We start from the raw sequence: 72,089 nt of genomic DNA on the forward strand, positions 1-72,089 counted from the left end.
TCTCACTGCTCTAGTGCACCCTTGGGAAGTCTTGTAGAAATCTACTACACTATCTTCAAAGCTCCATGGTGAAAATGGTCAAGTCTCCTATGCCATAATTTACCGATGTCTTAGCTCTGCACCTTCTCTTCTTTCGTGCACAAGGTAACACAATCTTCTACATCTAATTTGTAGAGGTTCTTCACCTAACCCCGATCCGCTTCCCTTGTCTAGTGGAGATATGTCTAAGGAAGGCCTTTTCTTTGCTAAATATGACCCGAAACATACATGACATCTTTTAATGTGAGAGGAGAACCATACTCCCTTTGAAAAGTAACTTTATCGACATTGGTTGTGTTATACCTTCCATCATCTCCCATCTCGATGTGCATCTAGAGGTCCTTCTCCTCCAAGTCACTAAAGAATTCTTTGTTCCCTGTCATATGGAATGAGGCTCCATTACCCAGATACAACACACTGGGCCCATCACTGATGTCACCATGCATGCAATGAGTGTGAAATCCAACTCGAATTATGAAGCTAGAGCTTCACCTGCCACTCCTCTTGAGGGCTTCTTTCTGACCTTCTTGTGCGGACACATCGTTGCATAGTATCCCAGCTCATGACAGTGAAAACATTTCATATTTGACAAGTCCTTCTTCTTGCCTGCCTGACCAAAACCTCCTTTGGATTGGATTTCTTCCCTTTCCATTTCTTTTCCTTTCCATCCAAGGCACAGTTTTCATCATCATGATGCTTGGATGAGGTTCCATCTCTGGTGTTTCGCCTTATCTCTTCTTGCACTAAGTCAAACCATAATCGCTCCCAATTTGGTAGCTTCTCCCTCGCATTTACTAAATCCTGATAGTTGTGCCAACTCTTTGGAAGGCCTAAAAGTGTTAGGCTTACCATATCATCTTCAACAACTATAATACTAACACTCCCAAGTTCATCCCAACATTGGGTGAACCTGCTAAGGAACTGTGGTGTTGTGTTGCCCTTCTCTATCTTTATATTCTGAAGCTTGTCCTTCAGTGCCAACTTCTTGTGGTCACCATTGTTCTGAAACAAGTCTATCAAGGCTTGCCACATTGTATATGGGGTATCCTTCTCGTGGATATTCGAGACAATATGATCTCGAACTCCTTCTAGTATGATCCTCCTTGCCTTTGCCACGCATTTCTTCCACTCTGCCAAATATTGAGCATCAATTGTTGGAGGCTTAGGAATATCATTGTCTATGAATTATTTCAGCTTATTATCTTCCAACACTCACTCCATCCTGTCCTTCCAAGCAATATAATTTGAGCTACCCTCAAGTGCATACTCAAGTCTCAATCCATAGAATGACATCTTGCTGGCTCTAAAGAATGATCCTGCAAAGACAAACTCGAATTCTTCTCTTCTATTGTGATTCTTGCTATGATACCATTTATAAATTCCTTGTACATTCAAACCGCTTATGTAATATTCTAAAACAAAAGACTTGAATCTACTTTACTCATCAATGGAAACAATTAATCGATTGAGAAATAAAAAAACATGAGATAATATTCAATCATAGTATGATCTGAGATTTATCTAAGAGGAAAACTTGCTGCTCAAAACCCCTTCCTATCTGTATATTACATTAAATCAGAAAAATAGAGAAGAACATACAATGCTTGTTTAACCTGAACAATCTCTGTACAAGTATAATCTATCTCACTACGTCACAAGCTGACTCTGGCCAATACTTCGCCAATTCTACTGGTTACCAAGCTCTTATTTCCTTACGTTGTTTCTCAAGGAATTAGCTCCCTATTAATTAGGGAAATCCCCATCCTAAATTGCACAATCCCCATAGGCCCTTCTTTGACTGCATGCACCACTTGTACAACTTGGAAAATTATACAACTGATACTACACTGCCCTTGAAATCAAATCTCAACTCGGTAACTCAAATTTCATGCATGCATGAGTTAATTACAGTTGATTTATCAATTAACTAGTTGAACACATGAAGTTGCAACCCACTGCTAGACCTCCTACTAGTTCCTCCAACAGTTGGAACTAGTTTAACTAAATTAAACTATTACAACTCAAATTAAACTCAACCTAGGCTCCTAAAATTTAGGAACCACTCTACACGACCCAAGTTAGGCTCTGAACTTGAATTAACTAAGCCATCTAAGTGAAGTTAACTTAGCTAACTCATTCTTGTTGTCTTGCGATGAGGAATTACAATTTTCTCCTAATTTAATTCAAGGGAAAAAATTAAATCACAATTTTCTTGTTGCCATTTTCAACAACAGTTGTGTAAGTTAGGTTTTTAATAGATTCCACTGAAACTAGCATACGCAACATAACTTCATTAAACCATCAAGAAAAAAACAATTTAACTATCTAAAGAATTCACTTCTTCAAAGTGTTTTGGCTTTCAATTGCGAAAAGTAATATCAAAAAACTGCACCAGCAAAAACACTTCAAATTTCAACATACTAAACATTATATTTCCTATTGTATCCTTTGTCAATTGACCAAAAAGTGCAAATGGGCTCGCGCAATTACCTCTAGTTTACAATTCTTCAAATTCACACATAGTTTTGATAGCTTGTGTGCTTGTAGCTAAAAGTGCTCACTACAAGTTTTTTGTGCTCTATACCCTCTCTGAGATCTCCAGAGAGCACTGCTATATTTGGTTGCACAAAGGACAAAGGGGGTGTTATCATTGTGGAGCAATGTAACCATATCTTTGGCAAGATTTGTAGTAGTGAAGTAATTGTACATTATTATCAAATCCAAAATTCAAGATCTGGACAACTAGAGAAATTTGATATGTTTTGGCACCTAGCAAATCTTGAATGTCTGTGTGTGTGTTTATACTTAGCCTAAAACTTTATATTTTATTGGATATTCGATTTTGTTATTATAATACTTTGATTTAATATAAATTACTCTAATTTTGAATTTTATTATTTTTTTATGTTCTTGCTAATTGTAACAATAACTATATATATCCACTGAATTATGAATTACTACTCGAGATAAACTCATAATATATATATATATATATATATATATATATATATATATATATTCAAACTTCATTAAGTTTAAATTCTTTATATATTTTAGGTGAGGAAAGAGATTTGACTTTTTAAAAGTTGGTGTTTCTCTTTCAATAAATAATCTAAATATTTTATTTTTATTAATCTTTGGCAAAGATTTGCAATAGTGAAGTAATCAAATACAAAATTCAACATCTCGATAACTAGAGAAGTTTGATATGTTTTGCAAATCATATATATATATATATATATATATAATCAGATTTTGAATTTTATTAATTTTTTATGTTTCCTAATTGTAACAATAACTACATATATCCATTGAACTATGAATTATTGCTCCAGATAAATTCATACTATATCAAAAATATATATATATATATTCATTCAAACTTTATTAAGTATAAGACATTTGACTTTTTAAAAGTTTGTTTTCTATTTCAATAAATAATCTAAATATTTTGTCTTTGTTAATTATTTGTTAAAAAGAAATATAAATATTATTGAAAATAAAATAAAATTAAAATTAAAAAATGTTTTCAATAAATAAATTTAATACTTTAAATTAATTTTAATTAAAATTAATAATACATTTTATTTTTTAATTTTTTTTTTAAACTTGGTAAAAATATTATTTAAAAATAATTAATAAACTTGTTATAATAAAAATATAAAATAGAATAAATGTGACCTAGTTTGATAGTGACATAATGATAAATAACAACGTCCATGACACACAGGATGTAATGTATAATTTGAGAACAAACCTAGTGCATATTACAAATTGACATTAGAGCAAGTTTTTAACTTTCAAAGTCTTATACTTTGGATTAAGCACTACACATGATATCATGGAAATAAATAAAATTTTCGTATAAGGGCGACAAAGTTAAATTAACATTAGAGCATGGTTGTAACCTTCAGAGTCTTACACATTTATGCATTAAACAATACACATAATTACATGGAGGTAAAGGAATTTTTAGGTATAGGGTGGTATGGTAAAACATATTTGAAGTTAATGACATCTTAAATTTGTTAAGAGAAATTGTTATTTCTGAAAATGTTTTTGTTTAAAATTTAAAAAATAAAGAATAAAGAATAAAGAATACATATTGTAATGGTAAATTAGTAGTCTTGTAATTATATCTATTTAAATTATTACAAATATTTCAATGTTTATAACTAATTAATATTTGATTTCATTTAATATTAAACTAGTATAGATCTATCTTAACTTCAAAAAAAAGTTTTTTCATAAATTTTCAAATTTAAAGAAATTAAATTTAAAGACAAATTAAATAAAACATTTAGAAGTATATATCATATTTTTTATAACACTATTTATATATAAATATTTTTAAATTTAAAACCATTAAAACTATAACAATACACATAATTACATACAAATAGGTTGACATTTTTTTTAACATATTTTTTTATTTTTTATTATTTAACATTTTAATGATATAAATAACCTAGAATATGGAAAATATATATATATAACTAACCGATTGTTTGCTAGTTATTATTTAACATTTTAATGATATAAATAACCTAGAATATGGAAAATATATATATATATATAACTAACTGATTGTTTGCTAGTACATATGGGCGGTTGTACTTCAAGAGCTAGCCATAGTATCGAATTTTACTTAGATATAAGAATTTCAAAATGCCCTAATCAATATACTAACTTTTGCAATACCATGTTGTTATATTGTATAGAAACATAGTATAAGACTCTCAAGAGGCCTTAGTTGTCCGACATCAAGGATGGTTTAACCTTGTACCAAGTGTTTCATGTTGTATTTCGAATTGATATAACTGAGTGATATTTTTGTGGTTGATATGAATTTTCAAACTATTGTTTTAGTAACTGATTTTATTTTTCTAAAAATTATTGTATGGTTGTTGAGTGTTTGATAGAATTTGAATTAAGATGGATTTAGGATGGTTATTGAATAGTGTGTTGAAATCAAAAATGAGAAATTTTAATTATGTATAAATTAATTTAATATGAATGAATTAATTTAATTTATATAAATGAGATGAAGTTTACTAAAAAAAGTGTTTCCAAATAGATCATTTCATCTATTAGTTAATTTAGTATAATCAAACATATTCTTAGACTAAAAAATAATTTAGTATAATCAAGTACAATAAAAATAATTAAGCAATACAATTTCTTGTAAAATTGTGATTTTTTACACCTATTAACATTGTTAGTAATAATAATTATTTATATATACTTAACACTTGTTTCACTCTATATTTATAAAATTTCTTTAAAAAATGGTGTTGTCTAACGAGGCCACAATTTTTACCAGAGAGTGAAATTATCACCAAAATTTGGCAATAATATTTTCAAGGAATCTAATCTTGGGAGTATTTGAATCATGTTTTGATGGTGGAAATGTATTCAACACCATCAAGAACCCCTGTGACACCCAAATTCTTGAAGCTTGATAGTTGTAACCTGGATTTTCAAAAATTTCTGCCATATCTTCTTAAAATTGTGCCAAAATTTCCATTGTTCTCTAGATAAAATTACAGCCTCATTATACTATAATATAAAAATATACAAAATTGTTATTTGATTGCTTTATGTAGCATGAACAAAATAACCAAAATATTAAAGATATATCATTATATTTGAAAATTTAAAATTATGATATTAAATAATATTTAAATAATCAATAAATATTTAAGAGTTTAATGAAGACCACCTTATTAAATTTAAAAAATATAAAATATAAATATAAATTATGATGTTAAGTAAATTTAAATAATTATTAAACAATGGAATTTCGATATGGAAATTTTAACAAAATAGTTTAATAAGAAGATGTATTAAATTACATTTTACAAGATAAAATCTATCATATTTATCTAATTTAATTTTTACTTATTATATATATATATATATTAAAATTATTAATAACAATATTTACAAAATAATTAAATTTACCCGTATAATATCAAAATTTTATTAGTTTCAAAATTAATAATAAAAATAAATTATAAAATTAAATAATATTCAAAATTAATTTTATTAAAACTTATTTTAAAAAATTAATAATGAGAAACTTCAATCCATCCTTTACCGTATAAAAAATAAAAATCTATTTGATTTTAAATACTATCGATGACATATTTGGAGAATGCAATCACAAACAAGATTCTTAGAAAAATGGTCTGTGGATATCGTGTGGCGTGGCATGTGTATGATACCAGTGCATGGACGATTTTCATGTGGCAAAGTAAAGATTTGAACCTCTGCTTATTCCAAACGACTCCACAGTCGCTACATGCACCAACCTTGAGACAAATGCCACCTTTTCTTATTGGCACGAACATTAGTGATGCGACTGGGGCCTCTTTCAGAGTTCCACGTCATTAACACTTAAAGCAGTTCATACAACTATTTAGCCACGCGTAGTCTACATTTTGCAAGTTTACTGTGCGGCGTAGGAACCCTTGTTTTTCTTTGCAGAGATGAGGTAAATATTTTTTATTATTTTTCGGTCGATTTTCCTTTCGATCTATTACTAAATGTTAGTAAACCATAAAGCTCTTACTATCGTGCACAGGTTGAAATGTTGCGGCTGCTTCTAAAGACTATACACCAGTAATTATTCATTGGTTTTTTTGACCGCGGCTTGGCTTCATATACAATGCCTTTTATTCTCGACGTATTTTAATTATCCGACTTTTGTATTGTTTTTTTTGGTTAAAGCAAGAGTCATGCTTTCTTTTCATTAAATCAAACATGATTTACAATACTTACATAAATCCACTAATAGGAAGATGTTCTAATAAATCTAAGCTCTCAAACCCCAAAAGGTTCCCACCAAACACTTTTGAGTATCGAATAAAACAAGTTACAGGAGTCTCCGAGCACTTGAGCTCTCCCCCCAAAACCCCATGCCATCCCACACTTAAATAGTATCAGAAACACTGCCTTCCCAAATTCTTGAATAATCCTACACTGGAGAAACAAAATGCTTCAAAAAGAAGCAGGAAGTCAACTCCCCAACCCCACTGGACCCTCGCACATTCGTGAGCGTTGATCGGACAATAAATAATCGGACGATGGAGCTGAACATCACGCGCCCAAAAATCATTGAAGTTTAATGTGCGATGAGGGTGGTTTTCCGACCCATCCCTCATCCATGTGTCGAGCGATGAAAGGTATCGCTTCCCCAAATACGAAACCACCTTCGGCTTGAAAGCGGTGCGATCGCACCAAAACCACCCGAGAGGTGGTTTAGTCTCCCTACCCTGAGAAGAATGGGAAGTGTTGCCGCCAGAACGTTTATTGATCTCAGTCTTACTCCTGGCCGAGAAAACCCATCGCCCGCCTTCAGGGATTTTCAGCAGTGTGATGATCGAAGCTGCAGAGGCTGCCTCAGTCGTGCTATCCTCCGTTGACCTGTCTGACCAAAAATGTGAATCCTGCATAAATCTGCTCATTGCGTCTTGGCTTCCTTAGTTTTGTTCTGATACACTCTTTTATCCTCTTCCGCCTGGGAATGGCAAAGTCCTTTTAGATCGCTTTGCGGCATATCCAGCCAACTCATCGAATTACTGCTGTCCTTACAGGTGACCCCTTGGTTGGCTAGGATGTCTGCCAATTTGTTGGCCTTTCTGCGCACATGGTTGAATCTAAGTGTGCGAAGTCCCTGAAGATGGACTTGAATTTTTTGGAGCACCCTTATTAACCTCCAATGTTTTGAAACTTTTTCCGGCCCTGTTCCATGACTAATTTTCTTGGCTGTGTTGATGACTAACTCTGAATCAGCTTCTATTATCACATTATGGCAGTTGTCCTGTTTCAAAAAGTCTAAGCATTGCTCCAATGCCATTAGTTCTACCATGTTGTTTGTAGCTTTTCCTAAGTGACAGTGGAAGAGGGAGATGATGTTTCCTGTTTCATCCCTTAGAACTCCTCCAAAGCCAGCCATTCCGAGGTTATTTTTAGAAGCTCCATCGATGTTAAACTTCAAAAAACCTTCTGGGGGGGTCCAGAAATCCTTAATCGATTCCCTTAAGATTATTTTCCTGTCTAGACCTTGTGGAATGAGCCCCTGCATGTCTAGTTGTCTGAGTATTTTCAACTCTTTTTCTGAGGGAGGATTTTTGGGGAGATCCCTAACTGTTGTGCCCACTGTCTCTTTTAGCTGTTTCAAGATCTGCTCCAACAGGCGGAGAGATGAGTTCTTTTCTTCTTTGAAAATTCTTTTATTTCTTTCTTTCCACACACTCCATATTATGAAACTTGGCAGGAGAGCCCAGGCAGAGTTAAGAACCTCATAATCTGAAAAATTATTCCTCCAATTGTTTATGGTGTTTGTGATACTGTCTCTGTCTCTATCAGAATGATTGAAGATGGAGGCAAAAAAATCCCATATCCTTGAGGTGAAAATGCAGCTATTGAGAAGATGTTCCATTGTCTCCTCTTGTGCTTCACAGAGCTAGCATCGAGAGGGTCCCTACATACCCCTCTTTCTGATATTGTCCCAGGTTAAGATTTTCCTATGTTGAACCAGCCACATAAAGAGCTTGATTTTCATCCAACCTTTGTTCCTCCAAAGCTTCTGCCAGATTCTGACCAAAGCTTGTGATTCCAACCCTAGGAGAATACCTTTTGCTTCCTTAATATTAAAGTTTCCCTCTTTGTTGTTACCCCATCTTAGTTGATCCTACCCTTCAGTGACTAAAATCATCCTTTGATCCAGCATCCTTATTAGGGTCTCTGCTTTGCTGTTGAGGGTTCTGTCCTCTCTGCCATCTATTTTTTTCCACGTTCTCCATTTTTCGGTATTGTGAGCATGTTCCCAAAAGTCCTTTACCTTTACTAATCCTTGGTTGTTTGTCTCTTGCTTGAGGCCTAAAAAATCCTCTGTCAAAAGTGTTGGTTCTTGTTGCCATTTGTCCTCCCAGAATATTGCTTGATCTCCATTTCTGATTTCCCAGAAACTGTTTTTTTGAACCACTCCTTTGTTCTCCCAGGCTTTGTTCCATATGGGAGAGCCCTTCCTGTTTCCCGACATTCTTATTAGCTCAGAAGAGTGCCAGGAGCTGGCATATTTTTCCTTCCAGATGCTTGCCCATTGAGCCTCAGGATCCTTAACCCACCGCCACCAAAGTTTGGCTCCCAGAGCCTTGCTGAGAATCTCTGGATCATCCAATCCTAGGCCTCCTTGGTTCTTAGGGTTACAGATCTTTTCCCAAGAAACTAAAACCCATTTTTTCCTAGTTTCCTCCCTGCCCCAAAGAAAATATCTTTGGATATTTCTGAATTGTTGTAGGACTCCTTTTGGAGTAGGAAGTGCTGATAGCATAAAGACTGGGATAGCTTGGAGCACTGCCTTTGCAAGAACTAGTCTACTAGCCAGATTTAAAGACCTGATTGTCCATTTTCTGACTTTGTCTTGCATCTTGCTGATTAACGGCTCCCAAATGCTCTTATGCAAAGGTTTAACCGTTAGAGGAACTCCCAAATATCTCGATGGGAGGGAATCTCTTTGAAAGCCTAGAATTTTGGAGACATTTCTCTGGATGGCAATGTGGGTATTGAAGAAAAAAATTTGATTTGGAAAGATTGACCTCCATACCTGTTGCCATTGCAAAGTCACTCATAATTTTTTTGTATGCAAGCGCTTCCTTGACTGTGGGAATTCCCTGTAGCATGGTGTCATCTACAAATTGTTGATGGGTCAGAGCCTGCCCATTCTCCGATAGTTGGAGTCCTTGAATTTTGCCCATATTTTTAGCATGCTTAATGGACTGCCCCAGCCCTTCCATCATGAGGATGAAGAGAAAAGGCGAGAGCGGATCACCCTGCCTGAGTCCTCTAGAAGGAAGAAAAATTTCAGAGGGGGAGCCATTAACTAAAATTGAGAAGCTGGAGGAAGTCACTAGGGCCATCACCCATCTGATCCAATTGTGATCAAAACCAAACGTAGAAAGCACTTTCTTGATATAAGTCCAGTTTACTTTATCATAAGCTTTGGCTATGTCCAATTGCATTATCATACCCGCTTTCTTTTTACTAGTCAACGAGTGAACCACCTTGTGAGCTTGAATTATGTTGTCTAGAATTTTTCTGCCTTCCACATACCCAGATTGTTCACCCGAAATAAGCGTAGGTAGCAAAGGTTTGAGTCTGTTGGCCACTACCTTGGAAATTATCTTGTAAACTACATTGCATAAGGCTATGGGCCTATACTTCTCTGGCGTTTGAGCATTATCCTGTTTTGGAATTAGGGCGATGAAGGAGGTGTTGAGAGCTTTCAAAATAGTTCTGTTCAGCCTGGAATCTTCCACTACCCTTACAATATCCTTTTTGACAATGTTCCAGCAAACTTTGAAGAAATCCACATTGAATCCATCCGGACCAGGGGCTTTGCCATTTTGCATTTCCTTGAGTACCTCGCTTACCTCCTTTTCAGTTACAGGTCTATTGAGATTACAGTTGTCCTCTCTGGATACCAACTTAGGGATGTGTTTAGTGAAGTCTTTGATAAAAGGCTCCCTTACTAAAATGTCTTCTTGGGCAATACCTTGGAAGTGTTTAACTAACACTGCTTCAATTTCCTCATGGGTTTGATGGATCTGTCCGTCCTCGTCCTTGATCGAAGAGATCCTGTTGTGAGTCCTATTAGCAATGGTGGATCTATGGAAAAATTTGGTGTTGCGTTCTCCTTCCTTTAGCCATTGAACTCTTGATTTTTGTTTCCAAAAAATTTCCTCTTGTTTACACAACTTTTCCCATTCTAGATGGTATTTCTCTACCTGTTCATTTTTGTTCTTATCAAATCCTTCCTTGATCAGAGTTTGGTTGAGCTCCAGAATTTTATTTTCAACAGATTTCTTGCCTACAAAAATATTTCCAAATACATCCTTGTTCCAAGCTTTTAGCTTCATCTTGATGTGCTTTAATCTTTTGTGTAGCAGGAACATTGATGATCCCTGAATCTACAAATCTTCCGCCCACCATTTTCCAATGTTGCTGATAAAATCTGGATGTGAAAACCAAATATTTTCAAATCTGAAAGGTCGATTTCTTGGGGTGCCTATGCCCTTGATCTCCATTAGCACTGGCCAATGATCTGAGCCACTAAAAGGGAGAATTCCTGCAATTATTTCCTTGTCTAAAAGCATGAGATCCTCCAAGATCATGAATCTATCTAACTTAGAGGCTACCTGGGAATCCCCTCCTCTTTTATTATTCCAAGTGCATAGGCCATTGTTTGTCTCAATGTCAACTAGCTTCATGCTTTCTGAAAAGTTTTGGAAGGCTAAGGCATCCTTTTTTAGAGCTCTTGTACCCCCTTTTTTCTCCGAGAGAGATCTGATCATATTGAAGTCTCCTCCTATGACCCAAGGTAATCCTACATGCCTGACCCGGAGATCCACCAAGGAATCTAAAAACCTGATTTTGTCATCCAACCTTTGAGGGCCATAAACATTCGTGACTAGATAAGTGTCCCTGTCTCCTACAGGTTGTATGACCACTGATAAATAGTTCCTTGATGCCTCTGCATCGATTATTCCAATATTTTAGGGATTCGAGAGAGTGCGGATACCCCCTGCTGAGTTTTCAGCTTTAACTTCTAGAAACTCAAATATGTTAAGCCATTTACTATGGATTTGCTTTAACTTTTGAATAGAGCATTTCGTTTCTTGGACAAAAATTATATCCAGAGCTGCTTGTTTCATTCTGTTATTCATCATTCTCTGTTTTCTCCTGCTGCCTAGACCTCTAATATTCCAAGTAGTGAACTTCATAATTAAAGATTGGTAAAGGAATAATTGGTTAGATCTTTCATCTTACCTGAGTCTACCATGAGCTTTCCACATTCCATTAGTAGCTCGTTCTACTTTTTTCTGCCTCTTTTTCTTCCAGGATTCCTTGGTGCTAGCCCTAGAGTCGTTTTTGTTGCTTTCACTCCTTCGTTACTCTGTCTTTCAATGTTATTTACTTCCTCCAAACCGTTTGCCTGGGTTTTCCATAGGAATAGCTACTGTATTCTATTGATCTTTTCTTGCGGTAGTGATTCTACCCCTCCCATAGTTCCCTGATTCAGGAATCCTTCTAGATCTAGGTTTTCTCTGTCAAGAATCTCCTGTAGCTCATTGTCCTCCATTTCCATCTCACTCTGGTTCATTTCCTGATCCATTTCCAGTTCTGAATCACTCATCATGTTTCCTTTCTGCTTTTCATTTTCCTGTGTCTGATCATTATCTTCTTCCTTCTCCGTCTTCTCATAACCTTCCTTCCTTACTAGATCTTCTACTGCTATTTCTTCATCCTCTTCGAGAACTTGGTATTGATTCTGACTGGCCTTTTGTCCTCCTGCTTGCTGTTGTTTTGGCCCTTTTTTGCCACTTTTTCCTTTATGGACAACTCGATGAAAGCTGTCTGTGTCTTTCATTGTGTTGTTTTTACTTTTGTTTTCTGCTATACTGAGAGGGCAGTCTCTCAGAAGGTGTCCATGTTCATGGCATCTACGACATCTAAATGGAATGTGTTCATAGTCTACTATCTGCACCCATTCCTCATCAAAAACCTCCAAGATAACTTCATCCAGAAGAGCTCCAGATAGATCCATCACCACACAGATCCTGGCAAAGGAAGTATATTTCCCCTCCTTGTGGCTTCAACAACTTTGACAAACCTTCCTAATTTATTGCCTATGGCAGCTAGCAATTTTGTTTACCAATAATCAAGAGGTAGAGAATAGAGTCTTACCCAAACCAGGACTGAGGTAAAAGTTTCCCTCTCCGGAATGAAGTTCATCTTCCATGGCCTCATATAGAGCCCTGCCGCCACATAGAAGTAGGGCCCGCCTTCAAACACTCTGTCTTTATCCTCAATGTTGGTGAACACCACAGTGAAGAAACCCTTGGACCCCAGGTGAAGATCAATGCTCCCTTTGGGCTTCTAGTGGTATCAGATCCAAGTTTGTAAAGCTTTTTCAATGGGCCATAACCCCATAAATTTGCATATGATTGCGTACGTCTGCATGTGCTCCCTATGCGCCTGCAGCTCTGGATTATTTAATACTACTCTAGGAGTGACTTCAGCCTTGGGTTTACACGGTCCCTTTTGATTTTTGTATTTTGTTCTCTGTTTTTTGTCATTTTTCTCCTTGTCTTTTGTGCCATCATTTTCCTCCGATTTGGAGCCTTCTGTTTCCTCTTCCCTGTTTTTCCTTCCTTCCTCCACTTTCCCTCTGCCTTTATCCGGAGGTATCTTGCTCTTGCTGGCTACCACCTCCTTGTAGGAGGGAGTGAAGCTCCCTCCTCTACTTCCCTCCATGGGTAATACTTCCACCACAACTTGTAACCCTCCCGCACCTCGACTTTCTCCTGCTCCCTCCGCCCCTATCTCCACTGCTCCGACTTTTGTATTGTCGTTTCCAGGTTCGAACCTTGTTAATTTCAATTTACAAATTTGGATCGTTCAATCTCTAACTCGCTACAGCTACTAGATTTTTACTATGGTACCGTATTTTGTGGTCTATTTGTTCCAGGTCTTCAAAAAAGGACTTCTACCGCCTTGCATTTAGGAAATAATTTTGTTGAGTAATAAAAGTTTTTGGGCATAACTGTTATGGCCGAATGTGTAGTCTTTTTGGGTATCGGCCAGACGACATTGTGAGGAACACTCGTCGACTCTTATGGTTTTACTGTTGTTTAAAAGAAGTACTTCTTTATTGAACACTGAGGTTCTTTAACAGTTGAGATTACCATCTCTGGTCCTAATAATAAAGAGTTTAACATTGGACTTACACAGGCTATGAGTTACATGCTCCTTTTTTTTCCTACAATATAAACTTCAGACGATGTATTCAACTTTTATACTGTTATTGACTCTTGTCATTATCCTAATTAACGAGGGTACTATACTTTCTTTAATACTTTGTTCCTAATAAAAGAGACCAATTTTAACAGTAAAGAGACCAACTTGCATGTATAATGTTTTGTAACAATTTCTCCTTCACAAAAGAGTCTTTGCTACATTCAGGAATTGTTTTTTAAGGGTGGTTCACAAAAGTCTTTGCTACATTCAGGAATTGTTTTTTAAGGGTGGTTTAGGGACACCGATCACTTGATCTACTAGTAAGCCAAATTAGTTTTTTTAAGGGTGGTTCACAGACACTGATCACTCGAGTAGAAAACTCACTGGGGTGGTTCACGGACATGATCAATCGAGTAGAAAACTGATCACTCAAGTAGAACACTGGGGTGGTTCACGGACATGATCACTCAAGTAGAAAACTGATCACTCAAGTAGAAAACTGGGGTGGTTCACGAACATGATCACTCGAGTAGAAAACTGATCTCTTGATCTATTGGTAAGCCAAACTAGTTTTTTTTAAGGGTGGTTCATGGACACTGATCACTCAAGTAGAAAACTAACTAGGGTGGTTCACGGACATGATCACTCGAGTAGAAAACTGATCACTCACTCGAGTAGAAAACTGGGGTGGTTCACGGACTTGATCACTCCAAGAGTAGAAAACTGATCACTCACTCGAGTAGAAAACTGGGGTGGTTCACGAACATGATCACTCTAGTAGAAAATTGATCACTCACTCAAGTAGAAAACTGATCACTCGAGTGATCTACTGGTAAGCCAAACTAGTTTTTTAAGGGTGGTTCACGGACACTGATCACTCGAGTAGAAAACTAACTGGGGTGGTTCATGGACATGATCACTCGCGTAGAAAACTGATCACTCACTCGAGTAGAAAATTCGGGTGGTTCACAGACATGATCACTCCAGAGTAGAAAATTGATCACTCACTCGAGTAAAAAACTAGGGTGGTTCACGAACATGATCACTCCAGTAGAAAATTGATCACTCACTCGAGTAGAAAACTGATCACTCGATCTACTCGGCCAAACTAGAAAAGCTTAATCCAAAGGATGTTGAGGAGATTTGACCCCGTGACTTCTCGATAAATAAGGTACTTAACAACATAAATTCAACCGACTCACTGAGCTATCCCTCAAAGCTACATTCAAAAATTATTGTTTCCTCTCCACCACTATATTTGCATAACGATCGTTCTCTTCCTTTGCTTCCCATTCATGTATGTCATTAAAAAAAACCCTAATTACAATTTTGTACCGATGTTCACTCCTGCCTTTTCTATAATATTAACCAGTGTGAAATGACCTAAATTTCATTATTTACAGTCAAATATCGTACGGGTAAAATATCAAAGGCTTTTCAATTAAGAACATTTTTGCACAGTGAAAAGTAAAAGTTATGCCATTTCACACTAACTGTTAGAGCAGATTACATGACGAGCTATCTTTCAAGAGATATGTCGCGTTCAGCCCTTAGAACTAGAACTAGGCTCTTCCATGACCAGGAGCATAACCAAGAGCAATTATATTGGAATATTGTAAAATCCTAAAACATGTATTTTTTGATATAATGATAATGTGCCAATATGCTAAGGGTGATTATACCTCAAGAGCTAACCTTAAGCACCCTATGATAAGTGGCTATGACTAGGATCTATAATATACATGGTATCGAGAAAATCACGAGCCTTCACCTTTTTTGAAACATCGATATGGTGATATATGTCAAGGGCACTTAGCTCTACCCTAAAATCTATGTCCGTTAAATCATGGAAGGTGATCCAAAATAAAATATTTGTGTGCTAATTCATGTTGTAAGAAAAATTGATGTAATTATCAAAATTTAACTTATTATTTCATTCACACCTCAAACCGTCTGTTCAGTCCATTGTTGCTTCATTCAAACCTTTTGCTCCTGGTCTTCACTCTTCTACACCTTAGGTCGCACTATTCTGATCTGATGCTCACTTCACCTAACGTGCTTCACCAACATTCTTATTTAAAGATATTTTGGGAAAAACTTAGCTTAGGCTGACATGGCACATGTTGGCCAAGATGAGTTGATAGGTTTAACTTGTTATTTTCTAAGCCAACTTGAAATATGCTCCTCACAAATAAAATGTCTTTAAATAACATTATGCATATTAGGGGTCCCATGTACGCATCTTGGGCTCCCCCAAACTTTTGAGTCACCTCTTGCACGAAATTAAGAGGCCTCCATAAAATGGCCCTTAGTCGAGTGGCTTGTTCAAAAAAAATTACTACTTTGTTCTTTTAAGTATTAGCTAGACTTTATACTAGCACAGTCATATTTACAAAGGTAAATATAGTTGATATACGCTAATAGACCAACTAATTATTAATAACTATATAAATATTAACAACCATATTATTTATATATACTATTATATGAATATTACATTAATATTATAATAATAATATAAACTCATAATAATATTATTAATATTAATTAATTAGATTATCATTATATTATTCAAGAAATAAAATAACATAATTATTATTATATTATTATAATAATAATATAAATTATAAAAATAATAATAATAATAATATCGGATAATAATATAATAATAATATTATATTATTATTTTTTATTTTTTTTCACTACTGGTTCACGGATACCCATGGTCAGTGGGTCCGCTACGTCCAGGATCGAATAACGCTAGGGTGGACCCCACCCAAAGGGGGTCACACCCCTCGGCCTATTGACTGACCTGACCCCAAGAGCTTTCGAGTTTCGACCCTGTGACCTTCCATTGGCGAGGCCCCGGCTTGACCGATTGAGCTAACCCTTGGGGCTAATAATATTATATTATTATAATAATATACAAATATAATTATTAATAAGATAATAATATAATAGCTATTATAATAATTACTATTATATTATTTTATTATTATTATAATAATATATCATTATGTTATTATAACAATAATATAAAATAACAATAATAAACATAATCCAATAATAATTAGAATTGTGATAAGTGAATATTATGTGTAATTTTTTAAAGACCAACCATTTATGATAATTAATAAATATATAAATAATAACAATGATATTCTTATATATTTATATATTTATGATTATTATATTAATATTATTTACAATAATTAAACTCATAATAATATGAGTAATATTAAATATTAATAATTCATAATTAGTAATATTAATTAATAATAATTATTATTATTATTATTATTATTATTATTATTATTATTATGAGGTTTTATTAATTTAACCATGTTTATTTTAGTATTTTTAATATTTATCTTAAGGTTTGTATACATTGGGTTTATAATATTAGTCCCTTTTGTTTATCATTACCCAAGGGATTAATACTAAAAACCAAGGGATTATGAACCAAAGGGAATAATATTAAACATAAGGGACTAATATTATAAACCCAAAGAATTAATGAACCCAACGGATAAATATTAAAAACCTAAGGGTTCAAGAAGCGCAAGAGATTGATATTACAAATACAAGAGATTAATAAAGATGACCATGATTGATATTATAAACCCAAGTTAATAATAAAACCATGGTTGACCATGTTTGGCTATGATTGACAATGGTTTACCATGATTGATATTATAACCCTAAGGAATAATAAACCCAAGGGATTGATATTATAAACCCAAAAAGCAATAATAAAACGAAGGGATTATGAATCGAAGGGAATAATATTACATCCATGGGATTAATATTATAAACCCAAGGAACTAATAAACCCAATGGTTTAATATTATAAACCCAAGGAATTAGTGAATCCAACCAATAAATATTAAAAACCTAAGGGATCAAGAAGCGCAAGGGATTGATATTACAAATACAAGAGATTAATAAAGATGACCATGATTGATATTATAAACCCAAGTTAATAATAAACCCATGGTTGACCATGTTTGGCTATGATTGACAATGGTTTACCATGATTGATATTATAAACCTAAGGGAATAATAAACCCAAGGGATTGATATTATAAACCCAAGGGATTAATACTAAAACTCGAGGGATTATGGACCCAAGGGAATAATATTAAACCCAAGGGACTAATATTATAAACCCAACATTCGTAAACCCAAATATAAATATTACAAAGACTAAAATAAACATGATTTATTTTCATGGTGAGACAATCCTTGTCACAATGTGACATTCAACCACGGTTACCATGGTTGACCATGATTGATATTATAAACCTAAGGGAATAATAAACCCAACGGATTGATATTAAAACCCAAATGAATAATAAACCCAAGGGAGTAATACTAAAACCCTAAGGGACTATGAACCCAAGGGAATACTATTAAACCCAAGGGACTAATATTATAGACCCAACATTCGTAAACCCAAATGTAAATATTACAAAGACCAAAATAAACATGATTTATTTTCATGGTGAGACAATATTTGTCAAAATGGGACATCCAACCATTAGACTAATATGGTAAACCCAAATATAAATATTACAAACACTAAAATAAACATGGTTTATTTTCATGGTGAGACAATTTTTGTCAAAATGCGACATTCAACCATTGGACTAATATTATAAACCCAACATTGGTATACCCAAATATAAATACTACAAACACTAAATTAAACATGATTTATTTTGATGGTGAGACAATCCTTGTCACAATGTGACATTCAACCATGGTTGACCATGATTCATAATATAAAAGGGAATAAGAAACCCAAGGGATTGATATTATAAACCCAAATGAATAATAAGCCCAAGGGATTGATATTATAAACCCAAATGAATAATAAACTCAAGGGATTAATATTAAAACCCCAAGGGATTGTAAACCCAAGGGAATAATATTAAACCCAAGGGACTAATATTATAAACCTAAGGGAATAATAAACCCAAGGGATTGATATTATAAACCTAGAGGAATAATAAAATTAAGGGATCAATACTAAAACCCCAAGGGATTATGAACCCATGGAAATAATATTAAACCCATTGAACTAATATTATAAACCCAACATTGTTAAACCCAAATATAAACACTACAAACACTAAAATAAACATGGTTTATTTTGATGGTGAGACAATCGTTGTCACAATCCCTTGTTGATAATATAAACCTAAGGGAATAATAAACCCAAGGGATTAATACTAAAACCCCAAGGGATTGTGAACCCAAGGGAATAATATTAAACCCAAGGGACTAATATTATAAACCTAAGGGAATAATAAACCCAAGGGATTGATATCATAAACCTAAAGGAATAATAAAATTAAGGAATCAATACTAAAACACCAAGGGATTATGAACCCAAGGAAATAATATTAAACCCATTGGACTAATATTATAAACCAAACATTATTAAACCCAAATATAAACACTACAAACACTAAAATAAACATGGTTTATTTTCATGGTGAGACAATCGTTCTCACAATGCGACATTCAAACATGGTTGACCATGGTTTGCTATGATTAACAATGGGACCATGATTGGTATTCTAAACGCAAGGCAATAATAAAATGAAGGGATTAATACTAAAACCCCAAGGGATTATGAACCGAAGGGAATAATATTAAACCCATGGGACTAATATTATAAACCCAAGGAACTAATAAACCCAATGGTTTAATATTATAAACCCAAGGAATTAGTGAACCCAATGGATAAATATTAAAAACCTAAGGGATCAAGAAGTGCAAGGGATTGATATTACAAATACAAGAGATTAATAAAGATGACCATGATTGATATTATAAACCCAAGTTAATAATAAACCCAAAGGATTAATACTAAAACCCCAAGGGATTATGAACCCAAGGAAATAATATTAAACCCAACGGACTAATATTATAAACCCAACATTGGTAAACCCTAATATAAATATTAGAAAGACTAAAATAAACATGGTTTATTTTCATGGTGAGACAATCCTTGTCACAATGTGACATTCAACCATGGTTGACCATGGTTGTCTATGATTGACAATGGTTGACCATGATCGATATTATAAACCTAAGGGAATAATAAACCCAAGGGATTGATATTATAAACCTAAAGGAATAATAAAACTAAGGGATCAATACTAAAACCCCAGGGGATTATGAACCCAAGGAAATAATATTAAACCCACGGGACTAATGTTATAAACCCAACATTGTTAAACTGAAATATAAACACTACAAACACTAAAATAAACATGGTTTATTTTGATGGTGAGACAATCGTTGTCACAATGCGACATTCAAACATGGTTGACCATGGTTTTCTATGATTGACAATGGTTGACCATGATTGATATTCTAAACGCAAAGTAATAATAAAACGAAGGGATTAATACTAAAAAGCCAAGGGATTATGAACTGAAGGGAATAATATTAAACGCATGGGACTAATATTATAAATCCAACATTGGTAAACCCAAATATAAATACTACAAACACTAAAATAAACATAGTTTATTTTGATGGTGAGACAATCCTTGTTACAATGCGACATTCAAACATGGTTGACCATGATTTGCTACGATTGATATTATAAACCCAAAGGATTGATATTATAAACTGAAATGATTAATAAACCCAAGGGATTAATACTAAAACCCCAAGAGATTATGAACCCAAGGGAATAATATAAACCCAACATTCGTAAACCCAAATATAAATATTAAAAACACTAAAATAAACATGGTTTATTTTCATGGTGGGACAATCTTTGTCAAAATGCGACATTCAACCATGGGAATAATATTATAAACCCAACATTGGTAAACCAAAATATAAATACTACAAACACTAAAATAAACATGGTTTATTTTGATGGTGAGACAATTCTTGTCGCAATGCGACATTCAACCATGGTTGACCATGTTTGGCTATGATTGACAATGGTTTACCATGATTGATATTATAAACCCAAGGGAATAATAAACCCAAGGGATTGATATTATAAACCTAAATGAATAATAAACCCAAGGGATTAATACTAAAACCTGAGGGATTATGGACCCAAGGGAATAATATTAAACCCAAGGGACTAATATTATAAACCCAACATTCGTAAACCCAAATATAAATATTACAAAGACTAAAATAAACATGATTTATTTTCATGGTGAGACAATCCTTGTCAGAATGTGACATTCAACCATGGTTGACCATGTTTGACCATGATTGATATTATAAACCTAAGGGAATAATAAACCCAAGCGATTGATATTAAAACCCCAAGGGATTATGAACCCAAGGGAATAATATTAAGCCCAATAAACCCAAGGGAATAATATAAACCCAACATTCGTAAACCCAAATATAAATATTACAAACACTAAAATGAACATGGTTTATTTTCATGGTGGGACAATCTTTGTCAAAATGCGACATTCAACCATGGGAATAATATTATTAAACCCAACTTATTTACATTAATACTAAAATCCCAAGGGATTAATACTAAAACCCCTAGGGACTATGAACCCAAGGGAATAATATTAAGCCCAAGGGATTAATACTAAAACCCCAAGGGATTATGAACCCAAGGGAATAATATTAAGCCCAAGGGACTAATATTATAAACCCAAATATATATACTACAAACACAAAAATAAACATGGTTTATTTTGATCGTGAGACAATCCTTGTCACAATGCAACATTCAAACATGGTTGACCATGGTTGACAATGGTTAACCATGATTGATATTATAAACCTAAGGGAATAGTAAACCCAAGGGATTAATACTAAAACCCCAAGGGATTATGAACCCAAGGGAATAATATTATAAACCCAACGTATATAAACCCTAAGACAAATATTATAAACATTGCAATAAACATGATCAACCATCATTGATGTTCATATTGAGACAATCCTTATCACAATTCCATGTTGGAACATGGTCGACATCATAATAAACCATGTTTGAATCAGGAATAATAAACATAAGCGATTGATATTATAAACCCAAGGGATTAATACTAAAACCCCAAGGGATTATGAACCAAAGGGAATACTATTAAACAAAAGGGACTAATAATATAAACCCAAGGGAATAATAAACCCAAGGGATTGATATAATAAACCCAAAGAAACAATAAACCCAAGGGATTATTATTTATTTTCCTGGTGAGACAATCCTTGTCACAATGTGACATTCAAACATGGTTGGCTATGATTGACAATGGTTTACCATGATCGATATTATAAACCTAAGGGAATAATAAACTCAAGAGATTAATATGAGAAACCCAAAGGAATAATAAAACGAAGGGATTAATACTAAGACCCCAAGGGATTATGAACCCAAGGGAACAATATTAAATCCAAGACACTGATATTATAAACCCATCGTATATAAACCCTAAGAAAAAAATTATAAACTTTAAAATAAACATGATTGACCATCATTGATTTACATATTGAGAAAATCTTTGTCAATTCGATGTTGGAACATGATTGAACATGATTGATTTTGATATTGAGAAAATATTTGTCGCAATGTGATGTTGGACCATGGATGACCATGGTTGATTTTCATATTGAGACAATCTTTGTCCCAAGGGATTAATACTAAAAACCCAAGGGATTAATACGAAAACCCCAAGGGAATAATATTAAACCCAAGGGACTAATATTATAAACCCAACGTATATAAACCCTAGGACAAATATTATAAGCGTTGAAATAAACATGATCGACCATCATTGATGTTATATTGAGACAATCCTTATCACCATTCCATGTTGGACAATGGTCGACAGCATAATAAACCATGTTTGACTGAGGAATAATAAACCCAAGCGATTGATATTATAAACCCAAGGGATTAATACTAAAACCCCAAGGGATTATGAACCAAAGGGAATACTATTAAACAAAAGGGACTAATAATATAAACCCAAGGGAATAATAAACCCAAGGGATTGATATAATAAACCCAAGGGATTATTATTTATTTTCATGGTGAGACAATCCTTGTCACAATGTGACATTCAAGCATGGTTGGCTATGATTGACAATGGTTTACCATGATCGATATTATAAACCTAAGGGAATAATAAACTCAAGGAATTAATATGAGAAACTCAAAGGAATAATAAAAGGAAGGGGTTAATACTAAGACCCCAAGGGATTATGAACCCAAGGGAACAATATTAAATCCAAGAGACTAATATTATAAACCCAACATATATAAACCCTAAGAAAAATATTATAAACATTAAAATAAACCTGATCGACCATCATTGATTTACATATTGAGACAATCTTTGTCAATGTGATGCTGGACCATGATTGAACATTGATTTTCATATTGAGAAAATATTTGTCGCAATGTGATGTTGGACCATGGATGACCATGGTTGATTTTCATATTGAGACAATCTTTGTCCCAATGTGACGTTGTAGCATGTTTAGCCATGGACGACCATGGTTTTCATAATGTGACATTGGACCAAGAGACCATCTTCGTCACAATGTGACCATGATTATTGACCATGGTTGACCATGATTAAGAATGGTTGATTTTCACATTGAGACATCTTTGTGACAATGGGACGTTGGACCATGGTTGATTTTCATATTGACCATGGTTGACCACGATTGACTATGATTTATTTTCATTTGAGACAATATTCGTCACAATGTGGCATTTGACCATGGTAGACCATGATTGAAGATGGTTGACACGGTTGATTTTCATATTGAGACAATAATTCTTATAATGTGATGTTGGACCATGTTTGACCATGAATGGCCATGCTTGACGATGATTGACCATGGTTGATTATCATATTGAGACAATCTTTATCACAATGTGACATTGGACAAAGAGACAATCTTCGTCACAATGTGAACATGATTATTGACCATGGTTGACCATAGTTGACAATGATTGACCATGGTTGATTTTCACATTGAGACAATCTTCGTCAAAATGCGACATTGAAACATGGTTGACCATGGTCGACAATGGTTGACCATGGTTGATTTTCATGTTGAGACAGTTCTTTCACAATGTGATGTTGGACCATGGCTGACCATGATTGACGATGGTTGATTTTCATATTGACCATGGTTGACCATGATTGACCATGATTGACCATGGTTGACCATGATTGACCATGATTGACCATGGTTGAGCGTAATTGACCATGATTGATTTTTATATACAATCTATGTGACAATGCGATGTTTGAATAAATATTATAAACCCTAAAATAAACATGGTTGTCCATCATTGACCATGGTTGATTTTCATATTCCCATAATCTTTGTCACAATGTGATGTTGGACCATGGTTGGCCATGATTTATTTTCATATTGAGACAATATTTGTCACAATGCGACGTAGGACCATGGTTGATTTTCATATAGAGACAATCTTTGTCACAATGCAACATTGGACCATGGTTGACCATGAATGACCATGGTTTTCATAATGTGACATTGGAGCAAAAGACAATGTTCATGACAATGTCACCATGATTATTGACCATGGTTGACCATGATAATATTATTTAATGCTATTAATATTAATAATTAATGTTAAAATTAATATTTATAAATATTAAAAGTAATATTAATATTCGTATTCATATCAATTAATAATTAATATTAAAATTCATATTTATAAATAAATGAGAGTGCCTTTCAAATTAGTCACATTATTAGGATTTGGTCGACATTTCGAACCAACTAATGTGGATGAACCACATTAGTTGGTTCGAAATGTCGACCAAATCTTAATAATGTGATTAATCTGAAAGACACTCTCATTTACAATATGGATCACAAAAGCCTAATATCTAACATTTATAAATAATATTAATATTTAATGTTATTAATGTTGATGATATATTATATTAATTAATTAATTAATATAATATCAATAATATTAATAAATTAAAATAATAATAATAATAGATAAGATTGTAAATTAAAAAAAATTAATATTATTTTTAATATTAAATGTTGATGATATTATTTATAATAATAATGTTAATGTCATTAATAATTTTAATATTGTTAATTAAATGTTATGAATATTAATATTGGAGATCTATAATTGAATACATAATTTATTTTACTAATTATATTCATCATCTATTTCAACTTATTCTTTTAATCTATTTCATATTTTGATTTTTTTTAGAATTGCATTTCAAAAATTATTATTTAATAAATATATTTCAAAGGTTACTCATTCACTAGTATTGATATCTATAATTTTTCAAATTAAATTTAATCTACTTTACATTTTAAGAATTCAATGTTCAACAAAGATAAATTTTAGAATTATATTTCAATATTTAATATTTTTCAAAAATAGATACTTATTATTTATCAATTGATGTTTTGTTGTTATTTTCCACTTGACATTTTAAAAATTCTATGTTTAATAAAAATAAGTTTTACAATTACATTTCAAAATTTGTTGTTTCACAATGAACATGGATAATTTGATACATATCCATTTTTTTCTGATTAATTTCAATATGCACTTCATATTTTAACATTTCTATCTTTAATAAAGACAAAATTAATATAATATTTCAAAATTTCATGTGTTATAATTACAACTTGGAATCCATATATTTATGATGTGTTGTTATTTTTCCAATTTACATCAAATATTTTAATGTTTTTCTACTCTTTCAAAACCATGTATATTTATAATGTTGTATTGTTCTTTCCCACTTTACGTTCTAAAACTTATGTTTACTGAAACTATAAATTTTTAAAAATAAGCTTCAAAATTACTATTTCACAAATATGGACATGTATAATTTAATAGATACACAAGATCTTTAATTAATTTTATATTTTATGGCCTGATATGATAATTTTATTATAAAGATACATTTTCAACATTTATAATTTCATAAATATGGGGATAAATAATTTTGTATTTATATATTAATATTCTTTTTTTTCCCTATTAAATTTAAATATATATGTGTGTGTGTGTGTTTTTAATAAATATGATTTTTTTTTAATTACATTTCAAGGTTTATTGGACATCTATAATTGAATGCATAATTTATTCTTCTAATTATAATCATCATCTATTTCAAATTTTTTTTTAATCTATTTCATATTTTGATTTTTTTTTAGAATTGCATTTCAAATATTATTATTCAACAAATATATTTCGAAGTTCACTAGTTCGCCAGTATTAATGTCTATAATTTTTCAAATTAAATTTAATCTACTTTACATTTTAAGAATTTAATGTTCAACAAAGAAAAATTTTAGAATTATATTTCAATGTTTATTTTCTTTCAAAAAGAAATCCCTATCATTTATTAATTGATGACTTCTTGTTACTTTCCGCTTGACATTTTAAAATGTCTATATTTAATGAAAATAAACTTTACAATTACATTTCAAAATTTGTTACCTCACAATGAATATGGATAATTTGATGCACATCCATTTTTTTTATAATTAATTTTAAGATGCATTTCATATTTTAAAACTAAATTGATGTTTTATTTTTATTTTCCACTTGACATTTTAAAATTTCTATGTTTAATAAAAATAAGTTGTTGGTGTTTCCACTTGATTATTAATATCTATGTGTTTTTTAAGATTAAGCTATGATTATTAATACCAAATTAAGATATTTAGTGTGTTTTCAATTTGTTGCCTAAGATTAAACTATGATTATTAATAGCAAATTAATACCATTGTTTATAAACATTTTATAAATAATTATTAATAATCAATCCTTAGATGCAATGGCTTTACCATGTAGGGAATCAATGGTTGAATTGAGGCTTCTATGATCCATAACAATTATAAGAAGAAATTTCGGTGTAAATCACAAGCAGAAAATCTTTGACAACGTGTTTCGAACCAACTAGTGTGGTTCATCGTCAGGACAAGTTGAGGAGTCAGATCATGGCTGCATATTAAATAGGGAGAGCAGATCCTCCAAACAGCGAGGTTGACTAGGTTGACTATATTATAATTTAATTACTATATTTATAATATTATTTTTATCACCTTTTAACTTTTTAACATTATAATATTATCTAGCAATTTTTCTTTATAGCCGTTGTTGGTCAACCTAATCAACCTCGCCGTTTGGAGGATCTGCTCTCCCTATTTAATATGTAGCCATGATCTGACTCCTCAACTTGTCCTGACGATGAACCACACTAGCTGGTTCGAAATGCGTCGACAAAGATTTTCTGTATGTGATTTACGCTGAAATTTCTTCTTATAATCAATATCCTCTTTATCTAGATTTATTAATAATTTTAATATTATAATCATAAGTATAACTAATAACTATAATCATAAATATAATTATAATTCTATTAAAATATTATTATAATCATAATAATGATTATTTCCTTATAATTTTAACAAATATTTAATAATTATAACTTAATCTCACCAAACACATTGAAACACACTAAATATCTTTCTAATTAATTAATGATTATAATTAACAAAGTTGAAAAACTTATTGTGTATGAACTTTGCCATGTAAGGGCTAGTGAGTGTCTAAGAAAGATAAATTGAGTAGGGTTACAACACTTTGGATGTTTCTTTATTGTATTTAAAAATTGATAAATAATAATTAATATATTTTTATGATTTTTTTGTAATTTTTTTTTAAACATAAATAATATGATAAGGGAGTAGTTTTTTGTGTATATAAATTATTATTTTTGATGAGGTAGTGTTTATTAAAAATTAGCTTAAATTTATCAAAATAATTTGATTTTATTAAATTTAAAATAATATATATATATATATATATATATATATATATATATATTAACTTTAAAAAAAATCATAAATATATAAATGATTAAAATAACCCCGATGCGAACCATAACCATTATCGCATCGCAAGAACTACAAGTGGACTGGAAAGGACCTTTGGAACCGTTGAAGTCCGAATTCCAACAGCCCGGACCCGAACCATTATAGAGAAAAATGGAAAAGTTATCGGGTCCGAGTTGTCGAGTTTGGAGTTCGGCTATTCCAAAGGTCCCTTCCACTCCAATAACCCCGATGCTATAGAGAGAGGTTCAAACGGAAGAACCATGCCCTTCTTGGCCTTTCCCGAGTTAGCAGCAGTCGTTGCCCCTAATCTATCTGATAAAGATCCCACAAACGATACACTACTTCTCCTCATAATTTCACCGGCACGAGCTGCAACCCATTGCACAAACAATTAATCAATAACCATTGCAGAATAAACAACTTTCGAAATAAATTTAATATATTCATATCCTTACCCTCAAATGCGGATTATTCAATGGACTTCCCTTTAGATACTGCAAGAGAGATCAATTCAACCTCCATAGTTTCTTCTGTCCTGTTTGCATGCTTCTCCCGTAAAGCCTCTTCAGACACCACCACCTGGGCTTTTCCAAGAGCTGCATGAAATCCGATCAATTCAGTAAGAAAATCGGCAATGTCGCTATCATTCTAAATTTTTCGAAGATATATTTGCCAAAAGCATAAGGAAATTGTCTCATGTTTCAGGTAGGCTAAGGCCGTAGTGAAGCATATGTTGAAGGGTTACCTATTGTGGAATGAACAAAGTTACAGTGAGGAAAAGTAGCAAGAGGCACCATTACTGGAGGTTATGATCTAAATGTGTAGAAGTCAAAAATTTATATCATATATATAACTATTGTAATCAATAAAAAAATATCACGATATATGTTTTTTTACGGTATATAATCATTTTTTATTTTTATATTTTTCTAACACCATATTAACTCCTGAGTTTATGCTTTGTTCACCTTAAATTAAATAGAGGTTGGCTAATGAAATTGTCTAAATTTATATATGTGATCAGCTGTTTAGTTCTATCGTTCATATATAACTAACACGACTATCTGGAAGTTAAAAATTATCCCTAGTGTGATCAATAAACACATAAATTCATGTCTATGCTTATAGAAGACTGAGACAGAGCTTTATATTTAGAGATATGGTAGCGTCTAGGGACCTCAAATTCCAATCCCCAAGCGTATGAAGTTGTTCATCAGGATATTGTTATTTACAATAGTCTCCGCTATTGTTCCCTCGCCACCGCTTCCCATTTTTCCTGTGCCACAATCAAACAAAAAATCCAACGTTTGTTTTTCAACGCGTACAAAAACCCAGTCACCGCTACAATCTCATCAAAACTTAAAATAATATCAATTCAAAATAATGCATGGCTATTAATCACATGCTCCTAAGTATTACAAATCAAGCACTGCAAAGACCTGATTTTTTTCTGCAAATTCAACCGCTACCCCTTATAATTCAAGGGAGCATATCTACAGCATAGCGCACTGTTGGAGAGATTTATCCATATTAAACTACCGATCGTGCGTGACTTCTGCCCTGTTACAAATATCCGCATGCCCAAATGGACCTATTGGCTCTCAGTTTGTATTTCATGAATTGCTATTTGCGTTCTGAGTAGTGTGACAGGTCGTGTAATTGTTAAATTAATCGAGAAAACACTTGGCAAACAGTTGAATAGCCTTACGTTTCAGAATACGAAGAGGTATAACATGCACGTTTCACAAACCTGAGGAAAATCGTCGCTCGGTTGTTCATCTTTGATCCAGGCATCGTTAGGTTAATGTAACCAAATGAAATGATCATGTGAATAGGCTTACGTTTCAGAATATGAAGAGCTATAAGATGCATGTTTCACAAACCTGAGGAAAATCGTCGCTTGGTTGTTCATCTTTGATGCACGCGTCGCATGTTAAGAAAGTAAGTTACTGTAGCGAATTTCATTCATTGATTTAATGACTACTACAAATTGATTTAATGACGATTACAAGAATATACTAACATCTTTCAATTCAAGACATCCGATCAAAAAAAATTAATTAAGAAAATGATTAACTTGCCAATTCTAATAAAAAGTCATGCCTATCTGCATAAAAATGTTAAAATAACCCCACTGAATAGTTTGAACCTACACGACACAAGCAGACTATAAATGAGGTATGAAACCTCAACGTAACCATTCAAAAAGCTTGTATAGTGCAAAAAAATAGCTTAAAATGGTAAAAATATTCCAACGTGGATGGGAATAAAGACCTTTAGAATACAAAAGTCTTTTATTTATAACACAACTTTGTAACCAAGTTTGTTTGATGAAGAAGCCCTGCACAAATGGTTTACTCACTGTGGTTAAACAAATTCTTTTTCTTGGAAATATTGTTTTCAAATTCAGTTAAATAAATTAGGATTTGAATAAACTACGAGCAAAAGCATGCCAAGATAAATGAATAGACCAATAACATTGGTGCCGACACTAAAATAAAACCAAATTAGAATTTTTATTTGCTACAAATTTTTAAAGATATTTAGAAATATTAAAGCAAAGCTAAAAATTACCTAAACTGATACGCCTTCTCAATTGGATATGTCCAGAAAAGCAGAGCCAACGCTAAAATCCTCACGCTAAGTTCACTTGCAAAGTGCACAGCAGAAGATGATAGCCTCTAGAGTGGAGAGCATGAAGTGGAACAACAGAAAATGACAAGGTTCGCAGAAAATAAGAGAGCTTTGCCTCAGATTCTCATACAACTAAAAATTGTATTTCATTTAATTTTGTTTTTAATTTGGCACATTTGAATTAATTGTTGTTAATATCAACATATTTTCATAGAAATACTTATCACGTCAAAATAAACATATTTTTATAAAGATGCTTATCAAATCCACCAAATCTCTTATGTACTATTAAAATTATTTTCTGTATTTATTATTTATTAAATCAAAATTAGGCTAATAAGATAGTTTTAAAAATTAAAATTTAACTATAATAAAAAATTTATAATTCATATATTTATAAATTTTAAATTCTATATTTGAGTATATTATTTTATAATGCTGGTATTATTTTAAAATTTGTAATATCTGTTTTACACATAATTCAAAAATATTAAAAAAATTATAATGCATATGCTTTATAAAATTCAGATTCTAGCATTTTATGCCTATTATTTTGTTCATATATATTGTTTTGTTCAAATTTATCCACTTACTTAAAAAGTCAATAAAAAATACACATTATATATTCCGGTAAACATTAAATTATGAACACCAAAGGAAAATCTTTACGCTGAATGATGGAAGATGATAGTTTTGAACCTCTCAAAATGTGTGTATGTAAAAGAACACAACTAAAGCATGTCCTCACATTGTGTTAAACATTAAACAATGAAGGATGAAAGCGGATAGTTTTGAATATGTGTATGTAAAAGAACACAATCAGCGTATCGTCATCATTATTATAGATGTGGTAAGTATTTTCATTATTATCTTTGTTGTAAGTATGTTATAACGTATTCAGTTTTGCTTTTGACTGGGTATTAATTTGTTTTTGACCAAAAATTTATAGCACTTCTACATAGTTTAATATTAAGAATTCAAATTTTTTTATTTTTCATTATTATTTAAATTTATTTATTTGTAAGGTAATTGATTGAGGTTTTATTATAGGTTGTTTAATAACTTTCATTTCTATTAATTAATATTTTTTTGTTTTTAGTTTTTTTCTTGTTTATTTAACTTTTTTTTCATGAATTATAAAATTTTCACAATATTTTCAATTTAAAATGACTTTTTTTTCCCTTGGAAAAAATCGTAATTTTCATTATAAGAAGAAAATTACATGTTGTATATGCGTATTGCATATGCTGTAAAAGAGGCAGAGTGTCTGTCAACACTTAAAGAAATTCCAGAGTAGCAAAATAAAAAGTGCCTTGATCCACGCAGGGAGGCACAGATGTTCCAGTTCAACAAAATTTTAATCAAAATAACTCTTAGCAAAGAGTACCTGTCAGTTATGTGTCTAATAATTTAAAAGCATATATGAATATTTACAGATGATAGCTTATGATAAAAAAACATATACCAGGCTCCCTGTGAGCCCTTTAAACTGATGTATCTATGTACGGCCAGTGATAGTACTGATAATGAGTCTCGTCCCTCTGTTCCTGGATCAGCCAGATGCTGGGAGGCCTGTCCGCAACTTCTTTGGATAAGATATCGGCAGCTGTATTTTGTTCCCTGTAAATGTGATAGCATACAAAGGAGTCAAAAAAAGTGATAAGTCGAAGTGCCTCATCCAGGATCTGTCTCAGAGAAAAAGCTGAACAAGTTGATTTTTTATTTAGCCAGTCACAGATAACTTTTGAATCACCAAATAACTGAAGATCTCTACAGTGTTTTTCCAGTGCAAATTGAATGAGAAATTTGGCTGTGGATAGTTCTGCATAGTTGTTTGTGCCTCTTCCAAGGCCCATTTGCAGTTTGAAATAATAGGAGTCCGATAAGTACAGTAAGGCCCCACCCCCGCAGCCCTGCTCTTGAGCAGAGCCATCAAAGTAAGCCCAGGGAAGCAGGTGGTTGATGGATTCAGGGACAATGGATTTGGGCCGGTGGATGACTTCCTCATCAAGGATAATGTTGTAATCATGCATAATACGGGCCGAAATGGAAGGCCAGTGGGGCGAAATATTCTGAAAGATGAGGTTGTTGCGAGCTATCCAGAGAGCCCAACAAATAAGAAGGGGGAGATTCCTGGATTTAGGTGGGGCTGCGCTAGCCCACCAATTTATCCAGGCCTCATGAAATGACTCACCCTGCCATCTGCTCCGGGTGGTTAAGAAAGAAGAGGACAAGCTCCAGAGGTCCTTTGCAGCCTGACATTCCAGAAAAAGGTGATCCACAGTTTCATTATTGCACTTACACAGACAGCACCAAAAAGGTCCATGTTGTGCGCGCTTAAGGAGGTTATCCCCTGTTGGGATCTTGTTTTTAAGGATTGACCACATGAGGAGTCGGGTCCTGGGGGGCTTGAGCTTCCATAAATTTTTCCACCATGGCTTGAGAGCTTGAGGTTTGTATTTTTCTGCTAGAACCAAATAACCCTCCTTAGGGAGTATTTCCCAGACTTTGCATGTGCCCATATTAATTCATCTACCCCTTCTCGGATTCTGATTTGTGCTTCGGTCAAAGCCACTGTATAAATTTTCCAGGTTTGTTCCCATTGCGGAGGAATGAGCAGGCTTCGAGCTGATTTCCAGGCTTGTTGAAAAATAGAGGTATGTTCTGGGTTTGCAATTTGGCTGATATGAGTAATACCCACTTCGCTGAGGCAGACTTTAAGCTCGGGGGGTAGTCTGTGGGCATTTCCACATCCAATCCAGGGATCCTCCCCGATCCTCATAGCGTTGCCATCTTGTATTCTCCATGTGAGGCCAGATCTAATGATCTCCAGAGATTTTAGCACTGCCTTCCATATTACTGATATCCCTGATGTGGCTCTTGCGGGTTGTCTAAGCCAGTCCAACACATTTAGAGGAGCAATGTATTTGGATGTGGCCACCTTTGTCCACAGGCTATTTGAGGTGATGAGATGCCAGTCGAGCTTTGCTGCTAAAGCTGAGGAGAAGTCCTCCAGCTTCTTGATTCCCCAGCCTCCCCATTTTTTTGGAATAGATAGAGCCTCCCATTTGACCCAGGCAAAGATTCTACCAGGTTGATTGCCTTTCCAGAGGAATTGGTTGCAGAGGGCTTGAATCCTAGCAAGAATGCCTCTCGGAATCCAAGCCAAAGCCATCCAGAACACCAGGGTAGCCTCCAATACTTATTTTATTGGAGATAATCTGTCGGCCCTGGATAAGTACTTGTGATACCAAATATTCAGCCTTTTTTCCAATTTTTCTATTTGTTATGCTCTTAACCTGCAAGATGATACAAGAATACCAAATATGCGCAAAAATATACCCAGAACATAGAACAGTGAGAAATAACAGCAGGTATTTTTATTATTCAGAAAGTAATGTTCACTTGCCTCTTCGAGGGGGCAACCTCCAGTAGAGCAGAGCTCAATTACAAAATAAGACACGATGCTCTTTGTAGGGAGCCTCTATCCTTTATATATGACTCATACATGTAATACTATGGAGCAATACCATGGTTCTTATTAATACCATCTATCTAATACCATGGCCCATTTGCAACTAACTGTGGTCCCATCATTAAATGTGGGTTAACCACTTACAATTATTAATATGGGCTTTATTGACTCTTTACTTAACTATAACTATGACTCGATCCTACTACATAAATAAGGGGGTTAGGGTGGGACCCTAACATGCCCTCCCCCTTAAGAATGGCCTTGTCCTCAAGGCTGAAGCTGCGGAAACTACTGAAGAATAGTGGCTGGTTCCCAGGATGCATCTTCCGGAGAGGTGTCTTTCCACTTGACTAGGACTTCCTTGATCATGCGGCCACGCAGGTGTCGTTCTCGTGTGTCGAGGACCTATTCAGGTTGGAGCCAGATTGACCCTTCGTCATCCAATTCAGGTAGACTGGTTTGAATTCTGCAATTGTTCCCAATCACTTTCTTGAGGCATTAGACATGGAAAACTGGTTGGATTTTTGCAGTGGGTGGCAAAGCTAGCTTGTAGGCCACTTCTCCAATGCGCTGAAGTACTCGATATGGTCCGTAGAATTTTAGAGATAGTTTTTGACAACCCTTGTCTTTGAGTGATGTTTGCTTATATGGTTGCAGCCGCAAAAATACCTGATCCCCTTCTTGAAATTGGCATTTTGAGCGATGCTAATCTCCATGTTGCTTCATGCGGTTTTGAGCTTGATGAAGATTCTCTCTTAGATGGGCGAGCATGGTTGCGCGGTTCTATAGGAGTTGATCCACTGCTTGTACCTTTGAGCACCCCTTGATATAAGAAGTAGGGGAAGGAGGGAGTTAACCATAAACTGCTTCATAAGGAGTCACTTTGGTGGTGGCATGATAGTTGGTGTTATACCACCATTTAGCTAGAGGTAACCACTGTACCCAAAGATGTTGCTTTTCTAAAGTGAAACACCTAAGGTAGGTTTCCAGGCATTTGTTGACTGCTTCAGTTTGACCATCCATTTGTGGATGATAGGAAGTACTGAGTTTTAGTTGGGTACCTTGTAGCCTGAAGAGTTCCTGCCAAAAATTGCTGGTGAAGATCGGGTCACGATCAAACACAATAGAAGTGGGCATGCCATGCAATTTGAAGATCTGATCCATGAAAGATTGAGCGACCAAAGTCAGTGTAAAAGGGTGGGGTAGGGCGCAAAAATGAGCATACTTAGAAATTCGGTCCACAACCACCATGATGACTGACTTGTGTCCTGACTTTGGAAGACTTGTAATGAAATCCATAGAAACCTCCGTCCATATTGATGACGGGATGGGCAATGGTTGTAATGTGCCTGGTGCTTTGACTGTCTCCCCTTTGTGGCGCTGACAGACATCGCATTCCGTTACAAAAGTAAGAATGTCCTTTTTCATGCCTGTCCAAAAAAATGATCTTCTAGTGTGAGCATACGTCTTCTGAAAGCCTGAATGTCCTGCAGTGGGGGATGAGTGCAACTCCGCCAAAATGCGGCTTTTGAGGGTGGATGTTGGTGATATTACAACTCTGTCCTTGTAGCGAAGAATCTCATCCTGCCACGAGTAGCCCTTGGTGGAATTTGGATCCGCCTACAATTGAGTAATGAGTTGGGAGAGCCAAGGATGTGAAAACCATTTCCTGTGAGCCTCTTCAATCCATTCTGGAATGGGAAGGGAAATTGCGAGCAGGGTACTTTCCTCCTCAAATTGGCGAGATAATGCATCTGCTACAATATTTTCGCGCCCTTTCTTGTAAATGATCAGATAATCATATCCCAGCATTTTGGCGAGCCATTTATTTTGTTGTGGTGAGGATAGGCGTTGCTCCAAAAAATATTTAAGGCTATGATGGTCTGTGCAGATTTGGAAACGTCGCCCCAATAAGTAAGGTCACCAGGTATCTACTGCATGTAAGATGGCCATCATTTCCTTCTCATAGGTAGATTGTCCCAGATTCTTCCCACTTAGTTATTGGCTTGTGAAGGCCAAGGGTCGACCTTCCTGCATTAAGACCGCCCCAATACCCGTACCCGAAGCATCACATTCAATGACAAAAGATTTGGTGAAGTCGGGTAGTGCTAAGACTGGAGTGGAACACATGGCATTTTTGAGAGCTGTAAAGGCCTGTTGTGCTTCATCATTCCAGAGGAATGAATTTTTCTTGACGAGTTGAGTGAAGGGTTTCGCAATGCGACCATAATTGCGGACAAATTTGCGATAGTAGCCCGTGAGACCCAAAAATCCTCTCAGGCTCTTCAAGGTCTTAGGTTGAGGCCAATCCTGCATTGCCTAGATCTTTTCGGGGTCCACCCTGACACCTTCACGCCCCACAATGTGGCCCAAATACTCAACTTCTTCCATGCCAAAAAAACACTTGGACATCTTAACAAATAATTTATGCTTGCGGAGCAGTTGCAAGAGTAGATCTACATGTTGAAGATGTGCAGCCCAAGTGCAACTGTAGATGAGGATGTCATCGAAGAAAACAAGGACAAATTTTCTGAGATATGGTTTGAGGAGGTGGTTCATAAGGCTCTGAAAAGTAGATGGGGCGTTACAAAGACCGAATGACATGACTAGGAACTCATAATGACCTTCATGATTTCTGAATGCAGTGTTTGGAATGTCGACTTCTTTCATGCGAATTTGGTGGTAGCCTGAGCGAAGATCTAGCTTAGTGAAGAATTGAGCCCCATTTAGTTCATCCAGCAAATCATCAACAACCGGGATGGGAAATTTATCTTTGACGGTCAACTTATTGAGGGCCCTAAAGTCTGGACACATACGCCATTCCCCATCTTTCTTGAGCACCATGACCACCGGTGATGAATAAGGACTAATGTTGGGACGAATGACTCCTGCTTCCAAAAGTTCCTTGATTATTTTTTCTATTTCATTCTTTTGGGTGAACGGATATCAATACGAGCGCACATTTGGTGGTTGGGCCCCTAGGACCAAAGTGATGCTATGATCATGTTCCCCTCTCGAGGGTGGAAGCTCATGAGGCTTGTCAAAGACTGGCAGATGGTTGTTTAAAATCTGTTGCATCTCAGGATGAATCGGAAGCGAATTGGGTTCGACGGCCTGAATGGCATTAAATTGAGCTATAACTCCATGATGGCCCTTTTTTAACAATTTTTCCATCCTATGTGAGCTGATGATAGAGGGAGATCCCGCCTGGAGTCCGCGAAGGGTATGTGTGGAGTTGTTCTGCTTAAAGCTCATATATAACTCCTGGAAATCCATTGTGATTGGCCCAAGTGTGCGAAGCCATTCAGCACCGAGGACAATGTCGCACCCTCCCATGTGTATGGCAAACATGTGGGTCTTCAACTGATAATCCCCCATTTGAAGTTTGACATTTTCACAGCGACCTTCACATTTCGTTGTTCCCCCATCCGCAATTTGGACTTGGAAGTTAGAAACAGCTTGTACAAAACAATGCACTGCTTCCGCCACTCTTTGATGGATAAAATTATGTGTGCTTCCACTATCAATCAAGACTACTACTGGGCGGTGCTTAATAAAACCTCTGACTTTGAGAGTTTGAGGTGAAGAAATCCCTGCCAAAGCAAGCAGCAAAATAACTGGTTCGTCGGGGACATTGTCCTTCTGGTTGTCCTCTTCGTCCTCTTCAGGTTCCTCAAGTGGTGGGGCTTCCTTCGATGAGCTGTAATCAGTAGCATCAATTTGAAAAAATTTGGGCTCCTTGCATTTATGACCTGGGGAGTATTTTTCATCACAGTAGTAACATAATCCCTGCTTTCTTCTTTCTGCCATTTCTGCAGGTGACACCTTTTGAACCTTAAGTGTTTGAGTAGTGTTGTGAGCCTGTGGGGGCGACCCTTGGCGGTGAAATTTGGGCGATTAGACTGGGCCGCTAACGCACGTTCAACTTTACGAGCTACCCTGCAAGCCTCCGACCATGTGGGAGGGTGGTGCAGTCGGACGTGAGCTTGTATGGCCTCTTTAAGACCACTGATAAAACATTCCGTGTAGAATGCATCTTGGAGACCCGTAGTGCGGAAAGCTAAGGCTTCAAAGGCTGTAATATATTCATCCACTATGCCAGTCTGTCGGAGCTTAGTGAGACGACCCAAAAAAGCATAGTCATGATCAAAGCGCTCTATAAGAGAATTTTTGAAGGTGTCCCAAGTCAAGAACCTTCCATTGCAACGTTGATGCCATTGCCACCATTGCCATCTTTCATTGTCCAAGTACATGCTCCCCACCATAAGCTGAGTCTCATTTATGTAATTCAGATTGAAATACTGCTCCATTTGTGCTACCCATGCTGCCGGGTGAGAACCATCAAATTTATGCATATCCAACTTGGGTGGTCGCAAACAGGATTGTTGGTGGGTGCCCCAGAGGTGAAGAGAGTGGCTAGACTCACCCTCACTGTGTTCATTGCCAATATATGCCTCCTCACGGGCTTCCGCCTTGCCCTTTGAGAGTGCGTTAGTTAGTGTCGTCAGCTGATCTTGGAGGTCTTTCAAGGATTGTTCAATTTTGTCAGTCTTCTCATTGGCCATAGCTTGAGCTCTAGTTTCTACCATGCACCGATCCGATGTACTTGAAATTTGGGACCGCCCAAAATTTTTTTGCACTAACAATTGAATGGTACCACCTTGCTCAACTTGTCATCTTGATTCTTATGGGCTAGATCACCAATAAGCGCCCCGGGGGGTCTCCGAAAATGTCAATGCTGCCAAAAGTCCTGCGAAAATCATGCCCCGGTATAGGAACCCACACAACTACTCAGACCTGGATGGCGGCTCTGGTGGATCTGAGAGATTTGAATGGCTGATCGGATAAATCTGAGTGGTAGAACAGATTGCTGCTGCGGATCTGATGGATCTGAGCTATGGGACTGATTTCTGATGCTACTGCAAACCCCCATTTGCGAGATCTGAACTGGCAAAGATTATGCGTGCTCCAGAGATAAAAAAAAGGGAACTATGGTCTCGAGGAGTGTCAGGTGCTACAGATCGCAATATACATAAGGGTCTGACAGTAGTACTCGGCCCAATTTTTCAGGGCATTAACCAAGGAGGATCAACTGTACCCTTAGTCGTACAACCCGACTACCCTATCATACGGGCGAGTAATCTCTTCGAGTGTTGTTCTCGGTGTACTATAGCAGCCAGATGGCTGACGTTTTATCTATGGCGAGGTTTCAAGGGAGCTAGGGGGCTTCCGATATACCAGAGGGTACTTGGAAGACAGTCCATGCGCAATTCTGTCTAATGCGCTACTATTCGAAGGGGTACCCATAGGGGTTACAAGGAAGTCCAACAAGCGTGACCACCTCTTGTATTTCCTACGTGCATGCCTCCCCACATCCGCAGGTTTATGCGCTCAATGACAGATCCCGTGGTTTAAAGACGCCAGAACACGTCTCTATCCAAAAAAAAAATTGCTAAAAAATGGAGATCCCACCAGCCCTGGAAAGCGCTCTGATACCACTTGTTATGCTCTTAATGTGCAAGATGATACAAGAATACCAAATATGCGCAGAAATATACCGAGAACATAGAACAGTGAGAAATAACAGCAGGTATTTTATTATTCAAAAAGTAATGTTCACTTGCCTCTTCGAGGGGGAAACCTCCAATAGAGCAGAGCTCGATTACAAAATAAGACACAATGTTCCTCGCAGGGAGTCTCTATCCTTTATATATGACTCATACATGTAATACCATGGAGCAATACCATGGTTCTTATTAGTACCATCTATCTAATACCATGGCCCATTTGCAACTAACTATGGTCCCGTCATTAAATTCAGGTTAACCACTTACAATTATTAATATGGGCTTTATTGACTCTTTACTTAACTATAACTATGACTCGATCCTACTACATAAATAAGGGGGTTAGGGTGGGACCCTAACACTATTAGCCAGACCCAGTCTGCTATTTTGTAGCCCAGAGGTTTGAGCTTGTAGCCCAAATAACGAAGCCCCTCCTCCATTCTTAGAAGGGTGAAGTTGAACCGATGTAGGGCATAATGAGTCTCATGGGGCGAGCAGCCGGGTGTTGTTAATGTGGACTTGTTGCAGTTTACAATCATTCCAGTGGCAGTCTAAAAAAGGGAGAAAGAGTTCTTCAGGGATGTCAGGTCCCCTATGCCTCCATTAAGGAAGATCAAGACATCATCCACAAATAACAAGTGAGTCAGAATGCATTCATTAGTGATTTTGATTCCTTGAAGTCTGCCTCTGGAGTGGTCGTCTTTGATGAGCCTGCTAAGACCTTCCATGATAAGCAGAAAGAGCAGTGGGGATAAAGGGCATCCCTGTCTAAGACCTCTTTCTGAGTGAAATAAGGGGGAAGTCGCTCTGTTTATCAGCACACTGAAAGGTATATTAGAGATACAACACATGATCCATTTAATGAAGACAAAGGGGAACCCTATATGAGTTAAAAGCATTCTTAAATAGAGCCAGCTTACTCTGTCAAAGGCTTTTGAGAGATCCACCTTAAGTATCATACCTTTCTTTTTCTTAGTCTGAAGGGAGTGCAGAACCTCCTGTGCTATTCCAACCGCCTCATGGATCTGCCTATCTTGGAGGAAGGAAAACTGCTCTGGTGAGATATGGGAGGATAGAATAGGCCGCAAGCGGTTGGCTATGATCTTAGCTATGATTTTGTAGATACAATTACACAGAGAAATGGGCCAAAAATCATCGAAAGAGGCTGGGTTGGCAGATTTGGGGATGAGGGAAATAAAAGTGGAGTTGAAAGCTTCAAGCATCTTGCCTTCGCTCCTTGAAGCCTCAACAACCTTGAGGAGATCTGGGCCTAAAGTTTCAAAGAAAGCTAGGAAGAACTCCATTGTCCATCCATCTGGTCCTGGACTCTTGTCTCTCTTAAAGCATTTGAGGGTAGCCTCCAGCTCTCCCATCGAGACTTCCTTTACCAAATCCAATGCCTCCTCTTGATCCACAAAACGGGGGAAGAGTTGAGCTACACAAATGATTTCCACTAGGGAGACATTGGTAGGAGCTCTGTAAGTCTGCTTGAAGTGAGAAGTTGCCATAGCTGATAGCTGAGGGAATGTGTTTATGGGGATCCCATTCTCATTATTGAGCTGCCATATAGTGTTGACTGCTTTCCTCCCATTTGCAAATTTGTGATAGAATTTCGTGTTCTCATCACCTTCAAGCAGCCAGATTTCCCTGCTTCGCAGTCTCCATGTCTCTTCTCTATCCTTTAAAATTTTGCCTCGAGAGGCATATAGAGATGTGAGCTTGTCCTTTTGATCAGTTGATGAGAAGACTCCACCCTTATCATTCTCATAATCAGCTATCTCAGCTTCGGTCTCCTGGAGGGTTCTGTCATCCTGCACTCTCTTGTTATGTGCCCAAATTTTAGAGAGTTTCTTCAGTTCTTTTAGATTAGACACAAAGCCCTCTGCAATATTCCCTCTGGCCTCAGGGGGGTGGGCCTTCCAGAAGTTCTTGACCATGAGGGTATAGGATGCCTCTTTTAGCCAGGAAGAGTTGAATTTGAAAGGACCCTTAGGCTTATCAATCCTTCCTCTGATTTCAAAGTAAATAGGCAGATGATCTGATAGTCCTCCTGAGCCAACCCATTGCCTGAGGTTGAGCCCTATGCTTAGAAGGCCTTCCTTGAGAAGGAAGCGGTCTAGTCTTCTGGAAAGGCTAGCTTCCCCAACTCTGTTATTCCTCCAGGTGGGATGCAGTTTTGCTAAGGGGATGTCCACCAGGCTGTGTGTTTCCAAAATGTTCTCAAAGAAATCTGATTGGGGGTCAGACTGGGTATGGTGACCCCAGGATTCCAAGTGGCCTAATGAGAAATTAAGGTCCCCTCCCAGAATTAGAAGGTCCTTCCGAAAAATCTCAGAGCTCAAAAGATTTTCCCAAAACTCAGTCCTATGGTGGCAAGGCATGTATACATTAATGAGCCTGAACTCGGTACCCAGTTCTACTAAGAAAAGATTTGCCCCCAAATGCCCAGGCCTGCCCCAACAGTTAATAAGATTGATGGTCTGAGTGTTAAAGCATGAGCCATGATCATTTGGCCCCGGTCATTAGTATCCGAGCCTCTTGAGATGCATCGATGTTATATTATTGCTTAACTAAACGATCAAATTTCGGCCTCCTCAGAAGGAAAAAGATCACCTTTGGCCTACTACGAACGAGAATTGAATACTACCGATGGCTAATAACAAGAAGATCTTGGTCCCGGAACTAGCACGGAATACGAATGCTCAGAAGCTTAAGCACATGCATGTCTAATGGACTACCCTCTCTTCGTAGTGCCTGGTTGAGTACACCCTAGGGCCAAGCCTCCTGATCTCCCAGATGCATCTAGGGCCTGAAAAGACCAGCCCGGGAGCATCGAAACGAGCAAACCAGAGATAGCTTCAGCGCTACCCAAGGTTTCTTGCAGGAGAATTACATCTACAGGGTCTGCCATGATCAGTCTTCGAAAGGCTAGTTTCTTATCGGGCCTAGCTAACCCTCTATAGTTGAAAGAGAGGACCTTCATGGTGGGGGGGGGGGGGGGTTCTGCCAGGGCGTTCAATGCTCTAAGAGCCCTGTGGATAGTGATTTGCCTCCCTGAAGCTACGTCCTCCCCGACTTGTAATTTAGCTTTGGATAGAGAAGATGGACGACCGCAAGGGAGCTTATGAGGGAAAGGGGTCGAGTCAAGACCAATGCCTAACAGGTCTGGGACAAGGGTCTTTGTCTTGGAATGAGTTGGGTAGTGGGGAGGAGGGAGGTCAGACTCCTGAGCGAGGGAAGGGGGGGGGGGTGTTCCGGAATGGAGGGAGGGATGAAGGAGACAGAGGGGAGGGGAGAAAGGAGAGGGCAGGTCGCAGAGGCAGGGGACTGAGACGGACCTTCATTAATCTTAGAATTAGCAAAAGCAGAATGAGAGATACTATTAGAAGGAGCACAGATTTGAGATGAACAGGGAACCGAAGATCTCTTACCCGAAAGACCCGCAGCCCCGGCAGCCGCCCTTGCCCTGGTGAGCGGAGGAGAGGGAGGCCGATACTGTGATTTAGCCCGCTTCTTCGAGGCCTCCTTGGAAGGGGTTTCTTTGACTACTTCAGAGTGAGCATGTGTCTCTGCCTCTCCTGATGGAGGGGGTTTTTCTTTTGCTTGATGATTCCTTGCTGGCATTTCCTTGCCTGTCACCCCTGCCTTTGCCTTATTGTTAAGAGGGCATTCCCAGAAGAGATGGCCAACCTTATGGCACCTTCTGCAACAGAAGGGCACCCCTTCATAATCCAATATCTACGCTCTTGATATATTTCTCCATTGAAGAGTAATGTGCTCCTGTAAACCCTCCCTGGTATCCAAATGGACCAAGATTCTTGCATAAGCCATCATACCAGTTGACAGATAGGCTTTGTCATGGTCCAAATATGTGCCGAGGGTATTTCCAATGCGCCTAAATACATCCTCGGACCAGAACTGAAGGGGAAGACCTGGTAATCGCACCCAAAGAGGGCCTGCGCCCAGGTGTTCGCTCTCTGGATCAAAAAGTGGATTCCATCTACAGCAGTAGGACAGGAGCCTGTTCAATGTGCCATACTGATGAGAGGACCCAGTTTGTGTGTTCAGCTCGTGTAAATCTTAGCACAAACCAACCCTTAACAAAGGTTTGTACAAAGGGGAGGTCAGCTAGATGATGGCCCCATACTTCGGCCACCCATTGCTTCAACCTGGCTGCTGTGTAATTTCTTCCTCGTACTCTACCTACCAGAACCCTATCTGTTGTTTCCATTGTGTCTCCCAACTGGATGTCCTCTCCCAAACAGAGGAGTGCTTCTTTTGCTTTAGATCTTACGCACCTCGACTTCTTATTTGGTCGGAGCCCTTCCTCAAAATGGACTTGTGGGGGACCTCTCGAAAGCGGGGCTATGGGAGGGTTAGGGTTCAGAGGCACCGAGGAATGCCCCACTGGGAAAGCTCCCGAGATTGGCGGAATCAGAGTAAAGCTGCCTAAAGGGGGAGCCGTGGAGGTTAAGGCCGCAGGGATCCCTGATGAGAGACCAGGGGGAGCCGAAGAGGGGTTGTTAGAGCTTGTAGATGGGGGGAAAGAAGCAAAGCCTGTAGATGAGCCAGCAAGAGTGGTTCCTTCTGAGCTAAACACAATGGTTTGGGCTATAGGCATCTCTGGAATGGATGAGAGAGGCAGCCAGGAGGGGGTGAGCACTGGATGAGTGGAAACCAAGCTCGAGGGTCCAGAGAAAGAGGGCAGTGTCTCTATCTCATCCGTAAGCTCATTGTTGTACCGAGGCAGGACCGACGAGTTTGCATGTGGAGTTTTCCAGATGGGAGTGCCCTCCCAAGGGTCCTCCGAACAATCTACTAAATCCTCCATAACCACTCCGAAAAACCCGCGCCAACTGCCGTCTCAAAAAATTATGTGCTCGTCGCTGTTGAGGCTGGGAAGCAGGTGGAATGAAACAGAAGAGGGAGCTTGGAATATGCCTGCCCGTGACGGAAGAACGACAGAAAAGGAACGGGGGTGGCCGTACGGTGACAACGGCCCGAGGACTGCACCGTTTCCAGGTCACGGGTACAGTAACTTCAAACTTCAGGTCAGCAGCAGCAAGAAAAACCCTAACCCTTGTCGGGTCGCTTCCTTCGTCTCCTCATCATCTTCTCCAACTACAGGGATAATCATCATTGATAAAAATTTCCAATTTAAAATGACTTATTATTATATTAAAAACATATTTTAATAAATCTAATTATAAACAATTATATATATTAATAAATAATAATAATAATACACACATATATATGTATGTTAATATAAATAATATTAATTAATCATATTTCTTATTTTTTGGTGATGGCATTTAACAATATAATATTTTATTAGTTGTTTTATTTTTGTGATGAAATTTTTGTCTTTGTTATTTTTTATTTAATTATGCTAAACCGAGATACTAGCTACTACTATGTAACTCTTATTAATAACACACCATACCACCCATCTTAATCAATTCTTGTTGATAATAATATTCACTCACTTTACTCAAAAAAATCATAAAATATGTGAGGGTCGTATATATGTTTGGAATACATTTGCCTTTGCCTTAAATTTATAGCCTTTGAATTTAAAATTTCTCAAAATTTTTATGAGTAGGATGTCAAGCTTAATGAGTAAGAGAAGTGTTGCGGCTATTTTTTAAATTAAATCGAGATGCACATTTATAGCCTATTATAATCGTCATTTATAGCTTGTTACCCATAACTTAAACTAGCAATTGCGCCAGATGTTGCAAAGGAAACGCCGTAAGGCATAAATTCGAGAAGAATAACATGAGTTTGAACACCCACTAATTCTACACCTTAAATGCCCACTATGTGGGAAGAAAAAAACCTTCAAGCATTTGTTCTAATTTTGAAAATATGTTCATTTTAAGGTTTGTCCCTCCTTACTCTCATCTAATATTCCCTCAAAGATTTATGTATTGGGAGATCAAACACAAAATTAAGCCCTCCTTCTTATTCATGCCATAAGAAAGGGATGTTTTAACAGGGTTATTGATGATTCTTTTGACATCCAATACTGCAATTTTACCAACATCTTTCGTTGTGTGGCACTAAATATCATTAAAATAGGCATGTCGAGGTATGTGTTGTGTAACTATCGTTTTATACGTATAAGTAAATTTGTAATATTCTTACACTTTCTCACTTGATAGTTACATTGATCAAGGTTAGAATCCTCGCCATGCCCCTAACACCATGCATTTTTTTTTCATCCTTTTCTTAGCTAAGGAATCTTATATTATCCAAGTCCTGAATTTGAGTATGATTACTTTAATGGGCTCCACTATATCTCTTATGTAATGAAATTTCACTATAATATGATTTGTTTGTGGATAAAACTCATGCAAATGCGTTACAATTGTCACAACAAATAAGCATAGGGCAATGGTCATGTCCAATGTTTTTGCAAAACTAATCCAACCAAACAACATCCTTGGAAACATTTAAAGTTGTAATGTACTCTCATTCAGACATAGAATAAGAAACCACTTATTGTTTCTTACTTTACCAATTGACAACTTCTTCAAACATCATAAATGTATATGGGTTGTCCATATATGCCCTCTCTTGGATCATATCATATATATTTAACCTAATATAGGTCTAATTTTAGGTCATAACAATGTTGCATTCACTCCTCTTATCCCCTTTTTAATGGCACTGATAACCAATCTACTCTTGCCACTTTCTACCTTTATTGGCATATCTTGATCTAGATCTATATTTCCTCCTGCTAGAACTCTCATCATTTCACTTATTAGAGTGTGACTCCTAGTCATAAAGTTTATGAGCTGATGCTTATTTTAAAGGTTCTTTAGTTTATATTATCCTTTATTGATGGGCCAATAATTTCATCTATATTTTTATTCTCTACATTGCTAGTTATATTAATGGATTACCCGTAACTTAAATAACAGTTACCTTGTGTTCAAATTTAGCTCATTATACTCTCGCAGACAGTTTGGCAATAAGATCAACAAATAAACAACTAATTAGATCACAGATAAATATTGATTAAATTATTTTTAAAAAATATAAAAATAATTTTTTTAAATTATGCATTATAAAATTCAAAAATATTTAATAGAGTTAACTAAATAATAGTGAGTCAACCTAAAACCTAATGCTTATCTCTGTCGGGCAGCAGGGATAATAAATAAGATGGGTATCTTTTTATATTCTTTAAATAAAATTATTATAATTATTATATTTTTTAAATTAAATTTATCACGGTTAAAATAAAAGGAGTGTTTTTTTTAAATGCACTCCATATTATTAGGGTTATATTACAATTTTGATTACTATGACTATGCTATAATTCTATTATAAATAGAATTTATATTATTGTGGTTATGCTATAAATCTTATTATTATAGTTATGTTATAATTTTATTTTGAATGTAATTAATATTAATATGATTATGTTTTTATTAATTTTATATTTAACCAATATAATTTTATTAGCTTTAGTATATTATATTTTAATGTTTTAGTTATATTAAGATAAAATTTCCAATAATTATGCAAAGTTTTTATTTTTAAAATTGTTGCTTATATTTACAATTGAGAAAGAAGTGGATTATTTAGAGGTATGTGGAGACTCTAGGTTGGTTATAAATTGGGTTAAAGGGTTTTACAGATGACACAATATGAGACTATTGTTGTTGTTGGAAGAAACGTTAAGGCTCAAAGAAACATTTACTCATTTTTCAGTGCTTCATGTTTAGATGAAACTCAATAGCCAAGTTGATGGTCTTTCTAAGGAAGGTTTGCAATTGGTTTTATGACCTAATTGATCAAATAACAACAAAATGATCAATTCTATGAATTTTATCATAGACCTTTCATTGATAGAGTTGATCAGATATGACAATTTTCTTTTGATTCACATGCTTTACTAACATTTTGTGGGACTTTTCATTATATCTCCATGCATACATACTTATCTCATATGGTGATTTTATATATAGAGACTATGATGATGTTTGCACTAAATCTTGTTATAGTTATTTTTGAGGACAATATTTTTATCAAATTTTTTTATGGCTATGTGGCCTCTCTTTTTGGACAGATCCGGTGGATCCTCATATTTGAATACATGCTTGTCATGTATGTGCATAATGTCATTTTAAAAAAAAAAAAAAAAAAAAAAAAAAATTACTCTTTTTCCAACAAAAAATATGTTTGAATTTGTGTTTCATCAACCTCTCTCTCAACTCAGAGGCTTAGAATGAGGTTGTTAGTATTAGGTTAACCCACAAGTATACTTAGTTAAGAGTTCACAAGGCTCGAAGGCAATGACAACAATATTTAGCAAGACATTATAATGCATCATGTCACTAACTGGGATTTGAACCAGGGTGGGAACTAGAAAGATAACAACCATTCTACCCAACCACCTAAGATAACCCCAATTGACTTATTATTATTATATTATTTATGGTTATGCTATAATTTTGTTTTGGATCCAAATATATAAAGAATTCATAATTGATTGGTTTCAAAGGCAAAGAGACCATGCATTTAAAGTTGGTGTTAATTAATATTATGTGTCTCATCAATCTAACTAAATTTTAAGATAAGATATGTTATGTTTTTTATATGAGGGTTTATTAAAATTATTGATTTTTTTTTCCAAAGAAACATATAAAGAGTTTTGCTATTAAAAGAGGAAAATTTTTTAATACAGACCAAAACCCTTAAAAAATTCACCTAGCTCCACCAAAAGTATGGATTCTGAAGTCCAACGCACATGTAGTGTGAGCTTATGACATATTTTCCCTATAATTCTAAAAAGATGTATATAATATATCCTAACGAAAGAACCTAAAAGAAACCTTTATCTGCATTGCATAGAAAACAAAATTTAACAACACAATGCTAAGCCTCAAAACTGGTCAACTTGCATGGCCAGGAGATTGGGTTGACCTTCCTCACTTCTTCACTACCTCCTACTTTGACTTGGGGTCCTCTGGAAAAAGATATAACCTAGAAATGTACAACTCCTCCATCTCCTCCAACTTGTAGTGGATTGTTGTTAACTCCATCCTTAATTCAGGCTAAAGTTGATCGATCTTACCCTGCATGAGCTCAAGTTGCAAATTAACAATCATCTTTAAAGAATTACCTGCCTTCTCCTCCACTCCTCAATTTATACTCCAATTGCATGCTTTCCATCACAGTAATTCAAACCTTATCTAGAATTGTCCACTGATTCAGACTCATGAGAAGAAGGACCTCTGATGTCTAAGGCATATGTATTTGACGGTAGCATCGACTTACAGAGAAAAACTTATATGGCTAAAGAAAGAAGATAATGCCCAACATGAAGACTTGAAGGGGGCATTGTAACGAACAAGGTTCATTATAGCAGGTTAAACACTCCAAAAGACTTGGAATATGTAGATCTCCATTGAAGATATAAGAATATATATTGAATATATGACTGAGAATGATGTTATAAATGAAAGCAAGGGTCTGCTTATATACCCTAGGTAGGTGTCCCTTTATGATGTCCTTAGAGACATACCTTTTCATTAACTAATTAATCATTATTTATGATGTGTTATTATTATTTATATTTACATTATTATACCTGTCGCAGGCATGGTATTATGCATTCAGTTTTTCTTTGACTACCTATTAGTTAGCCTTTCACCAAAAATTTCTACTATTTATCCATAGTTTAACATTGGGAATTCAATTTTTATAATTTTATTATTATTTAAATTTATTTATTTGTAAGGTGATTGGTTGAGATCTTATTATGGGATGTTTATTAACTTCCATTTCTATTAGTTACTAAAAAATTTTATTTTATTTTATTTCATTTTTATTTGTTTTTTTTATTTTATTTCATTTTTATTTATTTTTCCTTTTTCTATTATTTCCATTTTCATGACTTTTAATTTTTTCTCTATGACTTATTATTATATTAAAAACCTATTTTAATAAAATAAAATAAAGTAAATTAACAGAGTCTGTTACCAGATTTCTATTCCAAAAAAAAAGAAAAAAGGAGGCAAGCTCCCATTACATCGATGCAAAATAGAGAGAGGCATCCTGGAAGAAAAACAAAGGGCAAACATTCCCTATCTTCCATGCCTTTCCCCTTTTGGTTTTGAACATACCAATTGCACTATCCTTATAAATACATACAAACTGTTTTTTTCATTTGCGTAACATAAAAACTACTAGAGGAAGAACTTTGCAGAGAGGAGGAGAGAAGAAATGAAGTATTTGTTTTTTGTTGACTCAAGGTTCATGATGAGACGAAGACCACTTCTTGCTGCTTTTTTAGTTAGAGTTCTCTTCCATCTTATTCATTAGTAAACTCTTCAAATAGTTGATTGTTTCATCCATGTGCTTAAATTTGTGCTTTAGAGCTGCAATTTCCTTCTTCTGCTCTTCCAATTGTCTCTTAAGGAAGGAGTCCTCAGACTTTGCTTCAAATTTATAGTCCTTGACTGTTTCTCTAATATGATCGATCATGTATTTGTTAGCTCTACACACAACACATCTCTCGCACTTTGAGACATTTTCCAGAGGATTCCATTCCATTTTTTCTAAGGGATGTAGGCATCCTTTCCAACAGGGAGAAGAAGAGGCGATAAGAAGTCGAGAGTAGATGCTAATTTTTCCACAAGACAGGACAACAAGACCAACAACTGGTAATAAGAGAAGTACAGAGTTTCGTAGGCTAATGTGACTCTCTTTGGAAATAATGGAATAAGCCAAGAGTCGAAGCTGGTATAAAGCCACCAGAGCTGCGCGAAGGGAAGAAGCACAGACCACCAGAGTTACGCGAAGGGGAGAAGCACATACCACCAGAGATGCATGATGGGGAGAAGAAAATACCACCAGAGTTGCGCGAAGGGGAGAAACAAATACCACCAGAGTTGTGCGAAGGGGAGGATCCAGTCTAAGGCAGAGTGGATAAGCTCAATCACCAAAGGAGCCCAGTGACAGTTACAAGAAGTTTGAGAGCGACTTATGTGACTAGGTAGAAAATAAAGGAGAGCGAAGCAAATTGAGCCCAGGGATAGGAAAAAACCAGAGAGAATGAGCAGCGAAGAGATGAGAACAATCACTGGGAGAGGAAGGTTATATAGATGCGTTGAGGGCCACTTCAGGATAGATAACTCGAGAATTTCACAGGGAGCCTGGGTAGCAATTAATCGCTTGATAGACGAAGTCTGACAATGTTGTTTGTACATTGTGATTTTCTTGATTTTCTTGTGCTTCTGAGTTCTTTCTTTTCGTGCTGAAGCGACTATTTCCCACCTTGATGTCCTTGGCTTGAGTGTGATTCTCTACACTTAAAGGCTTGAGGTCCTATGGGAATGGTTTTTAAGCAATATCATTGTCAATTCTAGATTCTCCCATAGGACGATTGACAACCGAATTGGTCTACATATCGACAGTACAATTATTTTGTCTTAGGATATGATTGAAGGTGACTTCTTTAAGATACTAAAGATTTTTTTCCACCCTTTTTGTTATTTGACTCAAAGTACTGATTCTTGAGGCTTCTTCTCTCCACCATCGATTGAATAATTATTGTAGAGTCCCCCAATATGATTGGATTCTTCATACCTCCCTGCCTTAAGATTTACGTTCCCAAGAGGAGGTCATATGCTTATGCCCTATTGTTGGATAATTCTCCTAATCCCCATTCATAAGTGATGGGATTTATTCCTCCTGAATCTAAAATGAGACCTCATGCTCTAGCCTTGCCTGTATTAGACTTAGAAGCTCCATCAAACAATAAACAAGGCCTATTTAAATTTTCTAACCATGCTTTGAAATCCTCTATTTTAATTCTGATTTTCCTGTTCTGAGTGCTAACAACAGATCTGTTGATAGTAGATTTGTTGATGTTTGTTTTTCACTGCTTTCTCATCGCAAATTATAATCAGGTTCTTTCCTCATGCTACATATGTTTGACATCAATTGCTTTAGTTCCTTTGGAGTTGTTGAATTCGGTTGTCATGCTCCAAGTTTTAGCAAGAATTGTTTTTTTGCTTGGAGTGTGATCTTTGAAGATCCTCTGGTTTCTTGCTAACCAGATTTGCCAACACATAAATGAGGGCAAGCTGAACCAATATATTTTAATTGTTTCTTTATTTTTTAAAGTATATGGAAACTTTTTTTTCCAAGTTGTTAAAAGCATTTGCAAAGGCAACGAATACAAAATGCTTACCCCCAGTGGTCTTACAAGCTCTTGCCAACAGGCACGAGCAAAAGGACATTCCACGAAGAGATGTTGGATGTTTTCTTCACTCTGCTAACACATTGCATAGTGTGAAGGACCTTCATAACCTTTCTTTTTTAAATTATCAGCAGTGATAATTTTGCCTTTGAGAAGTGTCCACATGAACACCTTAATTTTTGGCAGTGATTCTACTTTCCATGCCTCCCTCCAGTGTTCCCGATCATTATTTCCTTGACGATGTAAGGTGGCATAAACCCCTCCATCAGGATCCCAACGGAGAGTATCCTTTGTGTCCGGATTCAATGGTGCAACCCCTTTAAGATGAGAGATTAGAGTCCTCCATTGAGGGGCAAGGCCTTGGGGAAGATTGAGGATCCTCCAGTCCTCCCAATCTCCATCTATCCAAAGAGAGATGTCTTCCAGAGTACTGATTCCTTTTGTTTTCATCCACCTTCTTAGATCTTGAAGATTTTCTTGAAAAACTATAGGTTGATTTCCCATTATTACGTCCTTCCAGATTTTGATGAGTTTACCATTCCTAGGGATCATAGAGGAGTTTACTTTGATTAGGGAAAGGGTCTTTTTTAATCAAAATCCAGACCTGGGTGCATGGCCTTATTGGGGAACATTTGTCTAATAAAAGAATTATATTATGGTTCATGTATTTTGCTTCTAGGATTTTCTTCCACTAGCTGCTCTCTCCAGTTATAAATCTCCATGTTATTTTTCCCCCAGTGCCAAATTCATTATCCCAGGAAGTCTTATAGACAGACCACCTTTCTCATAAGGATATGTTACTTCATCCCATTTCACCAGGCTGAGCTTCTTTGTTTCTACTTTACCTCCTTGCCATAGGAACCCCCTGATTACTAGCTCGATTTGTTTGTGTATGCTTGTCAGAGCTAGTATTGTTGTGTACTGATAAATTGGGAGTGTTGTGAGTAATGCCTTGATTAATACCACCTTTCCTGCCATGTTTAGCCAGTTCATTCCCTAGTTCTACACCTTTTTTTTCATTTTTTCAATGTACTTATTCCATATCTCGGTCTTTAGATTTTATTTCGAGATAGGGAGGCCAAGATAATGAAAATGGCTCCATTTTTCTTGTAAAGGAATTTCCAGAATTTCTAAATTTTTTTGGAGAGAACTAAGAGGAGTGTTCCAACCGAAAATTCTACATTTTTTATTATTTAGAATTCCTCCAAAGGCTTCCATAAAATTGTTCAGCACCTTTTTTATTCTTCTTACCATTATACAAGAGGCCCCTCCCATGACCAAGGTGTCGGCTGCGAATAGAGAGTGGTTTATGCTTTTTACTTCCGAAGAGATTGAGAGTCATGTGATAGACCGACCTTGTATGCATTTCTCAAGGTTTCGGCTCAGAGAGTCCGCCATTATAATATATAGGAAATGAGAGAGGGGGCAGCCCTGTCGAAGCCCTCCTGAACTTTGGAAAATTCACTTGGTCTTCCATTGATCAATGGTGCAATCCAGGGACCCACTATACAGGCTTTAATTATATCTATTGCCTTTTTTGAGAATCAAAATCTCTGTAGGACAGCCACAAGGAAGCCCAGACTGACCCTGTCAAAATAATTTTCCATATCAAGCTTGATAATCGTTCCTTTTTCCTTTTTTAGAAGGCTAGAATGCAGTGCTTCTTGAACTATTAGAATATTTTCAAGGATTTGTCTTTTTGGAACAAATCTCCTTGGTTTTATGAGATAATTTCTGTGAGCACTGCTTTCATTCTATTTTCCAAAATCTTTGTAATAATTTTGTAAGAGGAGTTACCAAGTGAAATTGGCCTAAACCCGCTAAAAGTATTTTCATTCGACTCTTTTGGAACTAGAGCGAGGAAGGAGGAATTTGTGAATCCTCCTATGTTGTATTTCCCAAAAACATTTCTGATCATTCTTATCAAAAAAAAATTTGATGATACTCTAGTTATTTTTATAGAAGGAGATAGGGAACCCATCCGAGCCTGGGGCCTTATCCGGATGTAAATCTCAAATAACAACAACCACTTCCTTTTCTTCAACTTCTTTTGTTAATTCGTTGTTTTCTCCATCGCTGATTTTTTTTGGGATATGTTGTAAAAATTCTTCATACTCATTATTTGTTGTTGAGGATGATAACAAATTTTTGTAATATCTAAAAGCCTCCTTCTTTATTTCCTCTTGTCCTCTCACTTCTTTTCCTTCATTATCCTTAATATTGTCTATTTGATTTTGTATTCTCCTTATCCTAGCAGTATTATGAAAGAAAGTTGTATTCTTGTCTCCTACTTTAAGCCATAGGTTTCGGGATTTTAGTCTCCACTCTTCTTCTTCCATTCTATTTTGTCTATACAACTCCCAATATGCTTGTTTTTCTTGCCATAGACACTCCTGTGTTTCCTCTTGCTGCTCTTTTTCCACTTAAATCCTCTCTATTTTTTGTGTTATTTATAGCTTTCTTTTTTGTGTTTCTAATTGTTTACTCCTTGCACAATATTTCAGCTCTTTCCTTAGTGCTTTAAATTTAGATTCCCAGGCATAACTAGGGGAGTCGATTATTTGATTTGCCCATACTTCTGCAATAATTTTTTTAACTTCTTCACCGTCGTTACAGATGGAACTGTAGAAATTCCCACTGTAGATCACCTGATAATGCAATATACTAAAGTAAAATACAAGATCTACTTCTACAACAAACTTTGCGGAAGCTTAATCGAATATGAGTAAGATCAAATAGAACACATATAACTGAGAATGAGAATTCAATCACACATGAACACAGAAGAATAACCCGGGGAAAGCCTCAGCCTAAAACCCCAATCTCTGTATTATCATACAAGTGGAAATATGTTTAGTATTACAAAGAGAATCAGCTCTCAAGTTATCCTGCTCTCTTTGCAATCAAACAATACTGCTCATAGACAGTCAAAGACTCTCACAACCTTCTTCTATGCCCTCCAAGCCTCCTATTTCCTTGCACAATTTTTCCTGGGGTCCAGTGCTTCCACTTGTGTGAATTCCCACCTCACACTGCTCACTTGGTTCAGAAATAATTGCACAAACCTGAAGGAGATAATTCCTTCTGCATGGATGAGTTTCCTATGTTGAAAATAGCAACAAGAAATGCTATAAATAGAAGTTTGGGTACCAGTGCCAGATTGAGCAACAGGGAATGAAAAATGGAAGTGATAAAAATAGCATTGCTATTTTTAGCAGTTCAGGATGGATTCCTATTTTAGTTAGTCCCTGGACTAAACATAGGAAGTAAAAAAATTTTGGACTTAACAGCTGTTTGAAAATAAATTAATTAATTCTTCGTGAGTTAATTAGTTGAGAAAAATCAAACATGAAGTCTATGTGAGGACATGCAACAGTTTCTCTATTAATTGAGGAATTTATCCATCAGTTAAAGAGATAAAGATGAGTTTTAATTTGAGTTGTAATTAGTTGGCTCAATTAAGAGAGTCAATTCCAGTTAGATTGATTTAAACAGTTTGTTTAAATTAATGTGATTTCAGTTAGTTAATGTATGCTTGCATATAACTGATGCATTTCAGATAACTGAAAATTCTCTCATGAATAACTCATGCATGTCAGTTCAGACAGAGACCCAGTTGAGATCAAAGAAGGGACAATCTACTATCAGTTGGATGAATTTTTTCCTATAAAAGAAGCGCATCCATGGAGAAGGATTTATCTCCTTCAGGACTGTGTAGTTGGATCAGAGGTTAGTGAGTGTGAAAAGAGGCCAATTCACACAAGTGGTTGCACTGGATCCCAATCAAAATTGCGCAAAGAAATAGGAGGCTTGGAGGGCAGACCAGAGGTTAGATAGAGGCCTTTGACTGTCTATGAGCAGCAGAGGTATTGCAGAGATAGCAGGATAGCTTTGAGCTGATTCTTTTTGTAATACTAGCTACATTTCCACTTGTATGATAATACAGAGTTGGGGTTTTAGGCTAAGGCTTTCGCGGGTAAATTCTTCTGTGTTATGTGTTATTGATTTCTCCATATCAGTTATATGTGTTCTTATTGATGTTGCTCATGTTCAATTAAGCTTCCACTAAATTGTTTGTAGAAGTAGATCAAGTGTTTTGCTTTAGTATATTGCATTACCAGGTGATCTACAGGTGGGAATTTCTACTTGGTATCCGAGCAAAGGTTATCAAAGCAGTGAACAATATACTAGAGGAGATTTCGAATTTTTGAGTTTTGGGCCATGAGTTTTCAGAGAAGATCTGGATTCCTTGCGGAAAAATACCCAAATTCAAAAAAAAATCGGTTGAATCGGAGTTTGGATGAGGGAGATATCGCTAATTTAAAATCAACTCTTTTTCTATAAAAAAAAATTGTGACGGCGGGAAATATGAAACAGATTGGTGTGCTAGCCAAGAACCTGTATGCACTTGAGGTACAAGATGCATGCAAAGCCTTGAGGAGCAAGGCAAAGGTTAGATACTTGGTGGTTGAGAGGGAGAGTAAATTACCTCTCAACATGCAGCGCCAGAAGAAGTCTCAAACGATTGTGGAGGAGCCACGATTGGTGAAGCAACTTCAAGAGGTTGTGGAGTAGCCACAACTGGGGAAGCTGAGAGGAGACAGAGTGGAGGCATCCACTCATGCAAAGACCTCCAGTAGGGGGAAATTTCGAGCCAGGTGGGCAGAGAGATCACATGCATCCATACCTCCAAGTAGGAGGCGGGGCGATGTGGAGTGACAGTCTCAAGAAGGCTGGAATAGGGGCAGGATCCTTGAGGTACCCAACCTCTTTGATTCGACTTTGCTACAGGAGCCCCAATGAGGAGTAGCAGGACTGACTGATTGGGTAGAGACAAATGCAGATGGAGCGGCAGAGAGAGCTACAGTGCAGGAGTCCCAGGACTGTGTAGAGCTAGTAGGCTGCAACGATGCGAGAGGCACAGGAGTGTTGCACCAGTGCAGGATGGCACAGAAAGGTGTGCAACTGTGCAATATGCATGGAGTGTTGTAGCATCTTAGAGGTCAGAGAGGGAGCACTTGTTAGCAACAGGTAGAGCTTCAGCATCATAGTATGTTTCTAGCCCAACAGAGAGGTCAGTGGGGAGTTTTTTGTTCCGAGAGTTGCTGGAGCAACCACACTTGGTAGAAGTGTTTCATGTAGAACATTCCAGAGGTACAGGATCAGGTTCAAGTTGAAGCCTTTCTTGTTTAGAGGGAGTGTTGAAAATAGCAACAAGAAATGCTAAAAATAGAAGTGCTAAAAATAGCACTGCTATAAATAGCAGTTTGGGTACTAGTGCTGGATTGAGCAACAGGGAATGAAAAATGGAAGTGCTAAAAATAGCATTGCTATTTTTAGCAGTTCAGGATGGATTCCTATTTTAGTCAGTGCCTGGACTAAACATAGGAAGTAAAATTCGAATTTGAACTTAACAGTTGTTTGAAAATAAATTAATTAATTCTCCATGAGTTAATTAGTTGTGAAAAATCAAACATGAAGTCTATGTGAGGACATGCAACAGTTTCTCTATTAATTTAGGAATTTATCCATCAGTTAAAGAGATAAGGATGAGTTCTAATTTGAGTTGTAATTAGTGGGCTCAGTTAACAGAGTCAAGTCCAGTTAGATTGATTTAAACAGTTTGTTTAAGTTAATGTGAGTTCAGTTAGTTAATGCATGCTTGCATATAACTGTTGCACTTCAGATAACTGAAGATTCTCTCATGAATAACTCATGCATGTCAGTTCAAACAGAGACCCAGTTGAGATCAAAGAAGGGACGGTGTACTATCAGTTGGATGAATTTTTTCCTATAAAAGAAGCTCATCCATGGAGAAGGATTTATCTCCTTTAGGACTGCGTGGTTGGATCAGAGGTTAGTGAGTGTGTGAAGAGGCCAATTCACACAAATGGCTTCACTAGAGTCCAATCAAAATTGTGCAAAGAAATAGGAGGCTTGGAGGGTAAACCAGAGGTTAGATAGAGGCCTTTGACTGTTTATGAGCAGCAGAGGTATTGCAGAAAGATCAGGATAGCTTTTGAGTTGATTCTTTTTGTAATATTGGTTATATTTCCACTTGTATGATAATACAGAGTTGGGGTTTTAGACTGAGGCTTTCCCCGGGTAAATTCTTTTGTGTTATGTCTGATTGGTTTCTCCATATCAGTTATATGTGTTCTTATTGATGTTGCTCATATTTGATTAAGCTTCCGCTAAATTGTTTCTAGAAGTAGATCAAGTGTTTTGCTTTAGTATATTGCATTACCAGGTGATCTACAGGTGGGAATTTCTACTTGGTATCCGAGCAAAGGTTATCAAAGTAGGGAACAATATATTAGAGGAGATTTCGAAGTTTTGAGTTTTGAACAGTGAGTTTTCAGAGCAGATTTGAAAATTTTTGTGCAAAATTTTTAGAAACAAATAGCAGATTTGGATTCCTTGCGGAAAAAGACCCAAATTCAGAAAAAAATATCGGTTGAATCAGAGTTCGGATGAGGGAGATATTGTTGATTTAAAATCAATTCTTTTTCTAAAAAAAAATCGTGATAGCGGGAAATTAGAAACAAATTGGTGTGCTAGCCAAAAACCTGTATGCACTTGAGGTACAAGATGCACGCAAAGCCTTGAGGAGCAAGGCAAAGGTTAGATACTTGGTGGTTGAGAGGGAGAGTAAATTACCTCTTAACATGCAGCGCCAGAAGAAGTCTCAGACGATTGTGGAGGAGCCACGCTTGGTGAAGCAACTTCAAGAGGTTGTGGAGCAGCCACAACTGGGGAAGCCGAGAGGAGACAGAGTGGAGGCATCCACTTATGCAGAGACCTCCAGTAGGGGGAAATTTCGAGCCAGGTGGGCAGAGGGATCACATGCATCCATACCTCCAGATAGGAGGTGGGGTGATGTGGAGTGACAGTCCCAAGAAGGCTGGAATAGGAGCAGGATCCTTGAGGTACCCAACCTCTTTGATTCGACTTTTCTATAGGAGCCCCAATGAGGAGTAGCAGGACTGACTGATTAGGTAGAGACAGATGCGGATGGAGCCCCAGGACTATGTAGAGCTAGTAGGTTGCAACGATGCAAGAGGCACAGGAGTGTTGCACCATGCAGGATGGCACAGAGAGGTGTGCAACGGTGCGATATGCATGGAGTGTTTTAGCAGCTCAGAGGTCAGAGAGGGAGCACTTGTCAGCAACAGGTAGAGCTTCAACATCAGAGTATGTTTCTAGCCCAACAGAGAGGTCAGTGGGGAGTTTTTTGTTCCGAGAGTTGCTGGAGCAACCACACTTGGTAGAAGTGTTGCATGCAGAACATTCCAGAGGTACAAGATCGGGTTCGAGTTGAAGCCTTTCTTGTTGAGAGGGAGTGTTGAAAATAACAACAAGAAATGCTAACAATAGAAGTGCTGAAAATAGCACTGCTATAAATAGCAGTTTGGGTACCAGTGCTGGATTGAGCAATAGGGAATGAAAATGGAAGTGATAAAAATAGCATTGCTATTTTTAGCAGTTCAGGATGGATTCCTATTTTAGTCAGTCCCTGGACTAAACATAGGAAGTAAAATTCGAATTTGAACTTAACAGTTGTTTGAAAATAAATTAATTAATTCTCCATGAGTTAATTAGTTGTGAAAAAACAAATAGGAAGTCTATGTGAGGACATGCAACAGTTTCTCTATTAATTGATGAATTTATCCATCAGTTAAAGAGATAAGGATGAGTTCTAATTTGAGTTGTAATTAGTTGGCTCAGTTAACAGAGTCAAGTCCAATTAGATTGATTTAAATAGTTTGTTTAAATTAATGTGAGTTCAGTTAGTTAATGCATGCTTGCATATAACTGTTGCACTTCAGATAACTGAATATTCTCTCATGAATAACTCATGCATGTCAGTTCAGACAGAGACCTAGTTGAGATCAAAGAATGGACAATGTACTATCAGTTGGATGATTTTTTTCCTATAAAAGAAGCTCATCCATGAAGAAGGATTTATCTCCTTCAGGACTGCGTAGTTGGGTCAGAGGTTAGTGAGTGTGTGAAGAGGCCAATTCACACAAGTGGCTGCACTGGACCCCAATCAAAATTGTGCAAAGAAATAGGAGGCTTGGAGGGCAGACCAAAGGTTAGATAGAGGCCTTTGACTATCTATCAGCAGCAGAGGTATTGCAGAGAGAGCATGATAGCTTTTAAGTTGATTCTTTTTGTAATACTAGCTATATTTCCACTTGTATGATAATATAGAGTTGGGGTTTTAGGCTGAGGCTTTCCCCGGGTAAATTCTTCTATGTTATGTGTGATTGATTTCTCCATATCATTTATATGTTTTCTTATTGATGTTGCTCATGTTTGACTAAGCTTCCACTAAATTGTTTGTAGAAGTAGATCGAGTGTTTTGCTTTAGTATATTGCATTACCAAGTGATCTACAGGTGGGAATTTCTACATTCTATATAGGAAAAATCCTCCAACTGATAGTACATTGTCCCTTCCTCTGATCTCAACTGGGTCTCTGACTGAACTGACATGTATGAGTTATTTATGAGAGAATATTCAGTTATCTGAAGTGCAACAGTTACATGCATGCATGCATTAACTAATTGAACTCACAATTAATTCAACAAACTGTTTGAATTAATCTAACTGGACTTGACTCAATTAACTGAGCTAACTAATTACAACTCATCCTTATCTCTTTAACTAAGGGATAAATTCCTCAATTAATGGAGAAACTGTTGCATGTCCCCACATAGACTTCATGTTTGATTTTCTACAACTAATTAACTCAAGATGATTTAATTAATTATTTTACAAACAGCAGCTAAAATCAAATTCAAATTTTAGTTCAGGGACTAACTAAAATTGGAATCCATCCCGAAATGCTATTTTTAGCACTTCCATTTTTCATTCCTTGTTGCTATGTCCAACACTGGTACCCAAACTGCTATTTATAGCAATGCTATGTTTAGCATTTCTTGTTGCCATTTTCAACACTCCCTCTCAACAACAAAGGCATTCAACTCGAACCCTATCCTGAACCTTTAGAATGTTCTGCATGCAACACTTCTCCCAAGTGTTATTGCTCAAGCAACTCTAGAAACAAAAAATCTCCCAACTAACCTCGCTGTTGGGCTAGAAACGCCCTCTGATGCTGAAGCTCCCACTGTCGCTGACAAGTGCTCCCTCTGTGACCTCTGAGTTGCTACAACACTCCATGCATCTCGCATCGTTGCACACTTCTTTGTTCCATCCTACACTGGTGCAACACTCATGTGCCTCTCGCATTGTTGCAGCCTGCTAGCTCTGCACTATCTTGGGATTCCTACACTGTAGCTCTCTCTGTCACTCCATCTGCATTTGCTTCTACCCACTCAGCCAGTCCTGCTACTCCTCGTCGAGGCTCCCATAGCAAGGTCTAATCAAAGAGGTTGGGTACCTCAATGATCCTGCCCCTATTCCAACCTTCTTGGGACTGTCACTCCACATCGCCCCACCTCTAATCTAGAGGTATGGATGCATGTGATCCATCTGCCCACTTGGCTCGAAATTTCCCCCTACTAGAGGTCTTTACATGAGTGGATGCCTCCACTCGATCTCCTCTTAGATTATCCATTTGTGGCTGCTCCACAACCTCCTAAAGATGTTTCACCAATTGTGGCTCCTCCACAACCTCCTAAAGATGTTTCACCAATTGTGGCTCCTCCACAATTGTCTGAGACTTTGTCTAGCGCTGCATGTTGAGAGGTAGTGTACTCTCCCTCTCAACCACCAAGTCTTCAACAGTTTCCTTGCTCCTCAAGGCTTTGCATGCATCTTGAACCTCAAAAGCATACAGGTTCTTGACTCGTGAACCGATTTACTTCACCTATCTTGTGGTGATGTGTCGAAGGAAAACCTTTCCCTTACTGAAGACTACGTCATAGCCTTTTTCTTCCAGCATTGTGATCAACACCAAATTTTTTCTCAGTCCTAGTATATACTTAACATCAGTCAAGGTAATGCGAGCTTGATGCTCCCTCTGAAAAACAACCGTGCCTACACCTGAAACACTATACTTTTCATCATTACCCATCACTATGAGTATCTGGAGATCTTTCTCCTCCAAGTTACTGAACAAACTTGTGTCGCTGGTCATGTGGAAAGAAGCTCCACTATCAAGAAACCAACCACATCCCACCATGGATGAAACCATGCATGTGAAGAGTGTGAAATCTAACTCGAACTGTGAGGCCAATGCCTCACCTTCTGATCCTTCCAAGGATCCCTTCTTGGATTTCTTCAGTGGACAATTTGTAGCAAAATGGCCCACCTCATGACAATGAAATCATCGCATTTTCGATTTGTCAAACTTCTTCCCACCATGGAAAGAACCGGATTTGGGATGGGACGCCTTCCCTTTCCCTTTCCTCGCCTTACTCTCTAAGGCTAGAATTTCCCCATCATCTTGCTTCGATGAGGATCCATCTCTGGTGCTTCTTCTTATTTCCTCCTGCATCAGATCCGACCAAAGTCATTCCCAATCTGGCAGTTTTTCTCTTCCATTAACCGAGTCTTGGTAGCTATGCCAGCTCTTAGGAAGACCGAGGTCACCATGTCATAATCAGCAGTCGTGATCCCTACACTTCCAAGCTCATCCCTGTAGGTGGAGAGCTTGTTCAGATATGTAGATATCGTGTCGCCCTTTTCACACTTGATTTTCCGAAGCTTGTCTTTCAGCGCCAGCTTCCTCTAATCATTGTTGTTCTGATATAGATCTTTCAATGTTTTCCACATTGAAAATCATGTCTCCTTCCCATGGAGGGTCGAGGCTATGTGATATCGAACTCCCTCCAAGAGGATTCTCCTTGCTCTAGCCACACATTTCTTCCATTCCACCAACTCTGTAGCATTAGCCGCTGTCGGCTTGGGGACTTCTTGATCAATGAAGTCCTTTAGACCATTATCCTCTAATACTACTTCCATGTTATCCTTCCAGGCTATATAATTTGAGCTGCCATCAAGGACATACTTGAGTCTTAAACCATTGAACGCCATTGGTGAAATTAAGATGTGATAAGTACTCAATTTCTATATTCAGGAACCCCAAACTTCAAACTTCTCCCTTCTTGTATATTATTCTTTGTTTTGATCACCTTTGCTCCAATACCATGTAGAAATTCCCATTGTAGATCACCTGATAATGCAATATACTAAATCAAAATACAAGATCTACTTCTACAACAATCTTTGCGGAAGCTTAATCGAATATGAGCAAGATCAACTAGAACACATATAACGGAGAATGAGAATTCAATCACACATGAACACAGAAGAATAACCCGGGGAAAGCCTAAGCCTGGAACCCCAAGCTCTGTATTATCATACAAGTGGAAATATGTTCAGTACTACAAAAAGAATCATCTCTCAATCTATCCTACTCTCTCTACAATCAAACAATACTGCTCATAGACAGTGAAAGGCTCTCACAACCTTCTCCTCTGCCCTCCAAGCCTCCTATTTCCTTGCGCAGTTTTTCTTGGGGTCCAGTGCTTCCATTTGTGTGAATTCCCACCTCACACTGCTCACGTGGCTCAAAAATAACTGCACAAACCTGAAGGAGATAATTCCTTCTACATGGATGAGTTTCCTATATAGGAAAAATCCTCCAACTGATAGTACAATGTCCCTTCCTTTGATCTCAACTGGGTCTCTGACTGAACTGACATGCATGAGTTATTTATGAGAGAATATTCAGTTATCTGAAGTGCAGCAGTTACATGCATGCATGCATTAACTAACTGAACTCACAATTAATTCAACAAACTGTTTGAATTAATCTAACTGGACTTGACTCAATTAACTGAGCTAACTAATTACAACTCAAATTACAACTCATCTTTATCTCTTTAACTAAGGGATAAATTCCTCAATTAATGGAGAAACTGTTGCATGTCCCCACATAGACTTCATGTTTGATTTTCTACAACTAATTAACTCAAGATTAATTAATTAATTATTTTACAAACAGCTGCTAAGATCAAATTCGAATTTTACTTCTCAATTTTAGTTCAAGGACTAACTAAAATTGGAATCCATCCCGAAATGTTATTTATAACAATGCTATTTTTAGCACTTCCATTTTTCATTCCTTGTTGCTATGTCCAACACTGGTACCCGAACTGCTATTTAGAGCAATGCTATTTTTAGCATTTCTTGTTGCCATTTTCAATAGGAACTGAATCTAAAAGGAGCTGGGCCAAAGTTCTCTAACGACCCAAGTGAAAGTGCCACCGGTTTGTGATCCGATGTTATGTTATTTATGATTTTGGATTTTATTGCACTTAAGGAGGTGTTTATTTTGTCTTGGATTAGAAATTTGTCCAACCTTTCCTTTATATTATTTTTACCAATTCTTTTGTTGCTCCATGTATACTTCCCATTGCTAGGAGGTATGTCCATTAATCTGCAATTTTCCATAATAGATTCTACCATTTCCCTTGATGGATTAGCATTATCTTTCCCACCAAATTTCTCCTCTGCATTCAATACCAAGTTGAGATCCCCTCCTATTACTATGCCTCTGTTTTGGACTTGCAAAAGATAATTTTTTAAGGTGGTCCAGTAGACTTCCTTATCCCTGTAGTGATTTGGGGCATAAATATTAACAATGCAATATATCTCTTTTGACTTTTTGTTTTTCAAATCTATTTTTATCCAATGCAACTCTTTTTTTTGCTTAATCAACTTCCCATTCTCTATTTTCCATAATGTATAAATACCTCCTGAAGCTTCAATCGCAAGAATTGATGTTCCTTGGTAGCTTTTTATTTTTTGGATCATTTTTTCCATTTCCTTTTCATTTATCTTTGTCTCCTGAATCATAAAAATATCAGGCTTCTCTGATGCTATTAAGTCTTTCATTGCCTTGATTTTTGGCATACTTCCCATTCTTTTGCAGTTCTAGGAGACTAAATCCATTATCACTTAGTATTGTGGGTAGAGAGACCTTTCCCTCTGATGGGATGAGCGTTTTTCTCCTTGCTTTTTTCTAGAAAAGTGTCAAGTGGTTGTTGAGTGCCCAGAGCCGTTTCCTATGCCGCAACTTCATCTTCTGCCTCCCCGTTTAGGGTGGCCAATGGATGAGGGGAGATCTTTGGAGAGGGTTCGAGTGAATATTCGACCAAAAGTGGAATGAGGAGAGCTATGGGAGAGTATGGGATATGTAGAATTTCCTGCAAATTCTCTACAAATCTACCTCTGAGATCTATGTAGAAAATTTGACTGTAGATTAACTCAATAATGCAATATACCAAAGCAAAATACTATAATCTACTTCTACTATCAAACTTGCAAAAGCTTAAAGGATTTGAGAAAGATCAAGTAGAACACATATAACTAGAGAAGAATCAATGCACATGAAACACAGAAAATACTCGGGGGAAAGCCTCAGCTAAAAACCCCACTATTTGTATTATCATACAAGGTGGAAATACATCAGAATTATACAAAGCCTTAGCTCTCATAGCTAGCCAGCTCTCAGTGCAATCCTCCGGGATGCTCACAGGAAAATAAGGCTTCTCACAAACCTTCTCCTCTGCCCTCCAAGCCTCCTATTTCCTTGCACAATTTTCCCTGGGTGCTCCAGCGGTAACCTTGTGTGACACTGATCTCACACACTGCTCCAACACATTGTAAAACTGCACAAATCTCAAGGAATGAATTACTTTTGCATACAAGAGATTTTCTTATAGGAAAATTCTTGCAACTGATAGTATACTGTCCCTGACTTTAATCTCAACTGGTCTTTGTCTGAACTGACATGCATGAGTTATTTATGAGAGAATATTCAGTTATCTGGAGTACACTAGTTTCATGCATGCATGCATTAACTGACTCAACTTGCAATTAGTTCCTCAAATAGTTTGGAACTAATTTAACTGGACTTAACTCAGTAAACTGAGCTAACTAATTACAACTCAAATATAACTCAATCTTATCTCCTTAATTAAGGGATAATATCCTTAATTTAAGGGATAATTGTTGCATGACTTCAGAAAGACTTCTAGCTTGAATTTCTCCAACTAATTGATCCATAATGAATTAATTAATTAATTTTCAAGTAGCTGGTGAGACAAAAGTCGAATTTTAATTCTCAATTTTAATTCAAGGACAAATTAAAATTGGAATATTCTTGTTGCCACATTTCAACAGGATAGGTAGGGCAACGATTAGAGGGGGAGGGAAGGAGAGGAGGGGAGGAAGGAAGATTAGGGTTTCCAAGAGAGCCAAAGGGGTTAGATGCCAAAAGATCCGAAGAGGGGGGGGGATAGAAGAAGGAGGTAAAGATGAGGAGGGAGAGGGGAGGCAAAGGAGAAGAAGAGGAAGGGGAGATGTGAGGAAGGGTCGAAGATGGGAGAAGGGAGACAGAAGAAGGATGGGAAGAGGATTTGGTTGCAAAATTGAATGTGAACCCAGATATCAACTTTGATCTTGATTGCTTCCGGTAGTCCTTTCCCCAGGTCTACTTCCACACATATTCTCACGCAGGCATGCATGTTTTCCTTTGGCTCACTGCAGTCGATATATTTCCCCACTGTGTTTCCTATTGCTTTAACAGATTCATCTCCCCAACAGTGAAGAGGAAGATGTGGAGGACTCTCCCACACTGGCACTGCATTTGGCACATCCAACTCTAGATCGAAGTCTGAAGTCCATCTATTCAGATAAAGCCCTCTTAAATCCATGAAATATGGTATGTTTCTAAAGATTAAGTCTTTGTCCTCTTTTGTTTCAAAGTGGAAGGTGAAGTAACCTCTTCCACAAAACCTGATGGAAATTTTCCCCGTGATAAAGGAGGCCCAGTTTCTTTCCACCCATTTGAGAACCGATCGGGGAGAGGGCCAGACTTCAGTAAACTGTCCAACCAATCCTCATTCAGAGAGAGACAGACCAGCGCGTCGAGGAAGGTAAGGAGGGAGGATTATTTAAGGTATTTCATTAATCTTCTTAACAAACTTTGATATTGACGGTCTAGGTCGTGACGGTCTAAGGGCAGAGATCATAGAGGCAAAGGCTTCACATTTTCTCCCAGCTGAGCTAAAGTTTCATGAGTTGAGGCAAGAATCGATGCACCAATAGGAGGATGCTCTAGATGGACCATCACAGTCCAATCGTAAGATAGAAAGCCCCGAAAGCCGTGGAGTCGAGAGAGGAAGGTGTGCTCAATGTTTGAAATCGTCAAGGCGGGAGCAGCACAACGCTTCAACTCGTTGGTCCACAATTAAAGGAGTATTTTAATAATTTTAATTATAAAAAATTATATATATTTATAACAAATAAAACGCACACACATGTATGAAAGTTCATATATGTTAATATAAATAATATTAGTTAATCATATTTCGTAATTTTTTCTAATGGCTTTCAACAATACAATATTTTATTAGTTGTTTTATTTTTGTGATGAAATTTTATGTCTTTATTGTTTTTTTAATATAATTAAGCTTTATTTAAACTAAGCAGCATGTATTAGCTACCATGTAACCCTTGTTTATATCTATACTTTATTCATAACATTGTGTTCCTCCTTAAAAAGCTTTGTCCTTAAAGCTTGTTGAAAAAGGCTTGATCTTTTTGTCTATTTCAAATGTCTTCTCATCTCAAAATTGTCATCTTCATTGATATGATCCTTGAAGTGATAAATAAAATTATTATTAGAGAAAAATAATAATAATAATAATAATTGAAAAAAAATTGTAAGAAAGAAAAATTAATTAAAAAAAGAGAGAGAGTAAGTTGTAGAAAAAAATAAAATCAAGGGAAAATAATAATAATAATAACAATAAAAATTATAAGAAAAAGGGAAAAAAAAAAAAAAGCAAATATATATTAGAATGAGTCTGATCATAGCTCCGACCGACACCCCATTTCCATTACGCCACTACCGTTGGGCCGCCAGACTCAATATCATCATCGCCTCCTTTAGCTGTATCAGGTGCTCCTCCAAGGTTCGTCCCCTCATACATTGCTTCCACCTCTCAAGATCTATAGGTTCGCTGCTACAAACAACTATCGGAGCCACCCGCTACACACCGCAGCCAACCGCCATCAACCACCCAGTTGTTTGGCCCCGCTGTCACAACAAGATTCACCATCGGGCTACTCCTCATTTTGGTGTCGCCATCTACTACCACAACCGTGTAACCATACCTGCTTCCCGCTTCGACTATCACTCCTATTTGTTATTCTTTTCCATCACCTACCACCACTGCGGTCTGTCAGCAAGGCTGGCCACAATCCATGCACAACCCTATCTACCATTTATACATTTATTAGACGTTGTGATATAAAATTTCGCCAATCACCACTTACCAAACTCCACTTGAATCTGTGCATCTCATTAGCCAATTTGAAGGGAAGGGTTAAGAAAGGAAATTGAGAATTGTTGTCAGAACTTCAGGCCACACAACAACCAAAAATCAATCGTGAATTACTAAATCCATGAAGAATTGGTAGTCCTCATGTGTTGGAAACAAACCATTGTTATTCATTGTTATTGCCAACAACAAAAGGTCAAACGAGAATATGGAACCTTCTCAAAATCAATAGGTTGTAATATTTCCGATTGGATATGGTGATAACCATCATTCATTAGCGGTGACATTTGACCGTTCATTTTCAACTTGGTAATATTTGCTCCTGCCACCCCATAATTTAAATTTTTATTGTGAATTGACTTATGGATTTTCTGCATGTGGTATTAATAAGCCATGGTATTGGTTCATGATATTGTAACAAAACCTATGGGATATCCATGGTTAAGGAACTTGTTATATTGCAGTATTAAGTTTTTATGTGCTTATTAATTAAATTTAAATATGGTTATGGAATCATTATTTGTCTCTGACTCTAACAATTGATTTGTCCGTTGACCACTATTAGTTTAGCTTTGACTAATGCAAATTATAATGTTTAACTTTAAAAAATAAATACTATTTTTCAATATTATTATAAAAAACAATTTCCAAACATTTTATTGGACCATAACTTGAAGGTCTTATTGCAGCTTTTGCACAATATAATGTCACGTGGATAATTTCCCTTCATGTTTTATGCCATAATTTATGGATATCGTTGCAATACTCATGCATGATTTTTAGCTATTTGTGTAGTGATTTTTCATTATTAAGCTTTACAAAAAACCATCCAAAATTAAAATACTTGAAAATAACTTATACTCAACTAAATAACATATCTACCATCAATTGCTTCCCACCATAAGTTAAGCAAGTCTTTGCATACAAAATGATAGGAATAAGATGTAAAAAGTATACTTAAAGGAGTTATTTCCCACCATTATTTATGTTTTCTTCAACACTTATGTAGGAGTAAAAGTATAAATGTGTAGACTTACTAGTGGTTACTAACCACCAAAATTTATGCAAATTATTATGCTTGAGCAAGCATTTACTTATCCACTCCACATATCAATTTATTAGTTACCGCCAAAACAAGACTATAGGATGAGTTGCCTATCAACTATTATTAATTTAGCATCGACCAATGTAACTTAAAATTATTTATATAATTTTTCCGAAAGCATAATTTCTAACTTGAGTTGGAGGGGCTTATCTGCTCTGCAAAACAAATTTACAATATAACAAATCGAATGTTATTATTTCTATTACATTTAACTTTTTATTATTAATTGAGCCAAGATTTAAATGTTTACACTACAACATCTCCACCATACTCCTCTATGTTACTTTTAACCTTCTATTATTTTTTAATTAAATCAAGATATAAAATTTAAATGTTTATGTTAAATGTTAAACTTTTACGCTTACACATGTACCCCTATAGCAAGTTGTAGAATGCCTCTCGACGCAATTCAAATTGTGTTAAAAAAATATGATTAGTTATAAAAATGAACATTGTGAATTATTCTTCAATTCTTAATCACAAAATATTCTAACAATAATATAATTATTTTAATAAAAAAAACAATTTAAGTAAATTTTATAATCATATTTAATGTAAAATTATTATTATAAAATTAAATTTTATTATAAATAATTGTAAACAAACAAAATATTAGTTCTAAATGTATTTAATTTTTTTAAAGTTAGTAATGCCAAAAATATCATTGTATTAAATTTAAAACAAAAATTATGATGCAGTATATATATATGTGTGTATGTGTGTGTGGGGATTACAATAATTTTGTATTAATAAGAGGGACAATTATATGTAACCTGGTTTTTTATAGTCTAGAAATTGTTATTTATCATAAAACGACTACAAATTTTGGCTTATCAACCAAAAAAACCTAGTAAATTTGATAATCAACAACAAACTATTAGAGAATGACAATGACAATAATTACAACAAGAACATGCTTATTTTCTGAAGATTTAGAATGCAAACTTCAAGGCTTTTTGGTGGAGGAGGAAATGCCTTCGATATTAGCATGAATTCCTTGAGTTGGTTAACTTTCTCCATATTCTTGGATCAAGGCCTTAATGCTCTTTCTTACCATCTTGGGTGGGACTTTAAAAGATAACATATGAACTCTTAAATGGGGATTTGAAGAACTCGAACTAGATTGAACATTATCTCTTTGAACCTTGGATTTGAGATATTCTTTGTAAATAGTCTTGATATGATGGTTTGACATGGACTGTGGATCTTTATCAAGGTACGCCTTTGTTGGAGCAATCAACAGGCATGAATCATCCAGATCTATGTATACTGGGAGGTCTTGAGTCTCATCCTCTTCCATTACTAAGCTAATTGGCTTTTTTGGTAGATGATTTTGTTGATTACCTTTTGGATTGCTTTTCTCGGGCTCTGTTGGTGGCAATGAAGATTTTGGAATACTTCCAACAACTAGTTCAGGGATTGATTGATTATGTTCTTTCATCAGAGCATCATCCAAATATGAGAGAGATGTGAAGTTGTTTCCATATCTAGGATTTTGATGGGAATTTCTGGCTCCTTGAGGTCTCAAATTCCTTTTCATTTGGTGGAACTTTTCGAAACCCTCTTGGTATTTATAAGTTTATTTTTTGGTAAATTCTTTGCATTTAGAGGACAATCTCTAAAAATATGTCCATATTCATGACAATGCCTACATCTAAATTGGTTTTTTATAATCCAGTGTATATTTCTAATGATTATCTTGATAATAAATGTTTATTGACACTGGAAGAGGCTAGAAATTATTCATATAGACACATATCCTTGCATAGGATATGTATCTCTCTCTTAGTTTCCTCATAAACCTTAGAAAAGCTACCAATGGCGTTGTCAATGCCCTGAAGTATTTCTTCCTCCTAATATTCCTTTAGAAGAGAAAAGAGTCAAACCCATATCGAGTAGCAAGGAAGTCTTCCTTCTCATGATTGTACCACTCGTTCCAAAATCACATGAAGAGACCAAAATTATTAAAAAAATAAGACCCTCCTTCAATCCTCCAAGTTTGGAAAAAGTATTGTGAAGAACCCTTTTTCTCCTAGCTCTAGATTTATTTGTCCCTTAAGGTTCATTTATTTTGGACCCAATTGATCAGGGACTTTTCAGAGGGCCATAATTCAATGAACTTGCATATTAGAGCATGATCCTACATATATTTGATGTATTTTGTAATCTTATTGGATATGGCATCATATTTTGGATCTTGCACTGCTTTTAACTGGCAACACCCTTGAATTTTTTTTCCAAAACGCTCCAAGCAATTGTTCCTTTGAGTGGCAAAAATCTCAATTTCTTCTAGCCAAGCTTTGAATAGGACATGAATGATGATGAGTTTAGGAGGAATTATGGGTTGATATAGAATTCCTATGAACTCCTGAGACAAAGTGACTAAATGAGTGGGTTGAGCTCCCTCTCACAGAACTAGTCATGAACTAATATGCAAAAGAAACCCTAGGAAAGAGCCCTGCATCTTTGTCACTAACCCGTTAAATAAAATAAATTATCATGAGTTCTATGATGAAATTGGGCATTGATGAATTCCTAAAACACTGTGAGATGAAAGGATTTATCACCTTTCTGACACTAATAGGGTTGAAGATGAAAAACATTTTATCTTAAATTATGCATTAAATACCAAAATTAGATCTTAATTTAAAATATATATATATATATATATATATATATATATTTGTCATACTACCAACCTTTATAACCTTTTAACTTTGCAAAAACACAGTGATTTTGGAATTGTTTTCTTCAAGCTTTTAGTACAAAAACAAAATTTTAAAAGAATTACAAGTAATCTATTATCTTCTTAAACTCAAATAAACCAAATTCCTTCTTAGTGGATGTTAATCATCATCATCATGTGTGTGTGCGTGCGCGCGTGCGTGCGTGTGTGTGTGTATCATTCAAGTCCTGCTAACATGATTGGATTTTAAGGATTTAATTTTGTAAGGCGAGCAAGGTTCAAAACTCATGATAGTTGAGAGGAGACATCCAACAATGTTAAGGCTTAGTGTAGCCCA

Source organism: Pinus tabuliformis, chromosome 4_1 (assembly GCF_031772625.1).
Source record: "Pinus tabuliformis cultivar Carrire ecotype Pingquan chromosome 4_1, CPIR1, whole genome shotgun sequence".
NCBI classification, from domain to species: Eukaryota; Viridiplantae; Streptophyta; class Pinopsida; order Pinales; family Pinaceae; genus Pinus; species Pinus tabuliformis.